Genomic DNA, 72,089 nt, shown 5'->3' with positions numbered 1-72,089 from the left:
TTGAATCATACACAAAAGCATGTTTTATAACATCGAGTTACCAATGCGTTTTCGTGCAATTAATGTATAACCAACTCATAGTAACAACTCATATCTCTAGGTTTGAAGAATATAAGATATTATCATCTCATGATCACTCGTGATAAAATCCATGAAGTGATTCCAATGAGCACGGGTTGAATCCAATACTCAGAACTTATGAGCACTCATGAGTGTTGTAGCCCTTTGTCCAACATCTTAGACCTCTACAAGCCAACCCATGACAGTCTTGATTCATATCTACTTCCAACATATGACCGACTATGGATGGTTTGAATAACTTAGTCAATCAGAACAATGACCTAGTTATTCTGGAAGTCAAAACATGCAAAGTGAAACACAATAATAATCGAATCCAATATGGTCTCAGAACTTATGAATATAAATAAAACACCTTTTATCTATCACCATATGATTACACATTATTCATTGTATACTATTTCAGCTATCAACTTTATTCTTGAATTAAAACAATAGTTGTCCCATGCTCCAAGCATGTACACTATGTTTTTCTAAACACTAATCATGCCACACACCAAGTATGCATACTATGTTTGTCTATGATCTTTACTTTGTGAATTAGATCAATTGAACATAACTCTAATGATTCTCATTTCACAGTCCCAAATCTTACTGCAAATGCAAGAATTCCAAATTCATGCCATTTACTGAAATCTGTTAGATTCTAAACTTATATGCATTGATCCTCTTGTAATGATTATGCACAATTTCACAAAGACTTGGCAACAATCATTACAGAGTATTCCAAAGAAGATCAACTCCTTGGAAACATCCTTCTTGCATTAATTTTCCTAATCATACAGATTGAATACTTTCTAACTTTGAAGCATTTCCATATTCCATTTTGACTATCACTTTTGAACAAGAGTTGCCTCCTTACAGATTATGTCAATATGGTCCTTCCAGAATTAATACTATACTTCCAATTGTTCTTGAGCAGCCAATCTTTGGTAAACCTTAGATTGTCCTCAACAATTGCTTAATAATTTTAGTCATATCAATTTCTAGACCTTTTTCCCTTCTTCATGCCCTAGGCATTTGGAAAAACTTAGAATGAGTGAATATAGCACATGTAATCGATCCTGTATGCGTAGCATATGGGACACGATTCATGATGTCTCACATAAAGACTAACCAGTCTTTTGCTATAATATTTCCAATTCTATTTGCCAAGTTCTCACAATTTAGATTATGAAAAAGGATGCCATAATCATAATCAAATTTTAGAATGCAAATAATGAAACCATATATAGAATTTCCTTATGTTGAGTCATCCCAACATGAAATTCATATATATTCTTGACAAAATACGATTAATACCTCAATCTAAGCTTTTAGATTTGAGATGAAGTATAATTTCCTCTCCATTAATTATAGCAAAACAACTTTTTCAACCCCTGCAACCTCACGAATTGAAACTTTTGTTTTCTATAATTAACATTGCTAACTTGCAATACTTATCAGAATTATCATGCTCCCACTAACATGATGATTATTAGCATAACACTTATGCTCCCACTAGCTTTGACATGTACCCAGAAATCAATACTTTATTGACTTTCTTACCAAAGTTCAGATTTCTGATAATAGATTACCTTGATAAGACTTTATCAATATCATACACCTCTCTTAGATAACTCACATGTGTGTCTAAACAATTATGAAGAGGGATGCCATAATCATAATGTTTAGACCTTTTTGTCATTCCCACAATTGCTATCTACTCAAAATCTACTTAGTGAAAGAGTTTCCTTACCATCATTTTCATGAATCGAAGAGAAACCTTATGACACTTAGATTTAATGGTATATGTGTTCTTATCCATGTGAATTGTCAAAACCATAGTCACAAGACAAGGATAATGACAAATCCAAACTCATATGGATTGAACTTGTGCAATCTTAACTTCTTGCCACTTGGCAGCTCAAGGGTTTGCCATTGCTTCCAAGTAGTTATGCAAACAATTGAGAACATGTAGAACTCAAATGTATAGCTAACTTAACTAGAATGGGCACAGAAATGTCAGCACGATAGGTTACAAACCTCTACTTGTGTGCTAGCGATGAAATACATGTTTTATTCTTGATTACTTCTTGAAACCTTTTTCAGGATCTTTTAGAATCCCACTGTCTCCTTGACCTATACTACTTTCTTGCCAAATATTCAACAGATAGTGTGGATTCTAATCAAAACAGACACTTAACACAATTAGCCTTAGTTGGTCTTTGTTTTATCCAAAACATCACAACATACCAATTTCAAATGTAGAAGAGTAGAAAACTTTTACTCTTACATTTGACAAGTGTTTTAAACCTTCTTTAAGACATGTCACTCAAGTTACAATCTTAGAGTATAACTCTATGAATTGTTTTGGAATGAAGTATGAATCATCTTCTTGATTTAACCACTTCAACAATTCATAACTCCTCTTCTTAACTATCAGAATGTACTTAGAGGATGAATTGTGATAAGGTCTCAAAATCATTAAGATGACCTTAAAACATGATACTAAATTACTCTCCCATCTTTTCAGATTTGAGAAACTTTTATCCTTCTGCCTAATTTGATTCTTCTTATTCGTTCTGTCATACGTTGAAAATTTTCCAATGTTTCAGAATTATACTTAAGCTTGTAAGTATAATCATATTTACTAAACCTTAGTAAATCATGACGAATAGTCTTATCCATCTTTTGTGGTGGACTTTGACAAGTGCACAAGAAAGTGTACTTGATCCCTTAGTCCTTCTCTTGACTCACACATCCATGTGCACAAGTAGTTAGTCTTAATTTTCCAATGCTCGAAAGTTCTCATTCATCATACTATACAACTTGCATGATTCCAAGTTTCGGTCCAAATGAAACTTGGGTGATGAGAATCTTTCCTTATTTGGTAAATTTAGACACTACCACAAATGAACGAATCAAATTCATATTTCCAATATTGCTATAAACATACAAATATCAAGTTTTCATGAATGCCATTGTAAGGAGATAAAAATAAAGTAAAACAAACTTTTATTTATTTTAAAATGCGGAAAAAACTTTTTCCTTACAATGTAACTTGAAATGAAAACTATGTTATTACTTGTTTCCTAGCAATCTATCATAACTCCTAAGAGTAGCTCAAGAATCCAATCTTCAATCAAGCGATAGAAATCCATCTTCGCGATCAGATTCAACATACTCTTTCTTTATGTTTCCTTCAATTTTCCTTTGATTCTTAAACATCAACATGTGACCTAGTCACATCTTGTAATAAGAATCTTAGAATAGAAACTTAACCGAGTTAGATAGTGGACCTTACCTGAAATAGAGTCAAACTTATTGACTTTACTAGCCATATGATATTTCAAGTAAAATTGACAGCTTCGCAACCAAATGCCCTTTCCTTTTGGCAATAGGACCATATGGACCGTTAGGTAATAGTACATGGGACTATCTCTGACTTAGCCTTTCTCTTTACCATTTGGTCAACCGAGTTGACTATGGCCGATCCCTTTTCCATTGGGAAGAGAATGCTTTTCTGGATTTCCTGTGTCACTATTGTCCCTGTCCATAAAGTTTTGGGAAGTTGATCTCCTAATCAAATTTGCTTTACTAGTACACTAAATCATTTCTGATTTAGCAGCACCAGGCAAATAGATAAGATCATTAAGGGTCTTGTCATAGTCTGTTTCATAGGAGTCCCAAGGAACTCACTATGTGACTTAGAAAGTGATTGAACGACTAACTTTCTTAAGACTTTGACACTCAACTCTCCCGGCTTGTCAGTATGTGACTTCATATCCAAGATGTGATCACACTTAGACCTTGCCTTGCCAACAGGGCTTGAGTGACCTTAAACTTGTGGGTTAGGGAGAATAATTGGAGGAGGTGGCGGAAGTGAAGTTCCAAGATATTTGGGAAGATCATAGATGTCTGAACTAGACATCTTTTGGGAGATATTCAAGATAGTTGATTTAAAGTCCTTAATATAACACCCAATATGAAATATTAAGGCTAGGACCCAACAAACTATTTTATCACTTGGAAGAGGGATGCCGTAATCTAAGCTATAGAATATTTGAAGGTAGGTGAATGACGAATCACCAATTTCCACCATGGAAAACGAAATAATTTATTAGGTTTTAATTGGATTTGATACTCCTAGATCTTTTAAGATTCATTGAACTTTTCAATGGCATGTTTCAATCTCGAGTGTGCCCTTCAGGTTTTGTGACTGGGATGCCGAGGATCACAAAACAAGGTGTGAAGTAACCATGCAAATTACTTGGCACCCTTAAGTGTTTACCCCTCAATCGATGTGCCGGTTAACCACACACACTCCATCGATACTATGATAAACATTAAGTTACCCTTTTCCTACCTTGTTAAATACGAGTTAGTGTGCCAGTTAACCACACACGCTCCACTAACCGACTTAAACAAAGTGCAAAGTGTAATTTCATGGATTAGCACCTTATTCACATTTTCCTAAGTAACTAAGATTGGGTATTTATAAAAGGTTTAGTTACTTAGTATTTATCATTAATACGTTTAATGAAGGGATAATTATAGTCCTTGTCCTACCCGTTCGGCTAACGACCCTCCACCGGTCAAGGAAGCGGTGGGTGAGAGTGGACACCCATTAAACTGCCATTTTATAGGCAGTAACCTTATACCCCGTTATAGACCAGCTTCGTGAATGAGGCCTACTAACGGTAAGACTGACTTTACTCTTATACATATATATATATATATATATATATATATATATATATATATATATATATATTATTAACTTATAATATTATAAAGTATAAGGGTTGAATTTTAACTTTTAAAATTCTAAGGTCTAGTTTGGAATTAAAGTATACATGGGGGGTAACTTTACAAATTCAAAAACTTGAGGATAAGTTTTGAAACCTTTCAAAACTCTTGGCTTTTTCATAACTTATGAGTTTAATTAAGGTTTAATGAAAAAAATCAAAGTTCCATAACTTGAGGACAAGTTATGGAAGACATTAAATCATTTAATGATGACATTAGAAATAGAGACTCTTCTATTTTCATAACCTATGAGACTTAATGACACTTTAAAAAGAAAAACTCTTCACTTTCCATAATTTGAGGACAAGTTATGTAGTTCATAAAAACCATTAAGATCAAATATTCCAATTAACACAATAATCAAATAATTTTTCTATGATCTAGATTAAACTCATAAGTAAAGATAATTCACATCAACAATTTTGAAGAAATTAGATAATCATATAAACTAATACAAATCTTGAAACTTTGACAATTATCCTTTGAAGACTCTTGGACTTCATAACCTAAAGAGTTAATAAATGAGACATTTCACATCCATAACTTATGGAAGTTTCAAAACTCTTAAGATCATAACTTTAAAAAAAACTTTTGATTTCCAAAATTTTATGACAAAATTTGTAACTCCTTAAAACCACTTAGATCAAACTTTTAAAACAAATAAAATAATCACATCATTCTATCTTTTAATAAATTGACCTAATTCAACTCTTGTAGTAAAGTGACTCAAATTTTACAAATAATTAGTTTTTCATAAAATCAAGTAATTATCATAAAATTTGACAAACTTCATGTTTTTTTTTCTTTTTTTTTCATCAACTTGAAAAAAAATACATTTGCATCAAATATAATAGAAAACAACCCATGACTCTGATACCACTGTTGGGTTTTGGTAGAATACAACATCCTATGGTGCACATACAACCCTAAATACCTTGGATCTATGTTTTCACTAATTATACATGCAAATGGTTTCCAAGGCACTAAGCATATAACTAGCATGCATTTGAAATAAACCATATAATATACTAGTTAGGGAAACATACCTTTTATGTGGCTTGACATCTTGATGTATTTGGCGTTAAGATCTTAGCACCAATAGTATGAAATGCCTCAAATGGAATCACAACACACCTAGGACAAAGGTGGCTCTTGAGAGAGAATTCCATGCACCAAAACACCTCCATATTTCTCTAAGAAAAGAAGTGGTGATTTTGGCTATGGAGTAACCTATTTATATGTAGAATTCCAAGGGTCATGGGTATAACCCATAATCCATACTCATGGGTTTTATGACCCATGGTTCATGTGGCCCAACTCTTTATGTATCCATACATAAACTTGGTCCAACATGGGTCATAATCCCAACACATATAAATATAACTAATTATCATAATTAGTCCCCATAGATTTTATTAGTCTCTTTTGATCACTAAATTGATTCCAAATTAATTCTTGATCGATACTAATTAAAACATATGATTTCATATTAATATATTATAACTTACAATATATTAATAAACCGTAAATAACCTTCTCTCAAAAGTCCATCCTAACAAATTGTTCTGATGATATGCAACCCAAATGGACCATGCTACTCTCGGGTCAAGTACATACCAATAATAGTTATGGGCTTAGACATCTAATCCAACAGAATGATGTTATGATTCATGTATAATCATTGTGATGGTAATCAATTTAAGTCCCAAGAGCCCTCGGACGTTTCCGCCGTTCGGTTCGGGGGTGTGACAGGTTGGTATCAGAGCTCTGTTTATAGTGAACTAGCATATCTAACCACACATTGATATGCAACTATAAACCAAAAAGAGGGACTAACATAACTCTAAACAAAACAAGTAAAACATAACACTAAAAACATCCTTGCTTGTATTAGGAAAAAGAACATAATACCGATCCAAACAAGATAATGCTAGTATCTCGTTTAAGCCAGGATTGTTCTTAGTCGTATCAAGGATTGGATGTAGCCTGATCAACTACATTCCCTCCAAGGTACAACTATCACATGTTCTGAGGAAATCGTGATAGCTAGGGAACCTAAAAACATACCCCTTTATCACCAAGAAGAGAACATCCGTTCAGTCTATACAATAGTTGTAGCGTCTTAGGAATAATGTTAGCATTTTTACACACCCTCGCAGACAACATGGCTGGTTTCCATCACCCCGGAGATCCTTACTTCCCTAACCAGGGAAATAACGGATGGTTGGATGAAGATCCTGAGGAAGACCCCGAGGAGGAATCTGACGGGGAACCAGAGGCAGAAGTCGAGGGTGAACCTGCCGAACCAGTAGAAGAACAGGAGGAGGAAGAAGATGAAGGAAGCTTTGAGGAGGAACCCAGTGATAATGAAGGGGATGTTTCGGACGCAGAGTCCGAATTCATCAACCCCCATTACCCGATTAGGGTGCCCGCTTACCGGGTGGGCCCCACTGGTCCTACACCCCCCTGGGGTATTGATCTTTAGAGGTGGAGCAGACAGCAGGGACAACGACCCCCTTTTGGCATGTCACACGAGTTCTTTGACCTGAGGGACGGAGGACCGGCCGATCGAGCCCTTTCGGCATGGTGAAACGATTACGGAACACCGGCGACCTAGCTCAGAGCACCGCCGACCAGGTACGCCAGATGTGGGCTAGGGTCGAGCGTGCAGAGCAGGCGACACGAGACTTTCTTCGAGAGTTCCACATGAGGCAGGTAAGGTGGGAGTCTCGAATCCGGGACGCAGAACGACAGGTGACTCGCCTTTAGGGATCATCCACTTCCTCAGCACCACCCCCGGGCACATCTCACCACGACTAGGGATAGCAGTATCAGTTTTTAGTACTAGGTCATTAGGATCTATGTTATGTACCTTGACTCTATGTTTAAGTGACTACACTACTCATAGAGCCGTTATGCTGTCAAACTAGTACCGCTTATGTATGCTCTTTTGAGCAAAATTTTCATGTATCAAAGTGCGGGTAATAGTAATGAAAGATTTTACATGTTTTATTGTGACGTTATAATCTGCTATGTGTTACGAATCCATGATTGTATGCTAAATTGTAGAAGTACTTAAGTTATGCCATGCACCTAGTCTATAGGATCACAACCTCACCAAAAAAACCACAGACACTCAACATCTTTCCATTCCATGACAGAATGATGCCTCAATGAGCCACTCGCAGAAACCCTGGACCAACCCCACCCGAAGTCGACTCAGCTACGTTCCAAGCAGCTGTATCTGCTGCGGTCACCGCGGCAATGGCACAAATTCACCAAGGGAACAATGGAGGAGTCAACGGACAAGGGGCCAGAAGTTCGAACAATGGGATGAATGAAGGACCGACCAAAACATGTTCCTACAAAGACTTCACCAACACCAAACCACGAACCTTTAACGACACTGGAGGGATGATCACCCTGAAACGATGGATCGAGAAGGTGGAATCGATATTCGAGATATGCGATTGTCTTGAGGAGATGAAGGTGAAGTTTACCGCATGCAATTTCGTTGACCAAGCGCTCACTTGGTGGAACGGACACGTGGAAGCCATGACGCTCCCCGTAGCCAATTCCATGCCATAGGCATAAATGAAAGAAATGCTGATGGCCGAATACTGCCCTCGTGGTGAAATTCACAAAATGGAACAAGAGCTGTGGAATCTCACTGTCCGGAACGCTGATATAGATGCCTACATATCAAGGTTTAGCGAACCGTCTCTGTTGTGCACTGGCATGATTACCTCAGAGGGTAAGAAGATCGAACGATTCATCTGGGGACTAACCTCCCCGATCAAAGGAAACGTGATAGCTGCAAATCCCGAAACTTTCGACAGTGCCAAGAGATTGGCCAAGAAGCTGTATGACCACAACAAAAAAGGGTGAGAAGCCAGTGGAAACAGAATTTAGGAAGGAAAATGATAGCAGGAAGGGGAAGAACAACAAGAGGAAGGGACGCCAAGGCTCCGAATCATCCAAGAAGCAGCAAACAGTGGCAGTTCATGCTGCAACCGCTCAAGTTCCATCCACACCACATGCTCCAGCCTCAGCTGCTCCAAGTGCGCCTAGACCTCATTCCGGTAATCTTCCCAAGTGCAACAAGTGCGGCCTCCATCACAATGGAGAATGCAGAGAGATGTAGTGCACCAGTTGCAATTGGAAGGGGCACACGGCAAAGTACTGCAGGACTTACCCTCCTCAGAACCAACAACAATAATTGCAACAACAACATCACCAACACTGGCGGGAACAATGCAGGACCTAGCCACACCTGCTATGGATGTGGAAGGACTGGGCATTTCCATCGAAATTGCCCCAACAACAACAATCCTGGAAATGGAGGAACAGGAAGGGTGCTGACCATGGGTCAGGGAGAAGTGATTCAGGATCCCGCTGTTGTTACCAGTATGTTTCTCCTAAACCACACTTATGCGTGCATCCTATTTCACACCGGAGCAGAGCGAAGTTTTGTGAGCAATAAGTTTAAACATTTGTTAAAAAACCAACACCAGAAGCTCAATGAAACCTTTACGGTGGAAATGGCCAATGGGAAAACCAAATCCACTGGGGAAATCTACATCGGATGTACCCTAACTCTAAATCAACACGTCTTTCGAATGGACTTAATGCTTGTTTCCATTAGGAGTTTCGATGTGATTATTGGCATGGACTGGTTAAGCCCCCACCATGCTGAAATTATGTGTCACGAGAAGGCCGTTCGCCTTCACCTTCCCAATCACGAAACCCTAGTTATCTACGGAGACAAACCTAGCACGAACCTTCGCCTCATCTCGTGCATCTAGGCACAGAAGCGTCTGCGAAAGAACGATTTGACGTTCCTGGCTCATATGGTGGATAAAACCAAGGAAGAGGTTAGCATTCAAGACATTCCAGTAGCACGTGAATTCCCAGATGTATTTCCTGAAAATCTTCCTGGAGTACCCCCAGAGAGACAAGTTGAATTCCGAATTGATCTTGTTCCAGGAGCAACTCCCCTTGCTAAATCGCCTTACTGACTAGCTCCTGCTGAGATGCAGGAATTGTCCAGCCAACTCAGCGAACTCCTGGGCAAAGGATTCATCCGAACCAGTTACTCGCCATGGGGAGCTTCGGTCCTCTTTGTCAAAAAGAAGGACAAATCTTTTAGGATGTGCATCGATTACAGGGAGCTAAACAAGCTCACTGTCAAAAATCGCTATCCACTCCCACAAATCGACGATCTATTTGACCAGCTCCAAGGAGCTAGTTACTTCTCTAAGATACATCTACGAGCCGGGTATCATCAACTCAAGGTCCGGGAAGAGGATATTCCCAAAACCGCTTTCCGAAATCGTTACGGACATTATGAATTTGTCGTAATGCCCTTCGGTCTAACGAATTCCCCTGCCGCATTCAGGGACCTAATGAACCGAATCTGTCGACCATTCCTCGACAACTTTGCTATCGTTTTCATTGACGACATTCTAGTCTATTCCCAAAGTGAAGAAGAGCATGACCAACATCTCCGACAAATCCTGGAAACCCTGCGAACGGAGCAGCTATATGCAAAACTCTCCAAGTGTGAGTTTTGGCTCCGTAGCGTGAACTTTTTGGGTCATGTTGTTAGTCAAGAAGGAATACATGTGGATCCTTCTAAGGTCAAGGCTATTGAAGGATGGGCAATTCTGATGACACCCATAAAAATTTGCCAATTCTTAGGCCTAGCAGGCTACTATAGGAGGTTCATTCAGAACTTCTCTAAGATCACCAAGCCACTTACCTCGCTTACACAAAAGGGCGTACCATTCAAATGGACGGACAAACAAGAAGTGGCATTCCGAACTCTGAAGCAAGCACTTTGCAGTGCCCTGGTACTATCTCTACCAGAGGGAACGGAAGATTTCGTGGTCTACTGTGACGCATCAAATCAGGGTTTAGGTTGTGTTCTCATGCAGCGTGGAAGAGTGATAGCTTACGCATCCCGCCAACTAAAGACACACGAAGTGAATTATACAACCCATGACCTGGAATTGGGAGCAGTAGTCTTTGCTCTGAAGATTTGGAGGCTTTACCTCTATGGTACGAAGTGCACCATCTTCACGGACCACAAGAGTCTCTAGCACATCTTGAATCAGAAAGTGCTGAATATGAGGCAACGAAGATGGGTTGAACTATTAAACGATTACGAGTGTGAAATCATGTACCACCCAGGCAAGGCCAACGTGGTAGCTGATGCCTTGAGCCGGAAGGAGTACTCTAATCATCGCGTGAAAACTCTCTCAATAACCATCCAATCTCACCTAACCACTCAGATCAGGGCAGCCCAGTCAGATGCCATGAAGGCAGAAAATAGAGCAAGCAAAGCATTACGCGGAATGGAAAAGAATCTCGAGGCGAAAGAGGACGGAGTATACTATTTCGTGGATCGTATTTGGGTCCCTAAACTTGGGGGATTTAGGGAGGTAGTCATGAACGAAGCTCACAAGACCCGATACTCCATCCATCCAGGTTCGGACAAAATATACTTGGATATTAAGCAACATATTGGTGGCCTAACATGAAGGCAGAAATTGCCACCTATGTCAGCAAATGCCTTACTTGCGCCAAAGTAAATGTGGAATACCAGAAGCCCTCGAGGTTATTACAGCAACCAGTAATCCCTGAGTGGAAATGGGAAGGGATTTCTATGGACTTTGTGACCAAGCTACCCAAGACGTCAGATGGATTAGACACTATATGGGTAATAGTTGACCGACTGACGAAATCCGCCCATTTCCTCCCAATAAAAGAATCCTACAAGATGGAGTGACTGACAAGAATATACATTCGAGAAATCGTGAGGCTTCACGGAGTGCCAGTGTCTATCATCTCAGATAGAGACAGTAGGTTCACTTCACGTTTTTGGCAATCACTGCAGAAAGCACTTGGAACCCATTTTGACATGAGCACCACTTATCACCCACAAACGGACGGTCAAAGCGAACGAACCATCCAGACGCTCGAAGACATGCTTCGCGCATGTGTGATAGACTTTGGGAAGTCCTGGGATACCCACTTACCCTTAGTTCAATTCTCGTATAACAACAGTTACCATTCGAGCATCAAAGTCGCTCCTTTTGAAGCGCTATATGGACGTAAGTGTAGATCACTATTGTGTTGGGATGAGGTGGGTGACACCCAGCTAGCAAAGGAACTAAAATCAGACAAGACATTAACAGGACCAGAGATTATACATGAAACCACGAAAAAGATAGTTCAAATCAGAGCTCGACTACAAGCATCGTGCGACCGACAAAAGAGCTACACTGATAAACGGCGAAAACCCTTAGAGTTTTAGGTCGGGGATCGAGTGCTGTTAAAAGTTTCTCCCTGGAAAGGGGTCATTCATTTTGGAAAACAGTGAAAATTGAATCCACGATACATTGGACCTTTCGAGATCCTTACCCGAATAGGTCCAGTGGCGTACAGACTGCAGCTACCCGCTGAGCTCAGCAGTGTACACCCCGTGTTCCATGTTTCCAATCTGAAGAAGTGCGTATCCGATGAAACTCTCATCATTCCCCTTGACTAAATTGAAATCAATAAGAATCTCCTGTTCGTTGAAGAACCAGTCGAAATCATGGACAGAGAGGTGAAGCGTACTAAACAAAGTAGCATCCCGATCGTGAAAGTATGGTGGAACGCGAAGTGTGGGCCAGAATTCACGTGGGAACGCGAAGACCAAATGAAGCAAAAGTACCCTCACCTATTCTAGCATTCTCAAAACCTAGCTTTCAAAAGAATTTCGGGACGAAATTCCCTCTAACGGGGGATGATGTCACAACTAGAAATTTCTATGCCTTGTAACTACAACACTTATGCCAATTATGAATCAAAGACATGAAAGCATGTATGATGCTTACTCTAAGACAACAAAATTTCAATCAAACACTTCATACAAGCATTGGAAATAGTCAACAATCAATTAGAATCCTTAGAAATCCTTATATAAGTCCATTATGGATTAGGATTTCCTTATTGGGCCCAATGGACCAATAAGCTTCCAATTGGACTATCTTGGGCTTAGAACTCTTGAATGGTCTCTAATTGGACCCACTTCCATTTGTTTCCATATTTTGGGCCATATTGGGCCTAGAATGAAATAAATTAATTTAATGAACCATATTGGGCCATAATGAACCTAATTTAGCCTTCATGGGTCATAAAAATCACATTTATAATTATTTGGACCAAAAATCACTCAACATAACCATGAAAATTGGGCTTAAGGAATTAAGGCTCAATCCCTACCTTTTTCTTCACCATTCTCGGTCCAAGCCCAAAGGAAAAGAGGAAGTTGACTTCTTGCATGACACATCACTTTTATATGGAGGATATCCATGTTTTACACTTCAAACATCCATGCAATCTCATATTTCCATGCAAGCACTTCTCTTCTTCTCACTCTCTCTCATTCTCGGCCGAAACCAAACAAACACACACATCCCAACTAGATTTCTCTCTAAACTACTCAAAGATCATCTCTTCTTCTTCATCCAAAATCTCGAAAATTTGGCTTGAAGTCTAAGGATCTTCATCAAGTAATTCATCATCTAAGGTAAGTTAATGGCTAACTTATGATCTAACTCCCTTCATTTCATCAAAATCTCTTCTAAATCTATTCAATTTGGTGATCATACCCCCTTTTTTTCGGTTTTTATGAGCTTTACGCGGGGGGGGGGGGGGGGGGGAGAATACAAGTAAATGTATGCTATGTGTGATTTGATGCATGTATGTGTGTGATATTATGTGTTTATGATGAATATGTTATTCAACAAGTGTGTAAAACCGAGATCTAAAACATGGGGAAGGAAATAAACATAACCTAAACTATTTTATACTAATCAAGTCAAGAAAAATAGTTTATATGGTTAGGATGAACATACTTGAACATAAAACTCATTTTTGGGCTTAAATTGTCAAAAACACAAAACTTGGTGTCCAAACCGACTAATTATAATTTCTGGAGGGTCAAAAGGGTCCAAACAGTTTCTATGATAATTTTTCTGAACATCAACATTTTTGGATGGGCTTAAACATAAATTTTGAATTTAATGGGCTAAATTTGGGCGTTTCAGCCCAATAAGCTTCAAAATGCGAAATTTCCAAATTGGAGGGGCTGAAAATGCAACTTTCTGTAAAACAGGGGATTTGAAGTGAAAATAATGTTTTAAGGACTAGAATGAAATTCTTTTATATAAAGGACTAAAAGTGCTATTTTTATAAAAGAAAGGTTGTGAAAAAGTAAAAATCTTACTTTTAAACGAATTAATTCATAAAGACGAAATACAAGACCCATGATTACCGACGAAGCATAAGAACAAATACACACTCAACACCCAATATCGTTACAAAACGAATTGATTCGGTCTCGAATCAATAACAAAACAAAAATCAATAAATCATAGGATTTCAATAAACACGCGATAACTACGATGAGTCAACATTCAATCTTTGGGCTTGAAAGTTTCAAATCGTGCTTGTTGGGCCTCACTAGCCCAATAACATGATCTTTGGGCCCGAAGGGAACACGCTTACATGTTAATGGGCCTTCTATGACCTAGTTTCATGTAAAAGGACTTTCAATAGTGCTATTGTGCTATTGGGCCCTAATGGCCCATTAGTACTGCTAGTGAGGTCGAGAAGTCAAATGCGATTTGGGCCAAGTGCTTTTTGCATTCCCGTTAGCCTTGAATAACCTATGGAAATAAAGGGGGCTTCATACCCTCCTTTCTCCCCGGTTGACCGACTTATGAGAATTCGAGTAATAAGATTTGTGGCGTTAATCAATAGAAGTCAGGGTGGTTGGATTATGTGAGTAGTACGGACGACGCCTTATGGATCGTTCGTAATTTGTAGTTATAAACTAGTCATTTTCATTAATGCGTGATTGTAACAACTCACAAACCTTAATTAATCCAATGTCACCTGAGTAATAAAAAACAATCGTCGTATTGGTATAACAATAAACAAGTCATGTGATTTACGTATTGGGAAAACATTGGGTTTTCCCGGGAAGTTCCACATTTTAACCTATGTGATGTATACAAAGTTCAACAATTATACATGTTTTCAAAATCGACAAGCATCTTTACGGATCTTCACACTTTTTTTAACAAATACTCTTTTCAGAAAATATCGGATTTTCTGGGTTTGCAATCTTCACAAAAATCATTTTTCCATAACATTACTTATGAACTCACCAACATTTCATATGTTGACGGTTTTCAAAATAACTTGTATTCTCAGGTAACAGGTAAACCGAAGAATATGTATCAAGTTATGTCATGGTGTTTTGCTTAGATTTCCTATCGAATAGTCTATGTTATGAAATTGTAATGACTAAAACAATGTAATAGATGTAAACAATATCAATTGTAATATTTCAATGCATGGTGATGAATGATGTTATGATTCATGTATAATCCTTGTGATGGTAATCAATTTAAGTCACAAGAGCCCTCGGACGTTTCCGCCGTTCGGTTCGGGGGTGTGACAGCATAAATCTAAATTTTAAAATTATTATATACATATGTTATGCTGTTAAAATAAAACAACTAATTCATAATGAAAATATCCTAGTTACTACATATATGCTATCATTTCATGTGTAAAATGTATGTCATAAAACCTTTGTCATGAAAAAGATATCACCTTTGTAGTATTTCCAAAGATCAAATCTTATGTCACGCATGCATATATATATATATATATATATATATATATATATATATATATATATGTGTGTGTGTGTGTGTGTGTGTGTGTGTGTGTGTGTGCGCGCTTAATTAGATATGTATACAAGTTATAAATATTATAAGATGAGAACTTTTACTTTTACTTATGAGATTTACCATTACTTTTAAGTGAGTATCATATACTTTCATATATTTACTTATCAAACATGCTCGGCTTAGACAACGAAATTCATTATGCCAAGTGCCTTATCCACATATAAGTTCAAGTTGGGAGTTACTCACATACCTTAGTTAATGGCTTTATATTGATACTTTATTCATTAGCTAAGTCTAAACACTTAGCATACCCACACTAACATAATCGTTAATCTTTGGATTAAGATACATAGGTATATATCTATACAGGGTTCACATCCTCACCTACGGTTGTTACCTACAACCTCGACGGATCAATCGAAGTGGATGATAAGTATCTATAATAAATACTCTGGCATACAATAAAGCGATGAAGGGGAGTGCATTCAGTCACATAGCTCGGTTATAGGACTCACTATGAACATTAACTAGAATCTCTCTCTCTCTCTCTCTCTCTCTCTCTCTCTCTTTCTCGCACTACAAAACCATGGATTTGGTTTATCACAAGACAGTTTTATGTACGGATTAATTTACGCAAATACATCTTTTGGTTTTCAATGGTTATTTGAAGACTTTTTACAAATAAATATTAAGTATGGTTTTATTTACAGTGAAAATACTTTTTGAACATTTTAAGTAACACCGTTGTTAGCAGAAAACCTGTAACTCTCACCAAATATAGAAACCACATCCAAAAGTCATCTCTAGTCATCTGGGAATGTATAGTTTTCTATCCAGAACAAATTGGGGCTATGTATACGAAGACAACAACAAAAAATGTGGAATCCGGAAAAACATGAATAGAGGCGTGCCACGGCCTTCTGAAGACGTGATGTATATTTCAAAAAAAGTTTTGTTTTTGCTTTTTAATGAAGTACGTTGCATATCTGACTCGTATATGAAAAACATAATCGTGCTTTATGAAGAAACAAAATCGTGTAAATGCTTCGAAGTCCCGTAATTTGATTTTTGGCCCAAAAAAATTGTGAATATGAAGCACAATAAAAAACACGATCACGTAGAGAAAAGCGTGATCTTGTAAACCATAAGACATGCATTTCGGACGCGAACTCTTAAATTTCAGCAAATATAACGCATGTTCCAACTTCCATAGTTTTTTTAGCTCCATTGATCTCCAAACATGCATCCAAGTTGCTTCTGAAGTACAACTCCACTTGAAATATCTGAAGATGACATAAAGAATGTGCAGTACGGGAATTATGACAAAAGACATGAGTTGATCATTATTTAAACTAATGCATGCAAAAAAGAATAAAATATAATGCAAAACACTAATAAAAACTAATATAAAAGATGGATAAAATGGCATCTAACAGATCTCGCCAAGCTTAAACATTTGTTGTCCTCAAGTGATAAAAAGATTAATCGTTTTAAACAAGAAATAAAGATGTAGATCGCCTAAAAGGAACGTAGAACAAAAACTAAAAAAAATATAAGGGAACTAAAAACTTGAACTTCAAAAACTAAAAATAATTCACTCTTTTTTGTTTCCATGATTAGACATCACATTGTGGAAGCTCCATAAATTTTATGGAAAGATGGTCAATGGTGTCAGCTCTCTTTTTTGTTTCCATAAATATTATGGAAAGATGCTCAATGGTGTAAGCTGATAAACGAAGCATATATTTTATGTAAATTTTATACCTTAATTTACCTTGCTCACAAAAATAGTGTATTTAAGAATTTCACGTCTTTTCGCAGAAGTAGTCAGACTTCACATAGGGGGGCAAGCTCATATGCTTTCACTTTTTTTGAGAGAATCATATACTATATTACACCGTTCTTCAGTTGCACCAAGTTTGACTATGATGCGGCTCTTGAGTTTATTGAAACTTGAATTTTGTATCTTTTGCTTTCATCTTTAACTTCTTCAATCTTCTTTGTGTATTTCTTGAAATTTCTTCAACTAAGCACTTGAAACTTGACTTGGGTACCGGTTTTGACAATTTGCACCGGCAAAGAGCATCAGATATGACAATTTTGATTGCTTCTTTATTTCTGTTGGCTGTGTGAGCATAGGTGGATCCATTATAGATCCTGGGGTATCTCAGGATACCCCTAAAAAAAAATTTAGTAGTGTTAATTTTTTTCGTAAAAATTTGTTTTATGTTGCGGTTTTATATCAGAAAAAATTGGGCTACCCTAAAAACTTTCATGTTATTTCTTAATGGTCCAAAATACCAACTAGCCCAAATGGTCCAAAATGTTTAAGCTAACACCATTTAATTTATTGAAACAAAGAGGTATTAAGCCCAATAGTTTAATGAAGAAAACGGACGTAATTTGTGATCGTTGACTTCTCTCAATTGTCGAAGTCGACTCGTCTTCTGGCACTGATAGGATCGTCGACATTATCACTTTGCAATCCTTCTCAATAGATGTCACCTGCGGCCTACCGGAGGGAGAATTCTAGCTACCTCCTCCTTGGCTCCTCAATCACTATGAAACAAGTTATTATAACCAAAATACTCGATCCTATTATGTATTTAGGTTAATTCAAATTCCAATTTTTTGTCATTATGTTCGAAAAATTAGAAATTAACAATTAACTTTTTTAAATGAGGGATTTAGGGTTAATACTTAATGATTATTTGTAGTTGAAACTTGAAATCAAGTTACAATTGATATATTTTGGTTGTAAGAGAAAATATATGATACGAGAGATGCAAAAAGATAGACCTGAAATTGGTATTAGTGAAACTAAAATAGGAAAAAGGTTGAATGAAGAGATTTCTCTTATTCGAGCTGGAAATACTAGATGGGGTTCACATTTTAGAAGAATTGTAAGTTTGGTGAACTTGTTTGCAAAAGTTCTTGCGGTACTTAAATATGTCAAAGAGGAGGGGTCCACTTTATCTAACCGTAATCAAGCAAAGGGTATTTTGTTATATTTCAAGACACTTGATTTTGTGGTTCTTTTACACTTGATGTTGGAAATTCTATGTCTCTCAGATACCTTGTCAAAGCATCTTCAAAAAAAGATCAAAAATATTTTGGAAGCGGCTTCGTTAGTAAAAAGGACAAAAAAGGATTGCTACTTTTTAGAAACGACGGGTTTCCATTAATTTGGAAGAAGGTATGTGCTTTTTGTGAAAATGATAGTATTGGAATTGTGGGTATGTTGGAATATTATGTTACCCCATACATGTGTAGGACCAATAAGACTAATCAACATCATTTTGAAGTTCTGATTATTAACATGATTTTGGATATGCAAATTCAAGAATTTGGGGATAGATTTAGTAAACTTGGCACGGAGTTGATGGATAACATGGCGGCTTTGAGTCCTTGTGACTCATTTTCTAGTTTTGGTAAAGCAAAATTGTTAAAGCTAATCGAGATATACAAAAACGACTTTGTCGATTCAAAAAGGCACAACTTAATGGGCAACATGATATCTGTTATCACTCTTTGCTCCATGATGAGAAATTTTTCAACTTGAAGAGAATTACAGACCTCTCTTGTTTGTTGGTGGAAACCGGGAAGCACATCTCTTTTCATTTGGTTTATAAATTAACAAAACTAACTTTCTTTTTGCCTGTCTCAACCACAATCGTTGAACAATGTTTTTCTGCAATAAAGTTCTTGAAGACTGATTTGCGTAATAGAACAGGTGACGATTTTATGAATGGTGCCTTGATTTGTAGTGTTGAAAAAGAAGCACTAGAAAATATTAAGACTAAAAATGTAATTACTCGTTTTTGTAAAATGAAATTGCGTTTTTTATATTTTTTCGTTATTGTATATCACAAACAAAAAATTAGATACCCCTTTACTTTGACCCTGGCTCCGCCACTGTGTGTGAGTACGATATAGAGCTCTTTCTTACCACGAAGATATATTGAGTCAGGTTCTTAATTAGAAGTTTCAAAAGTTGGTTCAAAAACTGTTTTATTTTTCATGCGTTGTGTTTCAACATAATATTCTTCTTATTTTTACAATTAGTCAAGTAGCTTACAGTGTCTTGCAAAGCCAGGGTTATGGAAACTCTTACTACACTTACCGCTATTCATCTTGTTGTTTTCGGACTTTCATTTTTCATCTTTGCAGAGATATCAAAATGCAAAGAATGTCATCATGTCATGTAAATTTTTTTTAATTTTTTTCCATTTTTATGTAGAAAATAAACTAAAAATAAATTCTTTTTTGGGTTTTTTAATGTAGAAAACAGAAAAAAAAATATTTTTGAACTTTTTCTCATATATTTGTTTTAAATGTAATACATAAAATAAAACAGAAAAAAATTAACTGAAAAGCTAAAAAATTTCTGATTTTTAAGAAAGAATGCAAAATTTTGACTTACCTCCTTTCCAAGCTTAAAATGAAACATTGTCCTTAATGCTAAGAGAGGAATGCACAACTCAATAAAGTTGATAAAATAAAAACTTTGATGCTAGGAAAGAATATACTTGATATATTGAAAAAAAATTAATTTTGAAGAAGGTGTTAGAGAAAAAGTTGAAATTCAGCAACCTAGAAGATCCTCTATCTAACACCGTGATTTTTTGTGGAAAATTTTCTTTTATGTTAAACATTTTTAGATCAGAAAACGTTGTTGGAAGTATTATTTAAAATTGAATGAAAATATCAAAAATGACACGTTTAATTTTAAAACATGTCCTTCAAAATGAAGTACTGTAATTTCAAACCATGACACTCCAAACCAAATGTAAAATGAAAACATCACATGAGTCCAAACCAAATGTAAAATGAAAACATCACATGAGTCTCAAAAATAGTATTATCTAAAAACATCTAATAACAACTAGCCCAAAGATTCCCATCCTCCTTTAGCCATCAAATATGTGACAACCCGAAGTTATCCATCGCCGAAACCCAATTCGTCCATAAGACCCGTTTTTAGCAATTTGTTTTCAATTTCGTAATTAAATTAAGTCATTAATTTGAAATTATTATTATGACTTAATGGGTGTCTCAACGCGTTTAGAACTTATTTTAGCACCCTATTCTATTAATCGGAAAAATTTTAGAATCAACCATATCGGGTTACGGCAACTTTATCGGGTGTGACCAAAAGCCACGTCTAACGTCGGTATCGGGTAGAATTCCGCCGTGTCCAAATCTTAGACACTATTTAAAGACGTTTAAGCTTCCATTTGAAGCTTTTCCCATCTCTCAATACTCTCTCTCTAACCTCTCTGCTCAAACCAAAGAACTAGGTCCAAAAACATCAATTTAAGGCTCAAATCCATTAAGCTAACTTCTCTAACTCATAGTATAGCGCCATAGGCCTTCAAATTCGTGTTTATGACTTGGAAAAGGACCATCTTCATGAGTTTACGGCCATGGATTATGCTTGGGCCATAAACTCGAATAAAATGGGTTTTTATGTCTTTAAACCTCTCCAAACCAATTTTGGGACTTAGATACGACTATATGGCTTACCAATTCGGACTTAGAACACCCTAAACATCATTTTTGAGGAGTAAACATGAGTTTACTGCCTAAGAACATGCTTGGGCCATAAACTCATCATCTATGGAGAGTAAACTCAAAATCAAGTGTTTAAAAACCATTTAAACACACAATTAGCCTTGGAATAAATCCTAGAACCAACCAAAATCAATTTGGAGACCTTGAACATGATGAAATCCCTCCATTTGAGAGTTTACGGCCATAACCCCCCAAGAAAAGGTTCCAGGGCTGTAAACTCATATTAATAAGTCAAAAGGTGCCCAAAATTCATCGTAAGGCTTGGAAAAATAGTTTAAATCACATGTGATTGTCCTAGCATCACCAAATAAATTAAGGAATGGGTATGGGGGAGTTTACGGCCATAAACTCCATGTTTACTGCCGTAAACTCCAATAAATGGTCCTTAAGTGAGTTTAATCCATTCCAAGGCCCTAGATTATATCCTAGCTAATTTTCCCAAGTGTTATCATGCCATTTAGCATAAAAAATGCCTCAACCATGAGTTCACGGCCGTGAAATCATGTGTGTGTAGTGTATAGGGCCGTAAACTCCATAAGGAGTTTACTCTTGAAGAGTAAACTCATTTCCTAAGTCCCACACGTCCGAAAACGTCACCCGGGTCACTCCAAACACTTATTTTGAAGTGTTTTCGTGTCTTGGAGTATATTATAATATCTAATTAGTGATTTAAAATCTAATTAGATATATTTGTATATCATTTCATATTACATAGGAACCTTGTGTGTTAACAAGCCCCGAACCAACGTTTAGGATCCAAACTGACGCGTTTCTCAACCGGTGAGTTCATACCCCTACCCTTTTTCAATGGTTTTTCAATGTTTTCAGGGGGGGGGGGGGAATACAAGCAAAAGTAAAAGAATATCTTGTACTTAAATTCATTTTTTCATTTAAATGGTTTCATAATCCGCACACTTTTAAGAATTGAAAACATATTAACAAACGGTTTAACTTATAGAATTGTTCTTCAAAACCTATTTCAATTCTTATTATATAGTGTTATACTTTATACTTCACAATTGATTGTTCACACTTTTACTGATAGAAATCATAGAACATTGTATTGTCCTTAATAAAAGACCCCTAAGGATCGAGTGTGAAGGACATGTATCATTAGAACTTAGTCAGTTATAGATACTACTCCCCTAGACACTAGAGTAAAGAGTAATCTTAAAGATTGGAGACACGTCCTTTGTAACACTTCCCTTGGCACGAGAGAGTGGAGGACTGTCCCTGTAACCAGAATCTCCAGAAGGGAGAACGTGACTTGAGTGTATAGATCTATATGGGACTGACTATCCCGCACCTGGCTGCTAGCTACAGCCGAAGCGCAAGGTTCAAGGGTGACAAAAGTCATAAAAAGATACTGACCACGGCTCGAGTCATATCTAGTCTGAAGTATGGTTAAGGACTCGCAATCAAGATTATGAACACTTTGCAGGCATTTATTAGTTTTATATATGTATTAAAACTAATGTACATTTAAAGGTAATCAGACTTTCAGGAGACTCCACACACACACTTTAAGTATGGTGGATACTTGTACATTAGTTTCAGATTCGGTAACAATTCACACACATTTAGCAAAATATGGGATTTTCCTGGGGAAACATTTGTACATAACCAGATACGTGTAACAAACCAGATAACTAAAGTTTACATTTCACAAGGGTAAACATGTTTTCAGTGTACATCTTTACATTACATTTTGGGATTCAATAACCAACATTTAGGAAAATATGGGATTTTCCTGGGGAAAACATTTGTACATAACCAGATATGTGTAACAAACCAGATAACTAAACTTTACATTTCACAAGGGTAAACATGTTTTCAGTGTACATCTTTACATTACATTTTGGGATTCAATAACCAACTTTTAAGAAAATATGGGATTTTCTTGGTGCTTAACATTTTTAGAAACGGAAAGGAGCTTGTACATTTTTCACAAATCAAAACCGCTTATGAACTCACCAGCTTTATGGTGATTTTTAAACTGCTTGTATTCTCAGGTCCATATTAGACAAGTACCCAACGATCCTTTTAACGAAGGCGAAGAATGTAGAAGACACGTCTTTACTTTTGCTCATATGATATGTATATGTATAACGTATGTAACTCTTTATTTTTAGACAATGTAAATAAATCTATGTAATGTAAAGTTTTGTGTTTACTATGCTTACTATGTACATTGGTTGCGATATTCATGACGTCCTCCACCCCGGAACGTTTCCGCCTTTGGTTTCCGGGTGTGACAAAATATCATGCTACATGTCCAATGCAACCATAACAACAACCAAGAACATGTGTTAGCATTGGCATAATGAGTCACCTCAAGCATAGGGATAAGAAAGCAACATACATTGTACATCAAGTATAATCAAATAAACAATCCATGTCAAACAAACATCAAATATCGACATAATTATTAATATATTAATTATATATTAATTTGGAAACCCTAAACATTTCGTGGGCTTTGGACTGCACAGTTCTCATGTCATGAGAATATATTCTCACATCTTGATAACTCTCATTTCATGAGAATTAATTCTCACCTCGTGAGAATATGTTTTCACCCAACTTCACTACAAATTCAATCAGTCATAATTTCTTCATTTGAACTCCGTTTTCGGCGTTCTTTATAAGCATGTAAATGTATTGACGAGTTCCACAACCATATCTAATTAATTTTGACTTAAAACATGTCAAACTAAAACTATAATTTATGCAAGAAGCCTGGAATATTTATTTTCCCATCTTACCTTTTTTCTTCCAAGCACAAATCGAAGGCTTTAATCACTTATCCAACATTATCATCATCTAATAAGGTCTAAACCCGATTACCTTAAATCCCAAGGCCTTTACTTGATCAGTTTATTGTTCATAATCCTAGAATAAGAAACTTCTCGAAACAAGATGTTACATATTATGTAAAACATTACGTGGGTAAATAATCCAGATGTGAAAAGGAAGTGGATGTGATAACACTATAATGATGGTGCATATGATGGGAAATTTAATCAATGAGGAGAGTTTATTGTTAGAGGAGTAGAAAATGATAGTACTCGCTTATCTAAGAAAATGAATCCTATAAATATGGTTTTAAATTGTAATGCACTCTCAATCTAAACATTCGTCTCAAATGTGAGAGGCTTCTTCCGATAGCTTATAATACATCAAATCTGTTAACATTAGTTTTATTTCATAATCACTATACATATAATTTCGCTAAATAATATTATCACCTTTCAAAATAATAGCTTTATTGGAAAACAACTTATTATTAGATAGTTATTTATATAAATCTTATTTTTGTATCATAGTTATATTACTTGTGATGTGTAATACAATGAGGATCATATGAAAGGGAACTTCCTTACCAAAGGTTTCCTACTCAGCTTTCACGTACCGACTATTCCCCTGTTGCGAAAATGAGGTTATGCTTCATGATGTAACGCACGCAGATTCAGGCTACTCAATTTAGAGACAGTAAGAATTAAAAATGACTTTTTGATAAAAGATTATTTAGAATAAATAATCTTAACCAAGTTATAATATATGTCACAAGGATTCTGTACGTATAAAGAATGCTGAAATTCGAATTATAACGAAGAAGTTATGACTTGTCAAAGTTTTACGACTAAACCGATATGACGCCGCGTAATGTAAAAAGTGAAATCGAATGAGTAAGTTATGATTTTTTCTTAGATTTAGCATAGAAGTGCACAACCCGGAAATCTAATTTTAGATCGCTCGATTTTTAGCCGACATAACCTAAACAAGAATCAAAGATCTCGTTAATAGGAGCTCAATGGTATAAAGAGAAACGAAATCGGATGTCGGATGACAAGTTTATGATTTTTTAATGGACTTTAACTGTGTAAGCCTATTAAAATATAACTTTAAAAATAAAGTCAAAATTATCTGACAGAGTCTAAACGAAAGTTGTAGATCACGTCGCTACCTACGCGTGGTTATAAAGAATGTCAAAAAAGAGTTGGTACGCGAAAGTTACGAAATTTAGAAGATAATTAATGTTTGGGATTTACTAGGTACTAAGGCATGGCAAGATATGGGCCACACCTTCTTACCTATGGATTGGAACGAGATCGCAACACGTGGTTGGAGTACGCCCCGATATTTTGTGTCGCTCGCACTCAGCAAGCAGTTTGTGGGAGCTCCAGGGGAGCTGGACAGCCCACTAGATGTAGAGATAGCAGATGATAGGACCGTACGGGTTGCGAAGGTTCATCAGGGATGTACACTACAATTATTTGATGAACAGTTTTCTGTGGATTTAGTCCCTATTCCCCTGCGACGGAATAAGGTTATAGTGGGTATGGACTAGTTGAGCCCCAATGGGGCAGTGATAGATTACGAGCAGCAACTTATCCGGGTTCGGACCCCAAGTGGGGTAGGTTTAGTGATTTAGTGCGAGAGACCACAGAGTGGACTAACTTTATGTTCAGCAGCGAGAGCGAGGAGCTACCTTCAGTAGGGTTGCGCATGTTATGTCGCCTATGTTACGGATACCCGGGATAACGGTAAGTCGACCGTGGATGATGAACTGATCGTATGGGAGTACCCGGACGTATTCCCAGGGGATTTTTTTGGGTACCTCTAGAGAGACAGGTAGAGTTCAGGATTGACCTAGTCCCTAGTGCGACTCCGATTGCCAAGGTACCATATCAGCTGGATCCTCCCAAGATGCACGAGTTGTGTACACTGCTGCAAGAGCTATTAGACATTTGGAAATATGGTGCATCCATTTGAATACTTCCAACTGTCCACAAGCGACCAATCTTTGGCGAACCTTAGATTGTCCTTGGCAGTTGTTTAATTAGTTTAGTCAAATCTCGATTCTATTCCCTTTTTCCCTCTAAATGCCCTAGACATTTGGAAAATTTTGGAACGGTTAAATATTACAGCATATGCAATCGATCCTATACCTGAAGTGTGTGGGATACGATTCATAATGAAAAACATGATACTTTACCAGTTTATTGCTATAATATTGCCATAATATTTCTATTTGCTGTGTTCTCAAAATTCGAACTATGAAGAGGGATGCCGTAATCATAATCGAACTTTGAGAATTCAAATAATAAATATATCCTTGACTAAATTCAATTTAACAATTTCTCGATCTAAGCTTTTAGATTGGAAACGAAGTACGGCATTCTCTCCCTTAATTATAGCAAAAAACAACTTTTCAACCCCTGCAAGTTTGCAAAGTGAAACTTTTGTTTTGCTATAATTAATATTGCCAACTTGCAATACTTAAATAATAATAATCATGCTCCCACTAACATGATGATTATATCCATTCCAGCATAACAGTTATACTCCCACTAGCTTTGACACGTATTCAGAAAACAGTTGGACTTCTAAAAGACAATACTTATTGACTTCAAAAGTTCATATTTCCAATACGACGTGCTTCGATAAGCCATTATCTAAGCTTCTCAAACTCACACACCTTTCCTTAGACAACTCACATGTGTGTCTAAACTAATTCAGAGCTTATATTACTAAATCCCAATTGTTCAGACTAATTGCCAAATCTCACAATTCAAACTATGAAGAAGGATGTCGTAGTCATAATCGAATTTGAGAATGCAATTTACATACTCGCTATCTCCTTAAAACCTCTCTTAGTGAAAGCGTTTCCACACAATCATTTTCTTGAAGGAGAGAAACCTTATGACAGGTAGATTTTATGGTGCATGTGTTCCTATCCATGTGAGTTTGTCATAAGCATAATCATAAGATAATGTTTGTGATGAATTCAAACTCCTATGGACAGAACTTGTTCATTCTTAATTTCTTGCCATCAAGGGTCCCCCATTACTTCCATGTTATTTAGCAGCTCACCTATGCCAGTCAATGTACTTTCATTGAATAAGGTGTTCACCCTTACGCAGCCTATTGACAACTCGTAGAACTCATATGCATAATCAACTTAATTGGATTGGCACAGAAACAAGAATACGTCAACACAGTAGGTTACAAACCTCAAGTCGTGTGCTAGTGGCTAATAATAGGTTTATTCTTGATTAGTTCTTGAAACCTTTATTCAAGATCATTTAGACTCCCACTGACCTCTTGACATATCAGATTCTTTTGTCAAGAAACATTTCTTGATAAACAAATATTCAAGAGTTAGTGCGGATTCTTATCAAGACAAACCATATCACCCAATTGATCTTAGTTAGTCTTTGTCTTGACCTCTTGACATATCATATTCTTTTGTCAAGAAACATTTCTTGATAAACAAATATTCAAGAGTTAGTGTGGATTCTTGTCAAGACAAACCATATCACCCAATTGATCTTAGTTAGTCTTTGTCTTTTCCAAGACATCACAATTTACCAATTTCAACCGTGTAGGAGTAAGAAAAACAATTTTCTACTTCACATTTGATGAGTGTGTTAGACCTTCTTAAAACGTGTCACTCAATTCACAATCTAGGAGTACAACTCTAAGATTGATTTTGGATTGAAGTACGATACATCTTATTGACTTAACCATTTCAACAATTCCCGATTCCTCTTCTTAGCCATACTAGTACACTAAGATGTCCTTAGAGGATCAATTGTGATATGGCTCTTAATCATTAAGACGATCATAAAATAGATACGAAAGTACTCTCCCTTCTTCTTAGATTGGAGAAACTTTTATCTTTCTGCCTAAATGATTCTTCTTATTCGTTCTGCCATTCATTGAAACTTTTCAGTGATTCAGAATTACATTTAATCTTGTAAGTACAATCACACTTATTAGACTTTTAGTAAATTATGACGAATAGTCTTATTGTTAATTATGGTGGATTTCACTAGTGCACAACATTGTGTTCTAGTTCTTTAGTCCTTCACTTGACTCACATACTTGTGTGATCAATGAATTACTCTTAATTTCCTAAGTACCAAGATTTCCGTACATCACACAATACAAGTTGTATGATTTCAAGTTTCTTTCTAATTGAAACTTGGGTGATAAGAATCTTTCCTTACTTAGAAAATTTTGACATTGCCATAAATAACATAACTAAGAATCACATCCATTTATTGAAATACACATACATCAATTTTTCACAACGATTTCATTGCAAGGATATATATATATATATATATATATATATATATATATGTATGTATATATATATATATATATATATATATATGTATATATAAGAGAAATCAAAATTTTATTTTATTCATAAAAGCAGCGGAAGACATGTCCTTACAATGCAAAATCAACTGAAAAACTATGTAATCAAATATTCCTAACAACTCTATCATAACTTTCTAAGCTCAAAATCTGATCTTTGAATCCATGCGATCGTGATCCATTTCTTCGTGATCAGACTCATCTTGCTTTTCCATTCAAACTTCCTCTCTTTTCTCTGATCCTGCAAAACATTCAAATGTAATCTTATCACGTTATGTATTAAGAATCAATGAATAGGAACTTAATGGAGTTAAATAGTGGATTTTACCTGAAGTAGAACCATACTTCTTGACTCTCCCATCTCTTAGATTCTTCAGGTTCTTTGGGCAACTTTGTATCCAACGCCCCTTCTCTTGGCAGCAGAAACAAGTGGCTTATTCTGGAGCGACCGCAGAAGCATGGTTGGTTGAGATACCAGACAAATATGCTCCATTACTTTGCCAGATCATTTCTGATTTAGCAGCAATAAGCATGTAAGTTAGGTCAATGAGGGTCGCGTCAAGATCCTGTTGGATTAATGTCTAAATCCATAATTATATTTGGTATGTACTTGACCCGACCCGGCATGGTCCATTTGGGTTGCACTTCACCGGCACAATTTATATGGATAGTCTTTTAAGAGAAGTATATTTATAATTAATATTAATATATTATAAGTTCTAATATCTTAATATGGAATCATATTATTTAATTAGTATTGATCAAGATTTAATTTAGAATTAATTAAGTGATCAAAAGTAACTAATTAAATATGGACTCTTATATATATGGAATGGGCCAAGTTCATTTAGGTTGGGCTAAGCTTTTATGGATAGTCCATGGAGCTTTTAACCCATGGATCCTATGTAAATGAAAGGTCATGGGTATTAGGGTTTACATGGATGTAACCCTAATCCTCCATAATATATAAAGGGGTCCTTGGCTCACAAAATTGGCACAAGTGTGTGAAAATAAGAGTGGGCCAATTTTAGTGTGCATACATATTCTCTCAAGTTCTTCCAAGGTGTTTTGGTGATTTGTGATTCCATTTGAGGCTTCCACACTATTGGGGCTAAGCTCTTAAAGCTTGAAGACATCAAGCTACATCAAAAGGTATGTCATCTAACTAGAACTTTGTAGTATAGGTACTTCATAATTTGCTAGTTAGGATGAAACCTTAGAATAGTTAATATTTGCATGTATAATAGAGAAAACATAGATCCCAGGTTTATAGGGTTGCATGTACACCATACGAGTGTTAGAATGCTCAAAACCCAACAGTGGTATCAAAGCCATGGGTTGTTTTCTGTTATATTGATGCAAATGTTTTATTTTCAAAGTTCAAAAAAAAAAAAGGAAAAAAAACATTACGTTTGTCAAATTTTAAGATAATTACTTGTTTTTGTGGAAAACTAATTATTAGTAAAATTTGAATCATTTGCTATATGAGTTGAATTAGGTCAAATTTAGTAAAAGATAAAATGATATGATTATTTTATTAGTTTTAAAAGTTTGATCTAAAGAGTTTTTTGAAACCTCCATAAGTTATGGATATTAAAAGGTTTTAAAAAAAAATTGATTCAAAGTTTTTTTATGGAGTTACAAAACTTGGTCTTAATGTTTTAAAGAATTCGATAACTTTTTCTTAAGTTATGGAACATGAAAAGTTTCATCATAAAACAAACATTAAACTCCATAAGTTATGGAATCCAAAAGTTTTCAAGAGTTACAAAACTTGCCCTCAAGTTTTGGAATTTGGAAAAAGTTTTTATGAAAACAAAAAAGAATTGAATTCTAAAACTCTTGGGTTCATAACTTAAACAATTAATTAAATGGTTTTAATTTTGAATTTAATAATTGAAATTATGATGTTTTTATTGAATAATTCAATTAACTCTTATGGACTTTATTAATAGATAATTAACATGTTTAATTAAAAGAGAATGAATAATTCCATAATGACATGATTTAAGTTTAATTAAATTAAGAGTATAGTTTAATTACTAGATCAAACGACCAAGTATTTTAAATGTCTAAAATACACCCTTATACTATTATAATATTAAAAGTTTAATATATTATATGTATAAGAGCAAGTCGTCTTACCATTAGTAGGCCTCATTCACGAAGCCGGTCTATAAGAGGGGTATAAGCTTACTACCTATAAAATGGTAGTTTAATGGATGTCCACTCTCGCCCACCGCTTCCATGACCGGTGGAGGGTTGTTAGCCGAACAGGTAGGACAAGGACTATACTTTTCCCTTCATTATAAGTATAATGATAAATACTAAGTAACTAAACACTTATAAATTCCCAATCTTAGTTACTTAGGAAAATATGAATAAGGTGCTATTCCATGAAATTACACTTTGCACTTTGTTTAAGCTGTTAGTGGAGCGTGCGTGGTTAACCGACACACTAACCTGGAGTTAACAAGGTAGGAAAAGGGTAACTTAATGTTTATCATAGTATTGTTGGAGCGTGTGTGGTTAACCGGCACATCGATTGAGGGGTAAATATTATGGGTACCAAGTATATTTGCATGGTTACTTCACACCTTGTTTTGTGATCCTCGGCATCCCAGTCACAAAACCTGAAGGGCACACTCGAGATTGAAACATGCCATTGAAAAGTTCAATGAATCTCAAAAGAATCTAGGAGTTTCAAAACCAATTAAAACCTATTAATACATTCAGTTTATCTTGGTGGAAATTGGTGAATCATCATTCACCTACCTTTAAATATTTTATAGCTTGGATTACGGGATCCCTCTTCCCAGTTATAAAATAGTTTGTTGGATCCTAGCCTTATTATTTCATATTGGGTGTTATATTAAGGACTTAAATCAACTTTACTTGAATTTCTCCCATTGTTGATGTCTGGTTTAGACAAAAATGATCTTCGCAAACCAAGCTTTCCTAATAAATATGACTTCCCGAGTTTGGCTCATGGAAATCATAATTCTCTTCCTCCACCTCCTCTAATTATTCTCCCTGACCCACAAGCTCAAAGACTTGAATAGTTCAAGATCACTCAATCTCTATCCACAATGAAAGATAAAGGTGGAAGTCCTATTTTCACTCATGTCTTAGGACTAAAGTCACACATTGACAGGTTGAGAATGTTGGGTGTCGTCGTCCTAATGAAGTTGGCTATTGACTAGGTCTTTCAGTCACTTTCTGAGTCATATAGAAAGACTACTATGTGACAGGTCACAACATGACCATAATGGATCTTTCTTATTTGCTTATTGCTGCTGAATCAGAAATGATTTGGTGCAATAGTCAAGAAAATATGGATGGAAAGTCTATTTCTCAAACTTCCATGGACATGGATAATGGTAACATTGGAAGTCCAGAAAAGCTTTCTCTTCCCAATGGAAAGGGATCGGCCTTGGTCAACCTGGTTGAACGGAAGGTAAAGAGAAAGTCTAAGTCTGGAATAGCCTTTTGTACCATTCCCGAAGAGTCTATATGTTTTCATTGTGAAGAAAAGGGGAATTGGAAGCGAAGCTGCCCAAGCTACCTGAAAGAAAGAAGAATCAAAAAGTTTGACTCTGCTTCAGGTAAGTCCACTATCAAACTCTGTTAAGTTCCCAGTTGATGACTCTTAATACAAAATATGACTCGGTTGCATTTTGATATTTAGTAGGATCAAGCAAATGGAAGGAAACTTAAAGAAAAGAGTATGCTGAATTGGATCGCGAAAATGGATTTCAATCGCTTGGTTGAAGATCGGATTCTTGAGCTACTTTTAGGAGTTACGATAAATTGCTAGGAAACATTTAATAACATAGTTTTCATTTCAAGTTGCAGTATAAGGAAAAGGTTTTCTGCATTTTTATAAATAAATAAAAGTTTTACTTTATATCTCCTTGCAATGGCATTTATGAAAACTTGATGTTTGTATGTTTCTAGCAATATTAGAAATATGAATTTGATTCTTTCGTATGTGGTAGTGTCTAAATTTACCAAATAAGGAAAGATTCTCATCACCCAAGTTTCAATTGGACCGAAACTTGGAATCATACAAGTTGTATAGTATGATGTATGAGAAGTTTCATTTTGGAAAATTAAGACTAGTTCCTTGTTCACATGTATATGTGACTCAAGATAAGTACTAAGGGATCAAGTACACATTCTTGTGCACTAGCCAAAGTTCACCACAAAAGATGGATAAGACTATTCGTCATGATTTACTAAGGTTTAGTAAATATGATTATACTTACAAGCTTAAGTATAATTCTGAGACATTGGAAAAGCTCCAAATGTATGGCAGGGTGAATAAGAAGAATGAAATTAGGAAAAAGGATAAAAGTTTCTCAAATCTGAAAAGATGGGAGAGTACTTTAGTATCATGTATATATGGTCATCTTAATGATTAAGAGACCTTATCACAATTCATCCTCTAAGTGCATTCAGATAGCTAAGAAGAGGGGTCGTGAATTGTTGAAGTGGTTAAATTAAGAAGATGAGTCATACTTCGTTCCAAAACAAATCTTAGAGTCATACTCCAAGATTGTAACTTGAGCGACATATCTTAAAGAAGGTTTATAACACTTGTTAAATGTAAGAGTAAAACTTTTCTACTCTTGTACATTTGAAATTGGTAAGTTGTCATGTTTTGGATAAAACAAAGACTAACTAAGGCCAATTGTGTGAAGTGTTAGTCCTGATTAGAATCCACACTATTTCCTTGAATATTTGGCAAGCAAGTCTTATAGGTCAAGAAGACAGTGGGAGTCTAACAAATCCTGATATAATTTTAAGAACTAATCAAGAATAAAACCTGTATTTCATCACTAGCACACAACTTGAGGTTTATAACCTATTGTATTGACATTTCTGTGCCAATTCCAGTTAAGTTGGTGAGAACATTTGAGTTCTACATGTTCTCAATTTTTTGCATAACTACTTGGAAGCAATGGCGGGCCCTTGTGCTGCCAGGTGGCAAGAGGTTAAGATTGCAAAAGTTCAATCCATATGAGTTAGGATTTGTCACTAACCTAGTCTTGTGATTATGGTTTTGACAAATTCACGTGGATAAGAACACATACACCATAAAATCTAAGGGTCATAAGGTTTTTTTTTTTTTTTTTTTTTTTTTTTTTTTTTTTCCGATTCATGAAAATGATGGTGAGTAAACACTTCCACCAAGTAGATTTTAAGTAAGATAGCAATTGTAATCTTTGGATTCTCAAAGTCGTTAGTGGAGCATGCATGGTTATCCGACACTCTAACATGGACTTATGAGAAATGGAAAAAGTCTAAACAATTGAGACTATGATTACGACATCCCTTTTCATAGTTCTGAAATTGTTTATACACACCTGTGAGTTATCTAAAATAAGGTGTATGATTTTGATAAAGTCTTATCAAAGCAATCTAGTATCAAAAATCAGAACTTTGGTAAGAAATTAAAAGTGTATTGACTTCTAGAAGTCCATTTGTTTTCTAGATACATATCAAAGCTAGTGGGAGCACAAGTGTTATGCTAATAATCATCATGTTAGTGGGAGCATGATAATTATGATAAGTATTGCAAGTTAGAAATGTTAATTATAGAAAACAAAAGTTTCAATTCGTGAGGCTGTATGGGTTGAAAAAAGTTGTTTTGTTATAATTAAGGGATAGGAAATTATACTTGATGTCAATTCTAAAAAGCTTAGCATGAGATTTTAAGCTTAGATTGAGATTTTAATCATCTTTAGTCAAGAATATATATATGAATTTCATGTTGGATTGGTTCAACTTAAGGAAATTCTATATACTGCATTCTCAAAATTCGATTATGATTACGACATCCCTCTTCATAGTCAAATTTTGTAGAACATGGCAAATAAAAATATTGTAGCAAAAGGCTGGTCTATAACCATGTCTTTATGTAAGACATCATGAATCGTGTCTCATTTTCTTTGGGTACAAGATCGAATACATGTGCTATAATATTTATCCTTTCTAAATTTTCCAAATGCCTTGGGGCATAAAGGAGGGAAAGGTTTAGAATTGGATTTGACTAAAGTGATTAAGCAATTGTCGAGGACAATCTAAGGTTTTACCAAAGATTGGTTGCTCAAGGACAATTGGAAGTATATTCTAAATATTGGAAGGACCATATTGACATAGTCTGAAAAGAGACAACTCTTGTTCAAAAGTGGTAGTTAAAATGGGAACATGGATTTATCTCCATAGGTGGAATTTATTTGTGTTAGAAAACTTAATGCAATATAAGACTTTGTTTCATGGAGTTGATCTCCATTAGAATACTCTGTAATGTCTGTTGACAAGTCCTTGTGACTTTGTGCATGATCATTACAAGAGATTCAGTGCATCTAAATTTAAAATATAAACAGATTTCAATAAATGATAGGAATTTGGAATTCTTAAATTTTTCCAATAATGATTTGGGAGTGTGAAAAGAGAATCATTGAAATTATGTTCAATCGATCTAGTTCACAAAGTAAGGATCATAGACAAACATAGAGTGCATACTTGGTGTATGGAAAAGCTATTGTTTAAGAAAAACATAGTGTACATGCTTGGAGCATACGATAACTAGTGTTTTTAATTCAAGTATAAAGTTGATAAAACCGAAACAATGAATAATGAGTAATCAGTATGGTGATAAATAAAAGTGTTTATTTATATTCATAGGGTATGATACCATATTTGATTCATTTATTCTTGTGTTTCACTTTGCATCTTTTGACTTCCAGAATAACTAAGTTGCTCTTCCTGAATGATTAAGTTATTCAAACCATCCACAGTCGGTCATATGTTGGCCAAGCCAAGACTGAGTTGATTTGTTCAATCAGTCAGTCATCATAAATTGAAAATTGGGAAACAACAAATGGACAGAGAGAATGATTATAATTTATGTCTCAGTCCATATGATATCTAGAATGGAGGAATATATGATCCCTTATCTAATGGACAAGTCATTGACTAGGTCAGAGTTCGACAGCGACTTTAAGAGCTACGATTGCCAGTTAGGTTTTGAAGTCATACTCAACAATAGTTTTAGGGGCTGTTTGTTAGGCAGGAATGGAATAGAATTTGAGTGAAAAGAATTCCAATTCCCTCAAATTCCTTTGCTTGGTTCGTATTTAAGGAAAGGAAAAGGAATCCTAAATGAGATAATTTTCCTTCAAATGAAGGAAAGTTCATTCCTTCACCATGTTAATGGAATTAATTCCTTCATAACATGGAAAGTAGCAGATTACGATTTTTCCCTCACTAAACATGATTCATCAGGTAAACCTATCATATTCATCTTATTCGCGTGTAGTAGACAACCTTTCTTCTGCACCGCGTCTTCTCCACTTTGTCACAACCATTGTCCGACGAGCTTCATCACAAGTGATTTCTCTCTCTCTCTCTCTCTATGTGTGTGTGTATCTCTCTCTATCTTCATCGCCCTCTCTCTCTTTAATCACATGTTACATTCAAACCAAACAACCCCTTTTGAAGTCGACCCCAAATGCGGCTACTATGACATTGCTAGAGGGTTTCTTTTTCTTCAATCGCAACTGTGACCCTGTTGATATGATAATTTGAAAACAAATCCCTTTCTTTCTCTTCAATCGATGCTAATAACATTTTTATGGAATTAATCTTGCTCTAAAATTGTTTACTTCAGAGGAATGTGAAAAAAAACATGTAGTTTCTTGCCTAATCTTCTGCACACAGTTCGTTTTTAGTTTAGATGCATGTTATTTCGTTTTGAGATATTTTCCTTATACGAACTTAGTTTATCTTTGTTTTTTCTTTAATGTGTTTGGTTAATATATCTATTTTATTTACAAATAGGTGAAGAAGGTGGACATGCTTTATGGAGTGACTGTGGTCAGATATAATAACGTTAAGGATGAATTGATTCTAGATGGAATTAACAATGAGCTTGTTTCTCGATCTTCAGTCCTAATTAACCAGCTATTCTTTCACACATACGAGTTTCTATATCAAATTATCAATGTTCTCTGTTTTTTTTTTATCTATTTTTATCATTTTTGATAATGGTTTAGTGATTGTGATTTCGTATATGCAGAAATGTGTTATGAAGAACAAGGATACCCAAAATTTTCTTGATGGTAACTATGTGAGTAACAAGGGAAAGATAGAGTTCTGTTACAATTGAGTTCTAAAGTTTTCTTGAACTTTAATTACTATTGTACTTTGATTTTGGTCTTGTTTATGCATCAATTATATAAAATCCTGACTGTTTTTGTTTGTCAATATGATTAAAGTTCTTTTCTTACTATTTTTATAATTTATATAACGTATCTTTAAAAATGAGTTGAAAAATAATGTAAAATTAAGCAAAATAGACAAAAAGGACAATTTTGTCATTATACAAGGATTTAAATTCCAATTCCTGCCAACCAAACGTAATCTAGAATTAATTCCAATTCCATTTCCTGCCAACCAAACAGGATATGGAATTGGATTGAAATTCCCGACAGATTCCTTTTCCAATTCTAATTCCAATTCCTTCAACAACATTCTGTGAACCAAACACCACCTTAGACTTATTCTAGTGGGAGACTGTTGGATTAATGTCTAAGTCCATAACTATATTTGGTATGTACTTGACCCGACCCGGCATGGTCCATTTGGGTTGCACTTCACCGACATAATATATATGGATAGTCTTTTGAGAATAGTATATTTATGATTAATATTAATATATTATAAGTTCTAATATATTAATATGGAATCATATTATTTAATTAGTATTGATCAAGAATTAATTTAGAATTAATTAAGTGATCAAAAGTAACTAATTAAATATGGACTCTTATATATATGGAATGGGCCAAGTTCATTTAGGTTGGGCTAAGCTTTTATGGATAGTCCATGGAGCTTTTAACCCATGGATCCTATGTAAATGAAAGGTCATGGGTATTAGGGTTTACATGGATGTAACCCTAATCCTCCATAATATATAAAGGGGTCCTTGGCTCACAAAATTGGCACAAGTGTGTGAAAATAAGAGTGGGCCAATTTTAGTGTGCATACATATTCTCTCAAGTTCTTCCAAGGTGTTTTGGTGATTTGTGATTCCATTTGAGGCTTCCACACTATTGGGGCTAATCTCTTAAAGCTTGAACACATCAAGCTACATCAAAAGGTATGTCATCTAACTAGAACTTTGTAGTATAGGTGCTTCATAATATGCTGGTTAGGATGAAACCTTGGAATAGTTAATATTTGCATGTATAATAGAGAAAACATAGATCCAAGGTTTATAGGGTTGCATGTACACCATAAGAGTGTTAGAATGCTCAAAAACCAACAGATCCATCATATAATACTCTCTTATGAACTAATCATATGATTTAGGGAGTGACTGAAGAAACCAGTCTACAACCAACTTCTTTGGAAAAGATGCACCCAACATTGTCAACCTATCGATGTGTGATTTCATCACTAGGACGTGAGCACAAACGGATTTTCCATCTTCATGTTTCATTGCCAACAGGGCTTGAGTAATTTCGAATTTTTCAATTCTTCGATTTTGTGGGTTTAGGAGAACAACAGGAGGAGGTGGAGGAAGTGAAACCAAGCTAGTCCACAATGCAGGGATCGATCTTTCACCTTCATTGTGTAACAGATTTGCACTTCGAGCAGGAAAACCTTTTCAATGGGATTTCGGAAGACCACGGTTAGATTCAGACATCTACATAACGGGAGAAAAATCAAGTTAGTTGATTGATTCATTCCTTAATAAATCACCAAAATGAGATATTAAGGCTAGGACCCAACACAATACTCCACAACTTGGGACAGGGATGTCGTAACCCAAATTGCAGAACATTTGAAGGTAAGTGAATGACGATTCACTATTTTTCCACTATGAAAAACGAAAAAGAGATTAGGTTTCAAATGTAGTGAAAAACATCTAGCTTCTTTGAGATTCATTGAACTTTTCAATGGCATGTTTAAATCTCGATATCCCCCTCGATTTATGATTAGGATGCCGAGGATCACAAAACAGGGTATGAATAACCATGCAAACTTACATGGTGCCCACAATATTACAGTCACCTATTCGATGTGAAGGTTAACCACACATGCTCCACTAACGCCTTCGCAAGGGTAGAAAGTTTATTTTCATGGAATTGCATCAATTCACTTTTACCTAAAGTAACTAGGATTGGTAATTTTGTAAAAAATATTTAGTTACTTTATAATTCATTATACTTTTAATGGAAAGGGTTTGCCCTATCCTACCCGATTGGCTAATGACCCTCCACCAATCAAAGAAGCAGTGGGTGAGAGTGGAAACCCAATAAACGGCCATTTTATAGGCCATAACCTTATACCCCCCTTATAGAACGACTTCGTGAATGAGGCCTACTAACGGCAAGACTAGTAGTTTAAGTTATACATATATAATATTAGACTTTTAATGTTATATATAGTATAAGGGTGTATTTTACACTTTTAAAATACTAGGTGGTCTAATTTAATAAAATACACTTTTAATTTAATTAAATGTAAACCATATCACTATGGATTTATTAACTCTCTTTTAATTATACACCTAATTAATTTAATAAAACCATAAGGGTGCAATTTGATTTTTTTCAAAAATTAGTGTTTTAGAATTTAAAATTTCAAAAATTAAACTTTTAATCAAATAATTTTAAATTCCAAAACTTGAGGGCAAGTCTTGAAACATTTCAAAACATTAGGGTTTAGAATTTAAATATTTCAAAATTAAACTTTTAATCAAAAAATTTAAATTCAAAAACTTGAGGGAAAGTTTTGAAACTTTTCAAAACATTATGAAGAATATTCTAGATCAACAATTCAAATAAGGCAATTAACAATTAATTATGGTTATCTAATTTTGACCTAGTCCAGTTACTTGCAAGATAATTCACCAAATAGCTTAAAAAATTAAACATTATCTTATAAGGCAACAAATATTTGATTAATTGGTAATTATCTACTATTTTGGTAAGGATAATCACCCAATATCTTAAAAATCCGAATCTTATCAATAAAAATCGTTTTGGTAATTATCCCACAGCAAAAAGAGCATAAATAAAAATCCGAATCTTATCAATAAAAATCGTTTTGGTAATTATCCCACAACAAAAAGAGCATAAAATCCCGATTTTCCCTCTGTCTGACCCCGGGACTCGCCAAGTCAGGGATTGGACTCACTGAGTTCATCCATTGACTCGCCAAGTCAGTCAGGCAGAGGGCAAAAAATTCGATTTTCAGGCAATAAACGATCAAATATGCATTAAATTCATTAACAAACAACCCTAGGCTCTGATAGTACTGATGGGCTTTGAGCAATACATCATTCATATGGTGTACATGCAAACCCCAAAGCTTTGGATCTAGTTTGTCTAATGAACATGCAATAATCATCCAAAGCCATAAACCCTAGATCTATCATACTATGAACCGAATTAAGGGTTTAGAAATTACCTTTGATTGTTATGTAGTAATAACAATCTATTCCTCCTTGTAATTGGCTTCTGAAAGCTTTGTGTCACAAATGTCACACCTGTAATAGCTCACAAACACCAAGAGCAAGAGGATGAAGAATAACAAGAAGAGAGGCACTCAAAAATGTTTAGAAACCCTAAGGAATCAGTTAGCCACATTTTTGGTGCCCTAGGGGGTCCTTAAATATGTGAGGCTATTAGGGTTATCTAACAAGGAAACCCTAATTTGACTGCTTAGGCCCTAAGTAGCCCATGGACTCCCTCCTTAGAGGCCTTGGATGATTTGTAATGGGTTTCCCCATAGAATTCATTCACTCCTCTAATATGGAGTCCATTAGCTCAATATTCAACTATCACAAAATTGATAGTTCTAGCCCCTAAGTTTAATTAATCTCTTTTAGCCACAAAATTAATTCATAATTAATTAATGACTAATATTTATTAAACAATATGATTTCTCCTTCAATATATTATTCTCATAATATATTAATAGATCATAATTAATCATCTCTCTCCGTAATTCATCTTATCAAGTTCCTTTGGTGAAGGCAACCCAAGAGGACCATGCACCATCGGGTCAAGTACATACCAAAATAGTTATGGAATTAGACACTAATCCAACAAGATTTGGCAGCATTACCTCTATGGGGTTCGCTGTAGCATTTAGACGGACCACAAGAGTTTGTGGTACCTCATGGATCAGCCGAATCTGAACATGAGGTAGCGTCGGTGGTTAGATGTGGTGAAGGATTACGAATGTGAAATCCTTTACCACCCGGGCAAGGCAAATGTGGTGGCCGATGCTCTTAGCCGTAAGCTAGTGGCGGCTTCGATACGAGATATATTTCTGAGGATGACAGTGATTACTCCGTTGTTGGAGCGGATCTAAGAGGCACATGTTGAGGGTATGAAGGAAAAGTTCTGAAAGTGTAAGAGGATCATAGGCTAAGTGGCCTCATTTGACTATGACAGCCGTAGGTTGTTGACCCTGCATATGAGGGTCAGGGTTCCATATTGGAGCGGTGTACGACAGACTCTAATGGATGAGGCCCACAAGTCGAGGTTATTTATCCATCCCGGGGTGATGAAGATGTATCGGGATCTTCGCCCTGATTACTGGTGTCCCTGCATGAGCGGGACATAGCATGGTACGTAGAGCGGTGCTTGACTTGCCAGAAAGTCAAGCCCGAACACCAGCGATCTCACAGCAAGATGCAGGCATTGGATATTCCCGTGTGGAAATGAGAAGATATCACTATGCATTTCATCACGAATCTTCCCAGGACCGCACATGGAGTAGATTCGATATGGGTCATCGTGGATCAATTGACCAAGAGTGCTCACTTCATTCCGATCCAGGAGAGTATACCGGTTGAGAAGCTAGACGAGATCTACGTATGCAAAGTGGTGGCACATCATGGACTGTCGGTTTCAGTGGTGTCAGATAGAGATGTCCATTTCACTTCCAGGTTCTGGAAGTGGTTCCATGACGAGATGGGCACACATCTTCACTTCAGTATAGCCTTTCATCCTCTTGCCGATGGGCAGAGTGAGAGGACAATTCAGACTCTAGAGGACATCCTACGTGCGTGTGTGTTGGCTTTTAGGGGCAGTTGGGATACGTATCTTTTGTTAGCGGAATTTTTATATAACAACAGCTACCACGCTAGCATAGATCGACCTCCCTCCAATATGATCTACGGGAAGAAGTGCAGGACCCTAATATGTTGGCGCGAGGTCAGTCAGAGAGTCATGGGGAGTACCGAAGTGGTATTCAAAACCACTAAGAAGATTCATCTGGTCTAGAGCAGGCTTCACACTGCTCAGGTCCGGAGCCGTTCAGACTTGGAGTTTCAGGTAGGCGACATGGTTCTCCTGAAGGTGTCACCTTGGAAAGGTGTAATCCGGTTCAGGAAGCGGGCCAATCTGGGACCTAGGTACGTCGTCTGTTCAGGGTTTTGGCTAAGGTGGGCCGAGTTACTTACCGTTTGGATCTTCTAGTAGAGCTCAGCCAGATCCATAACACTTTTCGTGTCTCCCAGCTGCGAAAGTGGTTAGTGGATGACTCTGCAGTCGTACCTTTAGAGGATATCCAGGTTGATGATAGCCTAAACTACATTGCGAGACCGGTAGCCATTCTCGACAAGAAGACGAAAGGGCTCAGAGTGGACTTGGGAGCCTGAGGAGGAGATGAAGGAGCACTACCCGAAGTTATTTCCCGATGCAGCAGACTTCGAGGACGAAGTCTAAGAAAAATGGGGGAGAATTTAATGACTAGTTCCTAGTATGTATTTAATTAAAAATTTATTCTCTTTTGTATCTAAACTCGACAAGTTGGAGGCCCCAAACTCGTCGAGTAAGAATGGAATTGGACGAGGGTTGTAAAGTCTACTCGACGAGTTGAGAGGCTCAAATCGATGAGTAGGAATGGAAGAGTGAAACGCTAATTTTCAGGGTTTTGTATCCTATTTAAACAACTTAACCTCCAAAGGCTAGCCTCATTTACAGCCTCCAGGTCCCAAACCTTAAATCTCGAAACCCTAATGCCTTTGTGTGAGCATGTGAGCTATTTTTGAGAGAAAAATTATGTATTTGAAGCTTGTGGAAGAAGAAGAAGCTTGAGGACTCAAGAAGGAGGGAGTAGATCCAGAAACATCACCCCATCCTCGTCACTTTTTGGTAAGCAAGTCACAAATTTTCTTAATGATATCTTAGATCTCTTCATTTTCACTTTTAATGGGCTTTGGTCCAAATATCTTGATCCTTGGGAAATGGACGTCCCAATTGTGTATACTTCCAAATCTAGGATCTTGAAGGGCTTTCATGGCATAAAGGTGCAAACTTTATGGCCATTGAAGCCCCATGCAAGCTTTAGGATGTCATTTTGGCCTTTTAAGCTCTAAAAGGCCATGCATGGAGATAAAGTCAGAGACTTTATGTGTTCATGTAGGGTCTAGGGTCGAGATCTCATTTTGTATGACTTGGCTTGAAGTATTAATGGCTTTTGGATCAAGATCTAGGTCTTAAAGAGTTCGGGTTTGAGCTATTAAGATAGATTATCAAACTGAATAACTCGATGGATTCATAAAGGAACTCGACGAGTTGGGTCGAAATTCCCCGACCCTATAGAAGGAAAGACTTGATGAGTTCAGGACGGAATCGTCAAGTGGAGTTGGAAAGTCCATATTCTGTTGATAGGAGAAACTCGACGAGTTCCTGAAGAACTCGACAAGTTGGATCGCGATTTCAGGGTTTCTGATTTATGGAACTCGGGGAGTTGATGGGTCAACTCGACGAGTTAAGTCAACGCAGAATGTTGACTTTGACCACGGGTAAAATGGTTATTTTACCCTAAGAAGGATTATTGCATTTTGACTAAGTGTTATTGTGATAATGATAGTCGGGGAGTAATTAGAGCAGCCCTTAGAGATTTCCTACCACGAGATTCCGCAGTCAGCTTTGTAAGGTGAGTTTCCTCCTAGTTTGAATGGGTCGAAGGCACCAAGATCGGCCCATATATGATATGTGTATTGATTAGTAGTTGAGTTGGGCGTGGGCCGTATCTCGTACATAGCTGAGTGTATGCGAGGCCCGTATCTCATAGCATTATTTGATTATGGATATATGATTGATTGATAGATTTGATTATCCATGTTGTCTGTGTGATACTTGTATGTATGGTTAATAGCTGAGCATGGGAGGGGCCCGTATCTCATAGTTAGTCGAATGTGGGCAGGCCTGTATCTCATGGTTAGCCGAGTGTAGGCGGGGCCCATATCTCATAGTCAACGGAGTGTGGGCGGGGCCCGTATCTCCTGGTAGCTTGATTATGTTGGTTTTTGTGTACTCTAACATTCCTACAGTGCACATACAACCCTAATGCTTTAGATATAAGTTTTCTCTAATTATACATGCAATATTCTTTTTCCAAAGCGTAAAGCCTAACTAGCATGTAACTTTGATAAATGTATCATAAAAACTAGTTAGAAGATTACCTTTTGCTATAGCTTGTAGAATTTGGCCTTGAAAGAAGTGTGATGCCTCAAACAAGTCACAAACACCAATAAATAATTAGATGAATATGAGAGAGGTTTATGAGACACATAATGGGTTAGCCCTTCTTGGAATGCAAGTAGTGTCCGAATTTAGAGCTTAGGGTACACATTTATAGTGTAGAATACCAAGAGTCTTTTGTAATCCTAATTATTAAACTTAATCATATGATCCAACAATTGATTTGGATTATCACTTAATGGACTTTCACATAAGCTTAGTCCAACACAAACCAATCATGGATCATTAGCTCAAACCGTATGTTTCACTGATTTACATAATCAGTCCCTGTATATTTAATCAGTCTCTTTTGATCACTAAATTAATTCCAAATTAATTCTTGATCAATAATAATTAAATAATATGATTTCTCAATTAATAAATTATTATTATAATATATTAATAAATCACAAATAACCTCTTTCTCAAATATCCATCTTGTCAAATTGTTCTGGTGAAGGCAACCCGAAAATGGAGCATTCTACTATCAGGTCAAGTACATACCAATCATAGTTATGGGCTTAGACACCTAATACAACAGTCTCCCACTTGGATAAGTCTAATAACTATAACTACCAATGTAACTTCAAAATCTGATTAACAATCATAGCTCTCAAAAAGCCATTGTCAAACTCTGATGCGTCCATCAGATAAGGGATCATATAATCCTCTAGTCTTTAAGATATCGAGAGGATGTGTAACAACGTAAATTTCCAAAACAATTTTTCATTTTTAAAACATAATTTCATTCATAACAAATTCCGTTTCATTACATATTATCTCAATAAACAACCCCAAAATCTCAGGTACATAAATCTTCATCAGTGTGTAAAGATCATGCCGGCGCTTTCCCGCAATCCTCGATGGTACCTGAAACACATATCACATACATGGTAAGCATAAATGCTTAGTGAGTACCCCAAAATACCACATACAACACATATGCCACTCAAGGCCATAACTGTATGGGATCTTCCGATCCATGTGTCTCAGGGGACTTCCGTCCCAACTCTGGTAGACCTTCCGGCTCTACCCGTAATGACCTTCTGGTCCTCATCATCTTGAACTTCCGGTCCATATCATAATGACCTTCCGGTCCATACCATACTACTCATAACATACATAGCACATACATATCATATAACAACATACATCACATTCTACTCGTAGCACATAAGACCTTCCGGTCACACATAATTACCACTCTAGGTAAAGCGTAGTGAGAAGACTCACCTCGCATGATGTCGGATACCCTCTCGTACTCGATACCCCGACCTAGCCTCCTCCTATCAAAATGATAACATCTCTAATCAATACTTTCTCCTGTCCTCATCTCTAAAGAATGTGTAGAAGACCATTCTACCCTTCCATGACCTCTCTTGAATCAATTTGACCAAAACCCTAAGGTTAACTGAAGTCAATAGTCAAACTTTGACCCGACTCGTCGAGTGCACATGGGAGACTCGTCGATTCCATGTGGGTCGTCTGAATCCTTCTAGCCTCACTTGGCACGTTGAGTCATCCCTTCACTCGACGGGTTACTCCTATCATGAATCGCGGGGCAACCCCGACTTGACTCGTCGAGTCCACTTATGAACTCGACGAGTTGCTTCCATGGCAACGCTCAAACGTTCTCCTGAGGTCAGATATGTTTCTCTAACTTGTAGATCTGACCTTCTAACACCCAATAATCACATAAAGCTCCAACATTTAAGCTCATGCACCACTCATAGGGTCTTATTTGGTGAAATAGCTACTAAAATGGCAATCTAGGTTCACAACTCCAATGGAACAGAATAAAGTTGAAAGAGTGGGACTCTCTGGACCTCTCAAGTTTCAGATCTGAGGTTTCCCACCTCAGATCATGACTCACTTAGCTCATAATCACAATAGAAGGGAAGTTAAACCCTAAAACTCCTAATTCTCGAGGTCTAACCAAAAACAGGTGAAAAGATGCAAGATATACCTCCTGCAGCAGTCCCTTGCGAAGAAATGTTAGACCCACAACCCCTCTCTCGTTCCTTGCTTGAATCATGCTCTTTTCCTTCTATAAAACCCACCAAATTACTTGATTGCATCATAGTAACTCTCCCATGGCTACAATGGCGATTTAGGGTTTCACACAGGAGATATGAGGCACACCCAAGGTCATAAGTTCCTTTAAATAGGCTCTAACCCTGGAACTTAGGGTTTTCTCAGCCCAGAACCTACTCGGCGAGTCCATACATGGACTCGTCGAGTCCGCTCATTAAATCCATGTGTTCAATCTGTCGTGACTCGGCGAGTCAGGCATTCGACTCGTCGAGTCCCTCGTAAATCCACAAAATCGAAACACCAACTATTATACCCGAAATTCCGGATGTTACAAATCTCCCCCACTTAATTTGATTTCGCCCTCGAAATCGCTCCTCATACCATATAGAAGGAAACCAAACACCCGAAAAACACTTCTGAAAGGATCTCACACTAAAGTGATATCTTCCTTCATGGACACATGGACCCACACAGAAACTCCCGAGTCCAGAACTGAACCAACCCTTTCTGCCGCTAAGATACTCCTTCCCAATAACCGGAAACTCTAGTGGCCTGGCCTGCCGCCACACCACCTACTCAAACGATCACCTTGCTATTCGCTCCTCGAATATCCAAGCCTAATAACTTGTTGGTCCTCAAAACCAAATCCAACAATCGGCTACCGCCCACTCATACCCATCATGCTAAATGATCTGAATCACACCCAAGAGACAGAAGGGTTCACACTCCACCAGGGCTCCTCCACTAAACTACTACCAGATCCCATCCGGACAAAGAATCTTCAACACTCAGCCCTTAGACCCAAGAGAATAACCATGCTCGTTTGGAAGTGTCCTCAGACATCACAATCATAAGCCCCAACTTCGATTCTCATATTCCTCTTTAATACTAAATACCAGGTCAACTCCTGACTACACAGTTGCACCTCCAGAGGTCACCCATAACCTGTCCTGAAATGTCACACTGACTTCCTTCTTACAACAACTATCTCGGCCCGGTGACACACAAGACACAAAGTTCTCTTTACCCTAACAGATACCGCAATCCCACTAAATTGCTTCACCCTTGACCTCATTCGAACACTACTCCCTGGATACATACTCCTTGCGGTACCTTCCGCACCAAAGAACTGACCCACTCCGGTCTAAATCTTCGGATGACAAACAATACTCCTCAAAATGGGACCAATCACAGAATAACATGACTCTCGATCGATGAAGAGACCCTGGTCCTGCCCCTCGTTCGACCACCAGGCTCCCAAGGACTCATAACTAGGGCTACCCAGAACTAAAACTCTTCTACGTCATGCTATGATCAAAGGATACTCCCTCGAAACCACCTCTTGCTGACTAGAGAGTACTACGACTCCCTGTAGCATCGCAACAACCTTCCTCTGACTAGTGAGTACTACGGCTCCCCGTAGCATCACAATAAACCCTGACTAGTGAGTACTACGGCTCCCCGTAACATCACAACATCCTATGACTAATGAGTACTACGGCTCCCCGTAGCATCACAACATCCTATGACTAGTGAGTACTTCGGCTCCCCGTAACATCACAACAACCTCTGACTAGTGAGTACTAGGGCTTCCTGTAGCATGACAACAACCTCTGACTAGTGAGTACTACATCTTCCCGTAGCATCACAACAACCTCTGACTAGTGAGTACTACGGCTTCCTGTAGCATCACAACAACCTCTGACTTATCCTCACCATCTCATTCTCACGTTAACGCCACCCTGCGTCCACTAACTCATGCTCTGCGGACTAACATAGATACGTGCCCACACTTATACAATTTACACATTATTATTCCTGATGACAACTTCCATAGCCAAGACACCTCTCCCGCAACAATTCTCATTCTTAAATAATCCCTCCTTATGCCAATACCCAACGGCTCCCATAGATACCGCAAATACACAAAACTAATCCGAATGTTAGGTCTTCGTACACGGATACCTCAGCAAATTATCACAGAACCTCACGATGTACTGCCTCAACCCCTGATCTCCTTTTTTCAGCATCATACACAGATACACCCACACATTCCCTTAGAATCTCACAACAAATCTTCATTTACCACATGCCACTACGGAGTATCCCAATTCTCAATTCAAACATGAAGGAATCGTCAATGACTCAGAACACATTGATGACAATCCAAAACTTCCTTCTATATTGCTCAAAACTCATGCAGGAATACTCATAACGGCCCTGAAGTTATTGCTTAATCAATTCCTGCCCCTTTCTGAACCGCATAACATCCCATACAATGCACTAGAATTCCCTCCATTGTCGGACTAATCTTACTAGCCAATCATCTCGAGCTCACCTTTATAGCCTCGAAGAATTCCTAACCACCACAAACTCTTTGACCAATGGTCACTTGCCATATAGACACTCCTTCATTCTCAAACATACACCACATGCATTATCTCGCTGTGCACCTCGCCTCGACCATCAATAACCATGGTCTTATGAATCTATTCCATAAATCTTTATATCTGATTTTCCCCCGCTTAGAGTTCGAACCATCATCAACTAGCGCACTAACAATCTATCTCACAGACCGTTCCCACCATAAATATTGCACTTATTCTTGGAAGGTGCTATGCAACATTCGATGATCTCCCCGATGGGGCTCAAGCAACTCCAATATCCTAGATTTCTGATGAAATCCTCAGAAACTTCTCATCATGAGTGCCTCTAATCATTCAGAATCTCATACCAATCCATTACCAGACATCTCAACTGTCCGGTAATAATCATGGCTCTTAGTCCGGAAATAATCATCATACTCCTCATCCATAACTTCTCAACCAACGTTCCAACACATGAATCATTACGTGAACAGGGACTCCATTCCTACACTCGATACCCGTCATAGACAACAGAGCCACAGCCCCGATATACTCTTCTAGATTATCCGCTGCTACAACTAACATACGCCCTACTATAGTTAAGTAGGGTTCACCCTGGTCCTTGACCATCTCAGTCCCAACTGATAACCTACTCATGATATATCATTACATCGTGGCAGACATACCGCCAGATACTCTGGTTGAAGATCACCGTCCGTTCAATCCCATAGGGTTCACCCCCAAACTCAAAAACCAAAATCTCAATAACTCTTCTGTCTCCCATAGGAAATGGAATTAGCACCACTCGGGTCACAAAAAGTGACCTTTCCACTATCGGCCGGTCGCCCGACCCAGACTGTATTCTCCCATGACGCACCATCCCTACTCATCCCTGAGTCTTGTGACTCCAACTGGCAAATCACCCACAATCCCTCGGAGCTCACTCAACTTCCATTTTCAAGGGATGCTCCACTAAAAATCATTCATCATGGCCTTCTAGCCCCATACTCATTCACCTCCGATCTCAGTTTGGACAATCCCCACGGAAAAAAAGGTAAAAACCAGAAACACGAACCGCCACATGTCATGATACTCAAACCATGTGGCCATCTCTCGATTTGCTATGAATCATGGTACCTGAACCATGTTATCTCCTCTTAATCTTCTACGAATCATGGTACTCGAACCATGACATCAACTCTTGAACTGCTACAACTCATGGTACTCTAACCATGACATCACTTCTCATCCTGTTACTTATCATGGTACTCGAACCATGACATCACTTCTCAATGCTCAAATACCGACTCATGCGTGCCTACTCAGACGACACGTGCTCAGGGCAGCACAACGCCCTCTCATGAAACATTCGTGTAATCACAGCCACGGACTCCGTCCCCTGCTTGAGGGACAAGAACTCCTATGCCAACTGTTCCCTCTCCACCAGGGAACATACTCGTCTCTGAACATAGTGGTGAACCTCTCCCATGCCACCTCTGAGATCTCTAAAAGAGTGAAGTTTGCCGACACAACTCCCACCAGTCCTTCGCTCCCAAGCGAAGCTGGTTCAACGCAAACTGAACCCTCAGATGCTCCAGCCACGAACAGGTGTAGAAGCATCCCTCGATATCAGAAGTCCATCTCGTCGCAGCAATCAGGTCCTGCGTCCCATCAAACTCCGGTGGCTTCGTGTTGCTGAACTATCGAAACAGCAACGAGTCACCTCTTCCCCTGAGGTCTAGCAGCAGCCACAGCTGCAGTAGTTGTAGCAGCCACAACCTCAGTAACCTCTGTGTATCTCTCGACAAACGTCTCAATCACGGTGGTCTTGATAGACCCAACATCTCTGGTATCTCTGCGAGGATAGTCGCAACCACCTCATCGTGGATCATCTGACGAAGCTCCTCGTCACTCACGTTGCTGGTCTCTGGTCTATGGCGTGTCCCAACCATGATGTCTCCGAAATACAACATAAAAACATCAGAGACTCACTCGAGTATACTCACACTCGATAACTCAGGCCTACTTGTTCCCTAGTACCCTACGGATTCTTACTTGGACTGCAAACTGATCCGGTGTTGTTAGTAGTACGGGCCCTATACTACCTTCCACCCCGCATCAACATTCATTCCAAGTCCTCCTCTTAGGATCCCAGATCACGAGTACTCTACATCTCGCTACGCATAGGCTACCCTTCGGTAGACTTCTCATAAGCTCCTTACTGCTACCTAATTACTCTCGAAGCATCTCATAGCATCAGTAATCTCCTAGGCTAAGGCATCACAAATCAGGCCACTCTAGTCCTAATATGAATACCTAGCATACTCTAACATGCATAACATATCATATCATATCTCATAACACATAATGTAAGGGTATTTTGGGAAATCACCGTTCGGGCGCTGGCTAATCGTACACACTGCTTCTTTCCGCTTTTCTCAAATTCCTTTACTTTTTTGAAAAATTATTTCTTTTATGAAAAGCTTTCTCAAATCCTGAGTTTGAGTTCAAATACACCCGAAGGTGCATCTGAATCCCTCAAACCAAGGCTCTAATACCAACTTGTAACAACGTAAATTTGCAAAACAATTTTTCATTTTTAAAACATAATTTCATTCATAACAAATTCCGTGTCATTACATATTATCTCAATAAACAACCCCAGAATCTCAAGTACATAAATCTTCATCAGTGTGTACAAATCATGCCATCGCCTCCCTGCGATCCTCAATGGTACCTGAAACACATATCACATACATGCTAAGCATAAACGCTTAGTGAGTTCCCTAAAATACCACATACAACACATACACCACTCAAGGCCATAACTCTATGGTATCTTCCAATCCATGTGTCTCAAGGGACTTCCGTCCCAACTCTAGTAGACCTTCCGGCTCTACCCGTAATGACCTTCAGGTCCTCATCATCTTGACCTTCCGGTCCATACACCGTTGACCTTCCGGTCCATATCATAATGACCTTCCGGTCCATACCATACTACTCATAACATACATAGCACATACATATCATATAACGACATACATCGCATTCTACTCGTAGCACATAAGACCTTCCGGTCACACATAATTACCACTCTAGGTAAAGTGTAGTGAGAAGACTCACCTCGCATGATGTCGAATACTCTCTCGTACTCGATACCCCGACCTAGCCTCCTCCTATGAAAATGATAACATCTCTAATCAATACTTTCTCCTGTCCTCATCTCTAAAGAATGTGTAGAAGACCATTCTACCCTTCCCTGACCTTTCTTGAATCAATTTGACAAAAACCCTAAGGTTAACTGAAGTCAATAGTCAAACTTTGACCCGAATCGTCGAGTGCACATGGGAGACTCGGAGAGTCCATGCGGGTCCTCTGAATCCTTCTAGCCTCACTTGGCACGTCGATTCATCCCTTCACTCGACGGGTTACTGCTGTCACGAATTGCAGGGCAACCCCGAATCGACTCGTCGAGTCCACTTATGAACTCGGCGAGTTGCTTCCATGGCAATGCTCAAACGTTCTCCTAAATTCAGATCTGTTTGTCTAACTTGTAGATCTGACCTTCTAACACCCAATAATCACGTAAAGCTCCAACCTTTAAGCTCACGCACCACTCATAGGGTCTTATTTGGTTAAATAGCTACTAAATTGGCAATCTAGGTTCACAACTCCAATGGAACAGAATAAAGTTGAAAGAGTGGGACTCTCTGGACCTCTCAAGGTTCAGATATGAGGTTTCCCACCTCAGATCATGACTCACTTAGCTCATAATCACAATAGAAGGGGAGTTAAACCGTAAAACTCCCGATTCTCGTGGTCTAACCAAAAAACAGGTGAAAAGGATGCAAGATATACCTCCTGCAGTTGTCCCTTGCGATGAAATGTTAAACCCACAGTCCCTCTCTCGTTCCTTGCTTGAATCACACTCTTCTCCTTCTATAAAACCCACCAAATTACTTGATTGCATCATAGTAACTCTCCCATGGCTCTAATGTCGATTTAGGGTTTCACACAGGAGATATGAGGCGCACCCAAGGTCATAAGTTCCTTTAAATAGGGCCTAACCCTGGAACTTAGGGTTTTCTCGGCCCAGAACCTACTCGGCGAGTCCATACTTGGACTCGTCAAATCCGCTCATTAAATCCACGTGTTCAACCCATCGTGACTCGGCGATTCAGGCATTCGACTCATTGAGTCCCTCCTAAATCCTCAAAATCGAAACACGAACTATCATGCCTAGAATTCCGGATGTTACAGGATGAGTACATGGAACATAGTCATGCTCATTGTCCTGCAGTTTGTTTCCCGATTTCTGATTTTTTTGACATAGAACTTCATTAAACACATCAATTTAGCTGTGACCGGGTCCGACACGTAAGTCAAAACAAAATCGTCGAGGGGCCCAAGATATCGCTTTGAATCCTCTTAGGATAAAAGGAACAGACAAACTTCGACTTAAATGCTTGTACTAACTACTTGTTAAATCATACACAATAATACGTTTTATAACATCTAGTTACTGATGTGGTTTTGTACTATCAATGTACAATTAACTCATAATCAAAAACTCATATATCTTGGTTTGAATATTATACAATATTATCATCTGACAATCACTCATGATAAATCCATGAAGTGATTCATGTGAGTGTAGGTTTAGTCCAATACTCAAATCTTATTTCAAGAGAACTCATGAGTGTTTGTAGCAAACTTTTGCAATGTCTAACACCTTAGATAATCTTACAAAAACCCATTCATGATAGTCTACTTTCATAACTGACTACCAAAGTATGATCGAGGTCTAACCAAAAACAGGTGAAAAGATGCAAGATATACCTCCTGCAGCAGTCCCTTGCGAAGAAATGTTAGACCCACAACCCCTCTCTCGTTCCTTGCTTGAATCATGCTCTTTTCCTTCTATAAAACCCACCAAATTACTTGATTGCATCATAGTAACTCTCCCATGGCTACAATGGCGATTTAGGGTTTCACACAGGAGATATGAGGCACACCCAAGGTCATAAGTTCCTTTAAATAGGCTCTAACCCTGGAACTTAGGGTTTTCTCAGCCCAGAACCTACTCGGCGAGTCCATACATGGACTCGTCGAGTCCGCTCATTAAATCCATGTGTTCAATCTGTCGTGACTCGGCGAGTCAGGCATTCGACTCGTCGAGTCCCTCGTAAATCCACAAAATCGAAACACCAACTATTATACCCGAAATTCCGGATGTTACAAATCTCCCCCACTTAATTTGATTTCGCCCTCGAAATCGCTCCTCATACCATATAGAAGGAAACCAAACACCCGAAAAACACTTCTGAAAGGATCTCACACTAAAGTGATATCTTCCTTCATGGACACATGGACCCACACAGAAACTCCCGAGTCCAGAACTGAACCAACCCTTTCTGCCGCTAAGATACTCCTTCCCAATAACCGGAAACTCTAGTGGCCTGGCCTGCCGCCACACCACCTACTCAAACGATCACCTTGCTATTCGCTCCTCGAATATCCAAGCCTAATAACTTGTTGGTCCTCAAAACCAAATCCAACAATCGGCTACCGCCCACTCATACCCATCATGCTAAATGATCTGAATCACACCCAAGAGACAGAAGGGTTCACACTCCACCAGGGCTCCTCCACTAAACTACTACCAGATCCCATCCGGACAAAGAATCTTCAACACTCAGCCCTTAGACCCAAGAGAATAACCATGCTCGTTTGGAAGTGTCCTCAGACATCACAATCATAAGCCCCAACTTCGATTCTCATATTCCTCTTTAATACTAAATACCAGGTCAACTCCTGACTACACAGTTGCACCTCCAGAGGTCACCCATAACCTGTCCTGAAATGTCACACTGACTTCCTTCTTACAACAACTATCTCGGCCCGGTGACACACAAGACACAAAGTTCTCTTTACCCTAACAGATACCGCAATCCCACTAAATTGCTTCACCCTTGACCTCATTCGAACACTACTCCCTGGATACATACTCCTTGCGGTACCTTCCGCACCAAAGAACTGACCCACTCCGGTCTAAATCTTCGGATGACAAACAATACTCCTCAAAATGGGACCAATCACAGAATAACATGACTCTCGATCGATGAAGAGACCCTGGTCCTGCCCCTCGTTCGACCACCAGGCTCCCAAGGACTCATAACTAGGGCTACCCAGAACTAAAACTCTTCTACGTCATGCTATGATCAAAGGATACTCCCTCGAAACCACCTCTTGCTGACTAGAGAGTACTACGACTCCCTGTAGCATCGCAACAACCTTCCTCTGACTAGTGAGTACTACGGCTCCCCGTAGCATCACAATAAACCCTGACTAGTGAGTACTACGGCTCCCCGTAACATCACAACATCCTATGACTAATGAGTACTACGGCTCCCCGTAGCATCACAACATCCTATGACTAGTGAGTACTTCGGCTCCCCGTAACATCACAACAACCTCTGACTAGTGAGTACTAGGGCTTCCTGTAGCATCACAACAACCTCTGACTAGTGAGTACTACATCTTCCCGTAGCATCACAACAACCTCTGACTAGTGAGTACTACGGCTTCCTGTAGCATCACAACAACCTCTGACTTATCCTCACCATCTCATTCTCACGTTAACGCCACCCTGCGTCCACTAACTCATGCTCTGCGGACTAACATAGATACGTGCCCACACTTATACAATTTACACATTATTATTCCTGATGACAACTTCCATAGCCAAGACACCTCTCCCGCAACAATTCTCATTCTTAAATAATCCCTCCTTATGCCAATACCCAACGGCTCCCATAGATACCGCAAATACACAAAACTAATCCGAATGTTAGGTCTTCGTACACGGATACCTCAGCAAATTATCACAGAACCTCACGATGTACTGCCTCAACCCCTGATCTCCTTTTTTCAGCATCATACACAGATACACCCACACATTCCCTTAGAATCTCACAACAAATCTTCATTTACCACATGCCACTACGGAGTATCCCAATTCTCAATTCAAACATGAAGGAATCGTCAATGACTCAGAACACATTGATGACAATCCAAAACTTCCTTCTATATTGCTCAAAACTCATGCAGGAATACTCATAACGGCCCTGAAGTTATTGCTTAATCAATTCCTGCCCCTTTCTGAACCGCATAACATCCCATACAATGCACTAGAATTCCCTCCATTGTCGGACTAATCTTACTAGCCAATCATCTCGAGCTCACCTTTATAGCCTCGAAGAATTCCTAACCACCACAAACTCTTTGACCAATGGTCACTTGCCATATAGACACTCCTTCGTTCTCAAACATACACCACATGCATTATCTCGCTGTGCACCTCGCCTCGACCATCAATAACCATGGTCTTATGAATCTATTCCATAAATCTTTATATCTGATTTTCCCCCGCTTAGAGTTCGAACCATCATCAACTAGCGCACTAACAATCTATCTCACAGACCGTTCCCACCATAAATATTGCACTTATTCTTGGAAGGTGCTATGCAACATTCGATGATCTCCCCGATGGGGCTCAAGCAACTCCAATATCCTAGATTTCTGATGAAATCCTCAGAAACTTCTCATCATGAGTGCCTCTAATCATTCAGAATCTCATACCAATCCATTACCAGACATCTCAACTGTCCGGTAATAATCATGGCTCTTAGTCCGGAAATAATCATCATACTCCTCATCCATAACTTCTCAACCAACGTTCCAACACATGAATCATTACGTGAACAGGGACTCCATTCCTACACTCGATACCCGTCATAGACAACAGAGCCACAGCCCCGATATACTCTTCTAGATTATCCGCTGCTACAACTAACATACGCCCTACTATAGTTAAGTAGGGTTCACCCTGGTCCTTGACCATCTCAGTCCCAACTGATAACCTACTCATGATATATCATTACATCGTGGCAGACATACCGCCAGATACTCTGGTTGAAGATCACCGTCCGTTCAATCCCATAGGGTTCACCCCCAAACTCAAAAACCAAAATCTCAATAACTCTTCTGTCTCCCATAGGAAATGGAATTAGCACCACTCGGGTCACAAAAAGTGACCTTTCCACTATCGGCCGGTCGCCCGACCCAGACTGTATTCTCCCATGACGCACCATCCCTACTCATCCCTAAGTCTTGTGACTCCAACTGGCAAATCACCCACAATCCCTCGGAGCTCACTCAACTTCCATTTTCAAGGGATGCTCCACTAAAAATCATTCATCATGGCCTTCTAGCCCCATACTCATTCACCTCCGATCTCAGTTTGGACAATCCCCACGGAAAAAAAGGTAAAAACCAGAAACACGAACCGCCACATGTCATGATACTCAAACCATGTGGCCATCTCTCGATTTGCTATGAATCATGGTACCTGAACCATGTTATCTCCTCTTAATCTTCTACGAATCATGGTACTCGAACCATGACATCAACTCTTGAACTGCTACAACTCATGGTACTCTAACCATGACATCACTTCTCATCCTGTTACTTATCATGGTACTCGAACCATGACATCACTTCTCAATGCTCAAATACCGACTCATGCGTGCCTACTCAGACGACACGTGCTCAGGGCAGCACAACGCCCTCTCATGAAACATTCGTGTAATCACAGCCACGGACTCCGTCCCCTGCTTGAGGGACAAGAACTCCTATGCCAACTGTTCCCTCTCCACCAGGGAACATACTCGTCTCTGAACATAGTGGTGAACCTCTCCCATGCCACCTCTGAGATCTCTAAAAGAGTGAAGTTTGCCGACACAACTCCCACCAGTCCTTCGCTCCCAAGCGAAGCTGGTTCAACGCAAACTGAACCCTCAGATGCTCCAGCCACGAACAGGTGTAGAAGCATCCCTCGATATCAGAAGTCCATCTCGTCGCAGCAATCAGGTCCTGCGTCCCATCAAACTCCGGTGGCTTCGTGTTGCTGAACTATCGAAACAGCAACGAGTCACCTCTTCCCCTGAGGTCTAGCAGCAGCCACAGCTGCAGTAGTTGTAGCAGCCACAACCTCAGTAACCTCTGTGTATCTCTCGACAAACGTCTCAATCACGGTGGTCTTGATAGACCCAACATCTCTGGTATCTCTGCGAGGATAGTCGCAACCACCTCATCGTGGATCATCTGACGAAGCTCCTCGTCACTCACGTTGCTGGTCTCTGGTCTATGGCGTGTCCCAACCATGATGTCTCCGAAATACAACATAAAAACATCAGAGACTCACTCGAGTATACTCACACTCGATAACTCAGGCCTACTTGTTCCCTAGTACCCTACGGATTCTTACTTGGACTGCAAACTGATCCGGTGTTGTTAGTAGTACGGGCCCTATACTACCTTCCACCCCGCATCAACATTCATTCCAAGTCCTCCTCTTAGGATCCCAGATCACGAGTACTCTACATCTCGCTACGCATAGGCTACCCTTCGGTAGACTTCTCATAAGCTCCTTACTGCTACCTAATTACTCTCGAAGCATCTCATAGCATCAGTAATCTCCTAGGCTAAGGCATCACAAATCAGGCCACTCTAGTCCTAATATGAATACCTAGCATACTCTAACATGCATAACATATCATATCATATCTCATAACACATAATGTAAGGGTATTTTGGGAAATCACCGTTCGGGCGCTGGCTAATCGTACACACTGCTTCTTTCCGCTTTTCTCAAATTCCTTTACTTTTTTGAAAAATTATTTCTTTTATGAAAAGCTTTCTCAAATCCTGAGTTTGAGTTCAAATACACCCGAAGGTGCATCTGAATCCCTCAAACCAAGGCTCTAATACCAACTTGTAACAACGTAAATTTGCAAAACAATTTTTCATTTTTAAAACATAATTTCATTCATAACAAATTCCGTGTCATTACATATTATCTCAATAAACAACCCCAGAATCTCAAGTACATAAATCTTCATCAGTGTGTACAAATCATGCCATCGCCTCCCTGCGATCCTCAATGGTACCTGAAACACATATCACATACATGCTAAGCATAAACGCTTAGTGAGTTCCCTAAAATACCACATACAACACATACACCACTCAAGGCCATAACTCTATGGTATCTTCCAATCCATGTGTCTCAAGGGACTTCCGTCCCAACTCTAGTAGACCTTCCGGCTCTACCCGTAATGACCTTCAGGTCCTCATCATCTTGACCTTCCGGTCCATACACCGTTGACCTTCCGGTCCATATCATAATGACCTTCCGGTCCATACCATACTACTCATAACATACATAGCACATACATATCATATAACGACATACATCGCATTCTACTCGTAGCACATAAGACCTTCCGGTCACACATAATTACCACTCTAGGTAAAGTGTAGTGAGAAGACTCACCTCGCATGATGTCGAATACTCTCTCGTACTCGATACCCCGACCTAGCCTCCTCCTATGAAAATGATAACATCTCTAATCAATACTTTCTCCTGTCCTCATCTCTAAAGAATGTGTAGAAGACCATTCTACCCTTCCCTGACCTTTCTTGAATCAATTTGACAAAAACCCTAAGGTTAACTGAAGTCAATAGTCAAACTTTGACCCGAATCGTCGAGTGCACATGGGAGACTCGGAGAGTCCATGCGGGTCCTCTGAATCCTTCTAGCCTCACTTGGCACGTCGATTCATCCCTTCACTCGACGGGTTACTGCTGTCACGAATTGCAGGGCAACCCCGAATCGACTCGTCGAGTCCACTTATGAACTCGGCGAGTTGCTTCCATGGCAATGCTCAAACGTTCTCCTAAATTCAGATCTGTTTGTCTAACTTGTAGATCTGACCTTCTAACACCCAATAATCACGTAAAGCTCCAACCTTTAAGCTCACGCACCACTCATAGGGTCTTATTTGGTTAAATAGCTACTAAATTGGCAATCTAGGTTCACAACTCCAATGGAACAGAATAAAGTTGAAAGAGTGGGACTCTCTGGACCTCTCAAGGTTCAGATATGAGGTTTCCCACCTCAGATCATGACTCACTTAGCTCATAATCACAATAGAAGGGGAGTTAAACCGTAAAACTCCCGATTCTCGTGGTCTAACCAAAAAACAGGTGAAAAGGATGCAAGATATACCTCCTGCAGTTGTCCCTTGCGATGAAATGTTAAACCCACAGTCCCTCTCTCGTTCCTTGCTTGAATCACACTCTTCTCCTTCTATAAAACCCACCAAATTACTTGATTGCATCATAGTAACTCTCCCATGGCTCTAATGTCGATTTAGGGTTTCACACAGGAGATATGAGGCGCACCCAAGGTCATAAGTTCCTTTAAATAGGGCCTAACCCTGGAACTTAGGGTTTTCTCGGCCCAGAACCTACTCGGCGAGTCCATACTTGGACTCGTCAAATCCGCTCATTAAATCCACGTGTTCAACCCATCGTGACTCGGCGATTCAGGCATTCGACTCATTGAGTCCCTCCTAAATCCTCAAAATCGAAACACGAACTATCATGCCTAGAATTTCGGATGTTACAGGATGAGTACATGGAACATAGTCATGCTCATTGTCCTGCAGTTTGTTTCCGGATTTCTGATTTTTTTGACATAGAACTTCATTAAACACATCAATTTAGCTGTGACCGGGTCCGACACGTAAGTCAAAACAAAATCGTCGAGGGGCCCAAGATATCGCTTTGAATCCTCTTAGGATAAAAGGAACAGACAAACTTCGACTTAAATGCTTGTACTAACTACTTGTTAAATCATACACAATAATACGTTTTATAACATCTAGTTACTGATGTGGTTTTGTACTATCAATGTACAATTAACTCATAATCAAAAACTCATATATCTTGGTTTGAATATTATACAATATTATCATCTGACAATCACTCATGATAAATCCATGAAGTGATTCATGTGAGTGTAGGTTTAGTCCAATACTCAAATCTTATTTCATGAGAACTCATGAGTGTTTGTAGCAAACTTTTGCAATGTCTAACACCTTAGATAATCTTACAAAAACCCATTCATGATAGTCTACTTTCATAACTGACTACCAAAGTATGATCGACTGTGGATAGTTTGAATAATATTATTATTCTGGAAGTCAAAACATGCAAAAATGAAACAATAGTAAATAATTGACTCAAGATAGTATCTTTACTTATAAATAAAACTCCTTTTATTCAATCATCAAATATCAATTACATTTTAGCTATTACAAGTTACTAAATGTCTATCTAATTATTAAAACTAATATCGTCCTTCAGCCCGATACTCCTAGCGTGCTACAAGTGCTTTACCCTACTCAGTCCCTTTGAAAGGGGACCTGTTGGGTTCTGTTTTGACGATACCCCTTCATTACGAGGAGTGCTTCTTCTACTCGATGTCTTAGGAAGTGATATTTTCTGTCGATGTGCCTAGATCTGCCATGATCCCTTGGTACATTGGCTAAGGTGACCGCACCCTCGTTGTCACAGAAGATCTCCATAGGTTCCTTTAAAGCTAGTACAACTCCAAGGTTTCCAATGATGTTCTTTATCCATATTGCCTCCTTCGATGCTTCACTTACTGCTATGTATTCTGATTCGCACATTGAATCACCTACAGTCTCATGTTTGGAACTTTTCCAAGTTATTGCTCCCCCATTCAAGGTAAGTACTCAGCCTGACTGAGAGCGGAAATTTTATCTTTCGGTCTAAAAGTTAGTGTTACTATACCCTTTCACTCTCAAGTCATCACTCCCACTAAGGGTAAGGACCCAATCCTTAGTCCTCCAAAGGTACTTAAGAATGTTATTTACTGCAGTCCAGTGAGCTTTAACGGGTTTCCTTGATGTCTACTAACCATGCTCAAAGAAAATGTTACATCAGGGCGAGAATATGTCATAACATACATGATCGAGCCAACTGTAGAAGCGTATGTTATTCGACTTATTTATGCTATCTCATCATCGACACTCGGACTCTGAGTCTTACTCAGTTTGGTAGTGCTTTGGATAGGCATTTCTCCTTTCTTGGAATCCACTATGTTGAAACGTTTGAACACCTTGTCCAAGTAGGTACTTTGACTAAGCCTTATTAGTCTTTGACTCCTATTTCTCAATATCCTTATCCCTAGAATGTAAGCAGCTTCCCCAAGGTCCTTCATAGCGAAACCCTTTCCATGCCAGGACTTAACCTCCTGCAAGGTTGGAATGTAGTTTCCTATGAGTAGTATGTCATCCACATACAATACCAAAAAGCTAACTATACTCCTAATAGCTTTGACATATACACAGGACTCATCCTTGTTTCTCGAAAAACCAAACTCTTTGACTTTCTCATCGAACAAAGATTCCATCTACGAGATGCTTGTTTTAATCCATAAATGGACTTCTCAAACTTACACACTCTATTAGGGTACTTTGCATTGACAAAACCATCTGGCTAACTCATGTAAACATCTTCAGCCAACTTCCCAATAAGGAAAGCGGTTTTGACTTCCATTTTCCATATTTCATAATCATGAAATGCAACTATGCTAGGATAACCCTTATACATTTAATCTTCGCTACTGGTGAGAAGGTCTCGTCATAGTCAACTCCAGGAGTTTGAGTACAGCCCTTCACAACCAATCGCGCCTTATAAGTGTGTACTTTCCCATCCATGTCGGTCTTCTTCTTGAAGATCCATTTGCACCTGATCGTCTTACGACCTCGTACATTTACAACCAAGTTCCAAACATGATTGTCATATGTCACACCCCAAAACCATGAACGGCGGAAATTTTCTGGGGCGGAGGACGTCATGTACAGTATCACAACAATGAAAAGTAGTAAACAAGCAACAACATCATCTATTGCATTAATAATATATTTATTATACAATTGTGTTTTGTCAAATTTTGATAAACACTAAAGCATAAATCAAAATAAAAGATGAGTCTTCAACGAGCTCCATCTTCCCTAATCCTTGCATCGGTACCTGTCTGTGATGACCGGAGGATACAAGTAATTTTGAAAGTGAGTATCAGCTTTAAAGCTAGTGAGATCATGAGTATTTTAGTGTCTTAATTTGTATGTAAATACTTGTATGTATTTGAAATGTAAGTATTTGTATGTATACGGATTTTAAGTATTGAAAATGTAAATGAACTATAAGTATGAAAATGTGTATGAATTGTAAGTATGAACATGTTTGTAAAACAACTGTAAATGTTTGAGAAACCCTAGAAATCCCTATGATTCCTACTAGTAACAAAAGGGGTCTTCTACCAAGACTTAATTGTTCTCATGTAAGCTTCTATCAAGACATAACTTCTCTAAATGTAGTCTTCTACCAAGAGCTAACTGTTCTGAATGTAGTCTTCTACCAAGACCTAACTATTCTGAATGTAGTCTTCTACCAAGACCTAACTGTTCTGAATGTAGTCTTCTACCAAGACCAAACTGTTCTGAATGTAGTCTTCTACCAAGACCAAACTGTTCTGAATGTAGTCTTCTACCAAGACCAAACTGTTCTGAATGTAGTGTTCTACTAAGACCAAACTGTTCTGAATGTAGTCTTCTACCAAGACCTAACTGTAATAGTATTACCCTTTGGCACCCGGGCAAATAACAATGTTAACTGAAGACATCTGTAGATGTACATTTACCTCTATTGCTAACAGCTGGGTATAGGAATAGTCAGTCCCCAAAAGTATACCAGTAATGGTATCAACCGTTGACATCCGTGGATGTGCTTTTACCTCTGTAGCTAACAGAGATTCTAGGAATGGTCAGTCCCGCAACGTATCCTTGGGTACTAGGATATTAAATCCAATCTATCTCTTCGATTATGTGATTGAATCACAAGGTAAAGATAAGAATGAGGATTATATAACATAATATATACATATAAAATGTACTAGTAATTCCTGTAAGTGTACTCATGTACATGTGATCATGTGACCATATCTATGTAATAGTATGGTAAGGTACTGTAATGTTCTAGCTGTAGTGTACGTGCTCTCTATGTAGCAAGTATAGTAATGTACTGTAATGTTCTAGCTGTAGTGTACGTGCTCTCTATCTACAAGTATAGTAATATACTTTAATGTTCTAGCTGTAGTGTACGTGCTCTCTATCTAGCAAGTATAGTAATGTACTGTAATGTTCTAGCTATAGTGTACGTGCTCTCTATCTAGCAAGTATAGTAATGTATTGTAATGTTCTAGCTGTAGTGTACGTGCTCTCAATCTAGCAAGTATAGTAATGTACTGTAATGTTCAAGAAAGTATGACTCATGAATGAACTGACTCATTGTATAGTATTGCGTTCTAGTAATAGTTCTATTATCTTCCTAAACTACCCATATGGTAGCTTACTAGTAATATAATTGGTACGTATGAACATGGATGTATACCCTTGCTACCCACGGGCATTGGATGAACTGGAAGGACCTTTTATGACTATATATGTAAACATGATATATTACTAATATTTAAACGACCTTCGGACGAGTACCCGATATCCTATCAGGCCACATCCAAATCGAGGAAAAGGAAACAAGGTGGGTAGCCTTCCTAAGTCTTTTAAACATTTCTTATATAACTATACATATAGAGGCATGCAATTTATAATATAAAAGCATAAAATAAGTCTTGTAAAACTTTTGAAACATAATTATTATCTAAGAAAAGATCGACTTGATGTCAATCTATAAAACGGTTTGAAGGCATGGGTTTGATAAAACAACTTTAGTATAAGGAAACATTTGTTTGAATCACAATTGTAAATAAGTTTGAAATAAAACCTACAGAGTAAAATGTACAGTGTAATAAGGAGTTTTAAACACATAAAGTGTTTATGAAAAACATTTGAAGTAAACTGTTTGGTAAAACGGCTAATGAGTAGCCAATCATTTAAATGTTGCTTATTAATCACATGTGATTAATATAATAACTAGCATTATTCTACTTGTATCCCCCCCATAAAACATTTAAAAATAGTTAAAACATTAATTAAGGGGGTATGAACTCACCTGTAGTAAGTGGATCGGAAGGAAGTGTCAGATAAGTGCTTGGTGTCAAGTGAAGACTTAAACATGCACAAAGATCCTAATAACATATAAGGATATATGTATATACACAATTAGTCTTTAAACAACTAATAAACAAAGTTAAGACACTCTAGGACATGCTAAACACTTTATACAAGTGTTATAAGTCTCAAGGCTTGCATCTAAGTGTTGTAGGGAAAGGCTAGTGTGTTTGGGGTTCAAGGGTAAACTGCCTTGGAGTTTACTGTTTTCATGACCATTACCCATGGAGTTTACGGCAGTAAACTCAAGGGTTTACAGTCGTAAACTCTACACTTTATGACCATTTGTTGGTTTGAAGTCTTCTAAGCTATTCCAAGCATTCCTACTTCATGATTTAGCCTTAGGAAGTGTTGTGTGGCATCAAAACACTCCTAAATGGAGTTTACGGTCTAAGGACCATTTGTCCATGAGTTTACTACCTTAAACTCATGAGTTTACTACCTTAAACTCATGAGCTTACTACCTTAAACTCCTAAGTTTGGTATTTGGCGGTTTTCAATTCCTTAGCTCAAACATGGCACTAGTCTAGGTTAGATTCTAGCCATAAGGAACAACCATGGGCCATTTATGGGACATTTACACAACATTTAAGATGTTTACGGTTTTGGGAGATCCCTAAACCATAAACCCATAAAAATATATGAGTTTAGTGCTTTTTGTGTGATACACCCATCAAGGATGGATCTAGACAAGTCCCTAAGGCATTGTGAAGCATCTAGACACCCTAAAGCACCCTAAGGCACTATATTTGGTGTTTAGGGTTTTGGGAGCCTCCCAAATCCGTGAACACCTTGTTCTTGGTGTTCTTGGGACTTTTCCTTGGTATAAACATGTATAGCTAGCTTAAAATGACTCTAGGATAGAAGTACTTACGTTGTGGAAGCTTGAAATGAACTTTAAGTCCAAGAACACTAGTGTGTGTTCTTGGTGTTCTTGGTGTTTTGGAAAAACTAGTCAAAACACATAAATGAATGGATTAAAGGATATACAATCACTAGATTAAGTGATATACTAACTTGAAAGGGTTAGAACACATAGTTTGAAGATCTAGAATAAAAACTTGGATGATACTTGAGAGAAAACTTGGAGTTTACTCTTTTGACTATTTGGGGAGTAAACACAATGACTAGTTTCTTGGGGAGTAAACTCATACGTCGGGTGATTCTAATACGCGAAGTGTTTGCGGTTTTCAAAATAAACCCGAGACGACACTTTCTTTCACCCGTTCGATTAAAAATCATATTAAAATAATCAAACGAACTTTATATTTTTTAAAAATAAGAAATAATGATATTAATTCACGATACGAAGTGGTTGACTTTTAGGGTTTGACCGAATGGAAATTTCGTGTTGTCACATCATACATGGACTGAATCTCGTTGTCCATCACCTCTTTCCATTTTCCAGACTTGGGGCCTACCATGATTTCCTTGTAGTTGTTAGGTTCATCCAAATTTATCAATGTACTATCATTGATAAACGTATCACCTTCAGCTGTTATAAGAGAACCATATAACACAGGTGGAACAGTAACTCTAGTGGAACGTCTCAGAGGTACGGACTCGTCAATCGGTTCAACAGGAGCTTCCTCCTCTGGTTGAGCGCTAGTTTTTGAGGTTCCTTCATCACTTAACTCCTGAATCTCTTCAAGGTGAATTTGCCTCCCACTATACCCTTGGCGTATGAGTTCTCTTTCATGGAAAACCCCTCTCCTTGCAATGAAGACGAAATTGTCACTCGGTCTATAGAAGAGATATCCAAAGGATTTTTGTGGGTAGCCGATGAAAATACATCACTCACTACGAGGTTCGAGCTTGTCGTGACTCTCTCGTCTTACGAAAGCCTCGCAACCAAAAACCTTGTTATGTGCTAACGAGGGAACCTTCCTTGTCCATATTTGTCACACCTTGAACCCAAGGAACGGCGGAAACATCCAGGGGTTGGGTGACTTCATCTTGTAATACCATCACCGTGTATATAATTGAATCACGACAAGATCATCATCAGACATACAATAATACAGCCGTCGTTGTTTACATCAATGTTTTGGTTTACAAATTACATTCTAATAATATAAGTGTATGATGATAGCAAAAATACAACAAAATCTATGAGTTCTTGAAGGCCAACCTGCTTAACGATTTCCTGAGAATACAAGTTATTTTGAAAATGAGCAACATATATAATGTTGGTGAGTTCATAAGCATATTTATATCAAAACTTTCATTCACTTTGTAAACACCAGAACATCGAAAATTTTCTGTAAAAGAAATAAATAGTTTGAACGCTTTGTATCAAATCTTGTATTAAAGCATGTGTTTTTTCTGTTTTGAAAATGGATAAAGAGAGTATTCCAGAAAAGTCCTATGTTTTCTGTTGTAAGTAGAAAGTAATTCATAATGTATGTTTTCCCAGAAAATCTGATATTTTCTGCTTGTAAAAGTGTTGTGTATTAAACCCAAAGACTGTAAAATGGTATTTGCATAGAATTGTCACTATAGAAACGTATATGTGTATTCCGTAAATTTTATAGTGGAATTAATTTCTATGTGAGTTGTTATAACCATACTTGATATGACTGATCTAACAGTCATGACGTTTTTCTGGCGTTGACTTGTTTAAGGTAAGACATTTGTCACCCTAGATTGGCATAGTCTACCGCTAGCGAACAACTCAGGTGCGGGCCTGTCAACCTCGTATAGATCTATACACAAACTCTCGCTCTCCCGCCAGGAGACTCTGGCTATAACTACAGGACTAAGGTTGTACACTAGGTAGGAACGAATGAAAGAACACGTCTCACAAGAACGTTAACTATATTTACACAAATATTGTATCACATTATTTACCGTTTCAAAATAATGTTTCCGTGTATGTATTTATGTTTTAAGGTCCAATAAACGTGAACTGAATATTCCAGGCCCAATAAGCATTTAAATGGACCACTAAGGCCCAATAAACATGTAAGGTATGTTCCAAGCCCAATAGCATATAAATGGAACACTATGGCCCAATAAACATGTGATGTATATTCCAGGCCCAATAAGCATGTAAATGGACTACAAAGGCCCAATAAACATGTAAGGTATATTCCACGCCAAATAAAAGTGAAAATTTACGTATTTAGTCCCTTTGTTATTATGTTGTTTGTTTTAGCTCAATTGTTTACCAAAATGACATAAAAGGCCCACTTTTTGTAATGACAACATTTTTGGCCCATTAAGCCGAAAATTTACAATTAAGACACATTTTTGGTAAAAATAACACTTTAGGTCCCTTAAGACTAAAAGTCTACATCTAAGAGCTTATTTTAAATAAAATATGATTTTAGCCCACTTTTGTTAGATTTAACATTTTCAGCCCAATTTTGATGAAATTTGACATTTCCGGCCCAAATGTATGTAAACTTAACCTTTTCGGCCCAAGTTTAATAAAATTTACATTTTCAGCCTTTTTAACTGAAAATTTACATTTTTGGCTCAAATTTGTTAAAAATGAAAATTTAACCCACAAAAGTCAAAGTTTACAAATTTAGCCAATGAAAGTATGAGCGCACATCTTTAATCCCGTTCTGTGAGAATTAACACTTTTGGCCCTTTTAAAACCGTAAATATCTTTAAGACCCATTTTTATATAAAAATGATTCTTTTGGTCCTTGAAAAATCGTGAATGCACTACTAGTTTCACCTTTTTGTTTATTTGTCCAAAAATGGCCCCTTATACGATTTTAAATAGTTTCAAACATCCTTGACATGTTTAATCCTTCATCTTCATGATAAGTTGCATGAAGTGTTTTGATTTACAAACATCACCATGCTTTAGTATATCTTTCGAAATTTATGAAGTTTCAACACACAATTACAACATATAACATGGAAAACACACATAAACATGCATAAACACATAGATCTAACACAAAGCAACTTGTATCCTGCAACAAAAACAATGTAAAACGAAAACAAGGGGTATAAACTCACTTTGGTTGATGGATTCGGGTTTGGTGAGAAGTTTGAAGGAGATTTTGGCCTAGCAAGCTCCTTTGAGGAGATCTTTGAACTTAAGGAGTTCTAAGGAGCATAAACACGAGATTGGTGAGGTTTTGTAGGAAGATCTTAACACAATGTGGATTTATTCAACTTAGGAGTGAAGTAGATTACCTAGTATGTGAGATTGGAGAACCTTCTTGAGCACCACACAAAAACTCTCTAATAGAGAGATCTAGCACACAAGTGATCAAGATAGTGGCTTTTTACCTCCAAATGGCTGGTAATACTAAAAGAATGCCAGATACAAAATGAATATTCAAAATAAAAGACGAGTCTTGACCGCTCCATCTTCACAAAACCTGATAGTCATACCTGTCTATTTGTGACATGAGAATACAAGTTATTTTGAAAGCGAGTATCAGCAATAATGGTGGTGAATTCATAAGTATTTATGTGACTTTGATTTGTAAAATTATAAAGAAAGACCTATAAATGTTTGAAGGAAAGTTTGTACCAATGAACATGTTTGTAAGTAATTGTAAACGTTTGAAAACCCTAGAAAATCCCATATTTTCTACTAGTATAAAAAGTAGCCTTCTACCTAGACCCGACTATTTTGATTATTTGCTTTTAGAAATCCAATATTTTCCCATAAGTGGGTGGTAGTTTAAAAGTCCCAAAAATGAAATGCAATGGTGTTTTTCATGCCTAAAATAGTATATTTGTGTACGTATAAAATCGCTAAGGTATTTGATAACCCCATAAATCAATGTGTTTTTAATACTCCATGTGAGTTTTATAACCATGATAATGACCCAGACTGCCTGTAACAACGTTCTTCAGGCGTTGGAATGTTATGACATTTGTCTCCCCAGATCTGCCTGTAACAACCCGTCATTTCAGGTCTTTGAAATTCGAGTCTTATAACCTCTTTGAAAAAGTAATTAGAATATCATCGAAAAAATGAAGTATTCAAAGGCTCTGTTTGAAGTACGCTATGTAATAGATATCGTCTTAAGGTTTCCAAGCATATAAAGAACACTAAAATCCGAGTTATAACGAAGAAGTTATGACCATTCTAAGTTTTCCGACAAAAACCGACAATATGAAGTTACGTAAAAACTCGAATCGGAGATCGAGCGATTTTTGGCCGGAATGACCTAAACGAGAATCAAAGGTCTCGTCAATGGTATTTCAGCGGTAAAAAGTCTGGCAAAAACCGACGTCAGATAAAGAAGTTATGAATTTTTAAGGAAATTCCTTAATCACGTCATGTTAATAAATAAATAATAAAAATAATTTCATAATTTGCCAACGGAATCTAAACGAAAGTTGTAGATCTTAGTCTCACCTACGCGTGGATATAAAGAACGTCGAAAACGGAGTTCGTATGAAGGAGATGTGAATTTTAGAAGTTTATTTAAAATAAATATAAAAATAAATAAAAACTCTTGGTAATATCCGAAGGCGAGTCAGCAGATAGGACCGGAGTACGCCCTGTGTACCCTCGTACGCCCCGCGTACTCGAATCAACGGCTCCGAACTGTCCACGTCGCTCGGATGTTTCGACCGAGGATGCGCTCATGCATGACGCATGAGTACGCAGCGCGTACTCTAGTACGCCCCGCGTACCGAGGCTTCCCAGACCACTATAAATAGAGATGCGAGGGTCTCCGGAATAATTGCTAATTTCTTCTCGTTTCTCTTGCGTTTTGCCTCGTTTTCCGTGCCCGTTCAAACCCGAAGCCCTGGTCATTTTTACTAAAGTCCCGAGAGTCGATTTTACTCTCGAGATTCCCGACAAAGATCCGCTTCCCGAGACGAAACTCTGCCCGGTTTTCCATCTCGCTATCTTCAAACTTCCAAGTGAGTTCATACCCCTTCAAACACACTTTAAATATATTTTAAATGCTTTTATACTCTTTTAGGGGGGGGGGGGGGGAATACAAGTAAACATACGGTTATTATCGTGTATTTCATAATATTTCACTTGCTTATTTTTATCAAACGAATCACTTGTGATTTAGTACTGCTATGTGAAAACTCTTGTCATACTTTACATGCATTAGAGTTATACAAAGTATTTAGTAATTCCAAAGTATCCTTCATTACTAAACCGTCTTATACATTCTAAAAACTTATGATTGATGCTTTGTCAAACATTGTGAAAAAGGATAAACTTTGCACACAAAACTATTACTTTAATACAGACTTAGTTGAGAATCCATGAGATACGTACATCTTCAACTACTGCCTTTTTATTAGAAGGTATCGCTACAAGTCCTGTCTATAACCAGAGTCTCCCGTTCGGAGAACGTGTCAAATGTGTATAGATCTATACGGGAAGTCATGATCCCCCGCCCTAACTGTTAAGCTACAGTCCTTCCTTTGGGGTGACAGTTTGTCCATACACTACGACGCCTGAAGAACGTTGCAACAGGCATATTATGTTTAGTATGGTTATAAAACTCATCGGATATACAATTATTATAGTGTTATATTTTTATGAACGAGTAGCTATTAAATCTATTCTTCATCTAACAAGTGAAATCTTCGTATAGCTTTATTATATAATACTATGCCACAACTTTTAAGCACGTCAGTTGCTTGCGATTTTCGGTCTTAGAGACTGTCAGTTATGTTAGGAAAATAAGGGATTTTCCTGGTGAAATTACTTACAACCTATAACACGAACATTCATATGCATTTCATACTTTTATAAGAAAATAAGGGTTTTTCTTGGAAAGAACAACAAGTCTTATCTTAACTATTAGGGAAAATATGGGATTTTCTAGATCTAATACATTCATTTTCAACACAACAAATCATAACTCTTTACATTTGAAACACTGCGTTTTTTGGAAAACATACACGAACTTTCGAATGGCGTACATTTTCTCAAAACACTACTCATGAACTCACCAACTTAATTGTTGACACTTTTTCTTTGAAATAACTTGTATTCTCAGGGAACCGCTAAGCAGATTTGGAAATCAACTTTTGGAGGTTAATGTGCTGACGTTAATTACTTCTTTTGAAAAATGTTTATGTATTTAACTTTTGAGCATGTAACGAATACAATTATGTAAACATTTTGGAAACTTTAATATATATGGTGGTGTGTACTTTCCTTTCTATGAACTGTTATGATACTGAATATGACGTCCTCCGCCCCCGAACGTTTCCGCCGTTTTGGTTTGTGGGTGTGACAGATTGGTATCAGAGCATTGTTTATAGTGAATTAAGTATATCAAAACCATTTTGGTATACAACTATAAACACAACTGGGCAAAAACACTCTGAGTAAGAGTCATACTTTTAAAAATTAAATTTATTTAGTTTTTGTAAAGTAGGCATGCATTCATTTCATTCTAATAACATGGTCAGTATCATAATTAAAACAATATAGAAGTATTATAAATAAGTTGTGCAGTGCAAGTATGCCTTGGGACATATAATCGGAACTGGGAAGAATATAGCCTGATCAACTATATTTGTCCAAGAGCCGACTAACGTATGCCAAGGAGTGTCTGCAATGGACAACAAATTTAAAACTTACCAAAAGCATATCGTTAAAGAATACTAAGGGAGTATTCGAGTGCCTTCAACCCTTAAACTTAAAGAGTAAATTCCATGTGCTTTAGCTTATAGCCAATCCTTAACCCTATTCTCGTATAGACTCAAATGGATGGATTCCATCACCCCGGT

General features: G+C 37.8%; 1 protein-coding gene across 1 annotated transcript; it reads left to right on the top strand.

Annotated features, from left to right (window-relative positions):
- The first annotated feature begins 18,406 nt into the window (after positions 1–18,406).
- LOC145089352 (uncharacterized) lies at positions 18,407–36,546 on the top strand. Its single transcript, XM_079027797.1, has 6 exons — positions 18,407–18,588; positions 18,696–18,859; positions 18,968–19,143; positions 19,188–19,430; positions 36,219–36,390; positions 36,434–36,546. The coding sequence occupies exons 1-6, from the start codon at positions 18,407–18,409 to the stop codon at positions 36,544–36,546; spliced, it is 1,050 nt and encodes a 349-aa protein (XP_078883923.1).
- The last annotated feature ends 35,543 nt before the right edge of the window (positions 36,547–72,089 follow it).

This window comes from Lactuca serriola, chromosome 2 (genome assembly GCF_051521515.1).
Source record: "Lactuca serriola cultivar US96UC23 chromosome 2, Lser_US96UC23_V15, whole genome shotgun sequence".
Classification (NCBI taxonomy): Eukaryota; Viridiplantae; Streptophyta; class Magnoliopsida; order Asterales; family Asteraceae; genus Lactuca; species Lactuca serriola.
This window is presented reverse-complemented; position numbering and strand designations above follow the sequence as displayed.

Bases quoted from the DNA above. Each gene is read 5' to 3' on its own strand.
- LOC145089352 (XM_079027797.1), top strand. From the start codon at position 18,407: ATGCAAAAAGATAGACCTGAAATTGGTATTAGTGAAACTAAAATAGGA. The intron at 18,860-18,967 runs GTATGTTGGAAT...TGCAAATTCAAG, and splicing joins TGATAGTATTGGAATTGTGG to AATTTGGGGATAGATTTAGT. The intron at 36,391-36,433 runs GTTTTTTTTTTA...ATAATGGTTTAG, and splicing joins TCAAATTATCAATGTTCTCT to TGATTGTGATTTCGTATATG.